This window comes from Jaculus jaculus, unplaced genomic scaffold (genome assembly GCF_020740685.1).
Source record: "Jaculus jaculus isolate mJacJac1 unplaced genomic scaffold, mJacJac1.mat.Y.cur u25, whole genome shotgun sequence".
In the NCBI taxonomy this organism is placed as follows: Eukaryota; Metazoa; Chordata; class Mammalia; order Rodentia; family Dipodidae; genus Jaculus; species Jaculus jaculus.
In genome coordinates, this window is record NW_025423515.1 from 3,116,018 (window position 1) to 3,188,106 (window position 72,089).

At 39.5% G+C, this 72,089-nt stretch overlaps 2 protein-coding genes and 2 pseudogenes across 2 annotated transcripts; 2 read left to right on the top strand and 2 right to left on the bottom strand.

The window, feature by feature from the left end:
* The first annotated feature begins 11,499 nt into the window (after positions 1 to 11,499).
* LOC123457508 lies at positions 11,500 to 11,797 on the top strand (annotated as a pseudogene).
* Positions 11,798 to 15,442: 3,645 nt separating this feature from the next.
* On the bottom strand, positions 15,443 to 16,066 carry LOC123457544 (transmembrane emp24 domain-containing protein 7-like). Its single transcript, XM_045141428.1, has one exon. The coding sequence runs from the start codon at positions 16,064 to 16,066 to the stop codon at positions 15,443 to 15,445; it is 624 nt and encodes a 207-aa protein (XP_044997363.1).
* Positions 16,067 to 16,622: 556 nt separating this feature from the next.
* Positions 16,623 to 24,305, bottom strand: LOC123457542 (vomeronasal type-2 receptor 116-like). The gene is made up of 5 exons (XM_045141427.1): positions 24,033 to 24,305; positions 22,832 to 23,644; positions 21,661 to 21,888; positions 21,156 to 21,279; positions 16,623 to 17,533 (listed from the first exon to the last, which is right to left on the bottom strand). The coding sequence occupies exons 1-5, from the start codon at positions 24,117 to 24,119 to the stop codon at positions 16,623 to 16,625; spliced, it is 2,163 nt and encodes a 720-aa protein (XP_044997362.1). The 5' UTR covers positions 24,120 to 24,305.
* A 40,003-nt stretch (positions 24,306 to 64,308) lies between these two features.
* Positions 64,309 to 72,089, top strand: part of LOC101607236 — a 7,856-nt pseudogene continuing 75 nt past the window's right edge.

The following is a 72,089-nucleotide window of genomic DNA, read 5'->3' on the forward strand; positions in this document are numbered from 1 at the left end:
TTCAGTCCATTTATATAATGTATTACATTTATTGACTTACATATGTTGAACCATCCCTACATCTCTGGGATAAAGCCTACTTGGTCAGGGTGAATGATCTTTCTGATATATTCTTGTATCCTGTTTGCCAATATTTTGTTGAGAAATTTTGCATCTATGTTCATGAGGGAGATTGGTCTGGAATTTTCTTTGTTTGTTCTATCTTTGCCTGGATTTGGTATCAGGGTGATGCTGGCTTCATAGAAGGAATTTGGTAGGATTCTTATTCTATTTTATGGAAAAGCTTAAGAAGCAATGGCATTAGTTCTTTCCTGAAGGTCTGTTAAAATTCAGCAGTGAATCCATCTGGGCCTGGGCTTTTCTTAGTTGTGAGATTTTTGATAACTGTTCCGATCTCCATGCTGGTTATAGGTCTATTAAGTAATTAATGTCATCTTGATTTAATTTAGGTTGGTCATACAAATCAAGGAAATCATCCATTTCTTTCAGATTTTCATACTTTGTGGAGTATATGCTTTTATAGTATGTCCCTATGATTTTTTTGAATTTCTCTGGCATCTGTTGTGATGTTACCTTTTTCATCTCTGATTTTATTAATTTGTGTCTCTTCTCTCTTTCTTTTGGTCAGATTTGCTAAGGGTTTTTCAATCTTGTTTATCCTTTCAAAGAACCAACTCTTTGTTTCATTAATGTTTTGGATTTTTGTTTCTATTTCATAAATTTCTGCCCTAATCTTTATTATTTCTTCCCATCTACTGATTTTTGGTTTGCCCTGTTCTTTTTCCAAGGCTTTAAGGTGAAGCATTAGGTCATTTACTTGTGACCTTTCTAACTTCTTAGTATAGGCACTTAAAGCTATAAATTTACCTCTTAAGACTACCTTCATTGTGTTCCCAGACATTTTGGCATGCTGTGTTCTCATTATCATTTGACTGCATAAATATTTTTATTTCCTTTTTGATTTTTTTCATTGACCCATTCAACATTTAGTAGTCTGTTGTTTAATTTACATGATTTTGCTTATGCTCTATAGCCTTTCTTGCTATTGATATGTAGTTTAATTCCATTGTGGTCAGGTAGAATGCAGGGAATTATTTCAATTTTCCTGTATTTGTTAGATTTGCTTTGTGTCCTAATATATGGTCTATTTTAGAGAATATACCATGTGCTGCTGAAAAGAATGTATATTCTGCAGCATTTGGATGAAAAGTACTGTAGGTATCTGTTAGGTCCATTCCTTCTGTGACCTCATTTAGTCCAGATGCCTCTCTGTTTATTTTTCCCGGGATGACCTGTCAATTGATGAAAGTGGGGTGTTGAAGTCACCCACTACCACTGTGTTTGGTGTTATCTGTGACATCAGTTCTAGTACCGTTTTCTTGATGAATTTTGGAGCCCCCATTTAGGTGTATATATGTTTAGGATTGTAATGTCCTCCTGTTGGAGGGTGCCTTTAATCAATATATAGTGACCTTCCTTATGTTTCTTAACTAATGTTGAACTGAATTCTACCTTGTCGGATATTAAGATAGCAACTCCTGCTTGTTTTCTAGGTCCATTTGCTTGAAACACCGTTTTCCAACCTTTCATCCTAAGATAGTGTCCATGCTTTGTCAAAAGGTGGGTTTCTTGGAGGCAGCAAATTGAAGGATCCTGCTTTTTAACCCAGTCTGTGAACCTATGCCTTTTGTTTGGGGCATTGAGGCCATTGATATTAAGAGATAATATTGAAAGGTGTGTATTTATTTTTGCCATTTTTTTGTAGTTCTTCCCGTTTTACCTTTGCTCTCTTGTGTTAACTAGTATTTGAGTACTGTTTCCCCCCCCCCCCCCCCGGTTCCTTAAAGGTGTGCTTTTCTTTTTCTTCAGCATGGAGGATTCTTTCAAGCATTTTCTGTAGAGCTGGTTTTGTCTTCAAATACTCCTTTAGCCTGCTTTTGTCATGAAATGTCCTTATTTCTCCGTCTATTTGAATGGATAGTTTTGCAGAATAAAGTAACCTTGGTTGACAGGTGTTATCTTTCAGGACTTGGAATACATCACTTCACGCTCTTCTGGCTTTTAAAGTTTGTGGTAAGGGCTGGAGGGATGGCTTAGCAGTTAAGGTGTTTGCCTGCAAAGCCTAAGGACTGAAGTTAGATTCCCCAGGACACACATTAGCCAAGGGGGCGCACACATCTCTAGTTTGTTTCCAGTGGCTGGAAGCCCTGGCATGCCCATTCTCTCTGTCTGTCTCTCTCTCTCCCCCTGTTTCTCTGTCAAAAAAATTAATTAATTAAAATAACATATTTAAAGTTTGTGTTGAGTAATCTCCTGCAATCCTGATAGGCTTGCCTTTGTAGGTAAGTTGATTTTTCTCTCTGACTGCTTTCAATATTTTTTCTTTGGTTTGTGTGTTTGGTAGTTGGATTGTAGTATGGCGAGGAGAGGTTCTTACCACGTTTTGTCTGACTGGGGTTCTAAAGGCTTCCTGTATCTGCATTGGCACCTCTTTCCCAATTTGGGGGAGGTTTTCTTCTATGATTTTGTTGAAGACTACTATGCCTTTGGAGTGGAAGTCTTCTCCTTCTACTATGCCCTGAATTCTTATATTTGATCTTTTCACAGTGTTCCGAATATCTTTAAATTCCCACCGATGCTTTTCTATTAGTTTGTCTTTCTCTTTCTTGGTCTTTATTAGATCTGCCACCTGGTCTTCTAGCTTACATATTCTGTCCTCTCCTTCATCCATTCTACTGGTGAGATTTTCTACAGAGTTTTTTATTTCATTAACTCTGTTCTTCATTGCTATTAATTCTGACTTGTTTTTCTTTGTTATTTCTATTTCCTTATTTATGTCTAGTATTGACCTCTTTATTTCATTAAATTGGTATCCTATGTTTTCTTTGATTCCTTTGATTTCTTCTTTAACTTCTTCTTTGACTTCTTTGAACATATTTATAATCATTCTTTTGAAATCTTTCTCAGGCATTTCCTCTAACTCATTCTCAGTGGAGGTCATTTCTGCTGTATTAATAATTTTTGGTGGATTTATATAGTCTTGATTTTTGGTGTTTCTTGTATTATATATATTTTTCATTCCTGGATTATCTAATGATTGGATTTTCTAGTTAGCTGGGTATTATTAGATTTATCAATTAATCTGATATTATATAACTTCAGTGTAGGAGCTAAAGGTGTTATTTGTGGCTCTCAAGACTCTCAGAGTATTTATCCACGAGTAGGAATTATATCAACCTGATCCTCTAACTTTCCCTTAGGGTGTGTGGTGCCCCACCCACACCCTTAAGGAGGTTAAGATTTATGATCTGTTGAGGTTCCAAGTCAGCTTGTGACCAGGTGAGACCCTTCCATGGTGTAATCCCAGTTACCTCTGCTCCTGCTTGGATCCTGCTATTGGTTCAAGTTGGAGTGGTGGGGTCCCTGGACTGCTGCTCTGTTCTCTGGAGCTGGGCACTGGTGGTATGGGAGGGGAAGCTGCCAATGATGCTCTAATTCTCTAGCTGCTCCACATGTTCTTCTACCTTGTGATCTTCTCCATTGGTCACTGCCCCTCTCCTTTCACGTTTCTTGAGTTTGCAGAGAGCTCTGGTGTGAGTGGGAACTCCCTGCACCTGGCTTTTCCTGTGGCTCAAGCCAAGCCTGGCAGCTTTCTTGTGGTCTGCCACCATTGTTGTGATCCGCGGACCAGCCAGAGCTGCTTCTGCTGGCCTATGTGGGCTCTGGATGCTCTGGATCTCTCCTACTTCTCTTCTGTGGTTTCAATTTCCTATGCACCTCACTTTTTAGTAACAGTGTGTATTTTGCTGACATTTTCTTTTTTGGCTTTTTCCTCCCTAGGTGTGGTACCTATGCTACCATCTTAACTGGAAGTCCCCAGCTGCTCTTGATTTGGCTATCTGATCCATTCAGTGGAATGTGACCCATATCTGTAGCTGGAAAGCAAGTCAGAACCATATCCAAACACGAGCCCACTCTCCATTATCAAGCTACCACCAATCGTGGGCTTCAAGAGGGCCTTCACCTATTAAATTCTCTATAAAAAAATAAGGACTATCCTATTTGTCTGGTGCTAACTTTACTCTATGTTGGAAAATCTTCTTCTCTTTTTCAGATAGATACAGATGCTAAGAAGCGAACTACCCATCATATCTCAGTACGGTCTCAGCTGAAACTAAGAACAATGTGTGAAACAAGCAAGGGTGCTGCTTTCTTGGTGAACTTGGTACCAGCACAAGGGTGAAGGAGGTTGACACAGAGAACAATCAACTGCTCTAAAATCAGATATCCAGAGACCAGAGGCCCCAACCCCTCATCATTTAAGCAGACCCAAAATGAACCCAACATGGCTCAGGGAAATTTTGTGGAAGAGAAGGCGGAAAGAATGTCAGAGCCACCATTGGGTCATGATATGCAGAGACATTTTCTTCTACCCATAACAGTGGGCTAACTCCACAATGCATGACCTATATACCTCAACAAGGAGGGGCTGGGGGTAGGGGGTAAGACATGGACAAGCATAACAATGGTACCAACTTGACTGTACTTACTGAGTACAAAACTAATTAGTAAAAAATTTTAAAAAATAAAATGACTTAAAAGCAAAAAATATGGAAAAATAACTGCAGTAATTCTTATGTTTTATAAGCTTTTACATAAAAACCATAAAGAGTTTATTTAATTTGGGTTTTTCTTATAAATACCCATTTTTTTTTTTGATCTGCAATTCACTAAACTGCAAATGTATTATGTAATACCATTGTAACAAAACTTTACTTTCAACGGTTTCCATTTCTCATTGTCAGCCACTTCTGCTTACATAGTGGACACGGACCTTCAATAGTTTGCACAATCTTATATGTAGTAATCATTCCTCAAGTTGCATCTTCCATGATTATAAAAACAAATCCCATGGTAATTCCCCCCTTCCACCCCACACCGAATTTCCCCTTTGAAATTCCATTCTCCATCATATTACCTACCCATCATAATCATGCTACTTACATATATACAATATCAACCTATTAAGTACCCTCCTCCCTTCCTTTCTCTTCCCTTTATGTCTCCTTTTTAACTTATTGGCCTCTGCTACTAAGTATTTTCATTCTCACGCAGAAGCCCAATCATCTGTCACTAGGATCCACATATGAGAGAGAACATGTGGCGCTTGGCTTTCTGGGCCTGGGTTACCTTACTTAGTATAATCCTATCCAGGACCATCCATTTTTCTGCAAATTTCATAACTTCATTTTTCCTTATGGCTGAGTAGAACTCCATTGTATAAATGTGCCACATCTTCTTTATCCACTCATCAGGGACATCTAGGCTGGTTCCATTTCCCAGCTATTATAAATTGAGCAGCAATAAACATGGTTGAGCATGTACTTCTAAGGAAATGAGATGAGTCCTTCGGATATATGCCTAGGAGTGCTATAGCTGGGTCATATGGTAGATCAATCTCTAGCTGTTTTAGGAACCTCCACACTGATTTCCACAATGGATGGACCAGATTGCATTCCCATCAATAGTGTAGAAGGGTTCCTCTTTTTCCACATCCCCGCCAATATTTATGATCATTTGTTTTCATGATGGTGACCAATCTGACAGGAGTGAGATGGAATCTCAATGTAGTTTTAATCTGCATTTCCCTGATGGCTAGTGATATAGAACATTTTTTTAGATGCTTATATGCCATTCATATTTCTACATTAGAGAATGCTTTATTTAGCTCCATACCCCATTTTTTGATTGGCTTGTTTGATTCCTTATTATTTAACTTTTTGAGTTATTTGTATATCCTAGATATTAATCCTCTATCAGTTATATAGCTGGCAAAGACATTTTCCCATTCTGTAGGTTGCCTCTTTGCTTTCTTCACTGTCCTTTGCAGTGCAAAATCTTTGTAATTTCATGAGGTCCCAGTGATTAATCTGTGGTTTTATTACGTGAGCAATTGGGGTTGTACTCAGAAAGTCTTTGCCAAGACCAATATGTTGAAGGGTTTCCCCTACTTTTTCTGCTAGCAGTTTCAGACTTTCAGGTCTGATGTTAAGTTCTTTAATCCATTTGGACTTAATTCTTGTCCATGGCAAGAGAGAAGAATCTATTTTCATCCTTCTGTAGATATATATCCAGTTTTCCCAACACCATTTGCTGAAGAGGCTGTCTTTTCTCCAATGAGTATTTTGGGCATTTTTTTTTTATCAAATAACAGTTACATCTGGGTCCTCTATTCTGTTCCACTGATCTACTAGTCTGTTTTTGTGCCAGTACCATACTGTTTTTGTTACTATGGCTCTGTAGTATAGGTTAAAATCAGGCATGGTGATACCACCAGCCTCATTTTTGTTGCTCAGTATTATTTTAGATATTCTAGGGTGTTTTTTTTGTGTGATTCCAAATGAAATTTTGGATTGTTTTTTCTATTTCCATGAAGAATGTTTTTGTAATTTTGATAGGGATTGCATTAAATGTGTAGATTGCTTTTGGTAAGATTGCCATTTTCACAATATTAATTCTTCCAATCCAAGAACAAGGGATGTTTGTCCAATTTCTAGTGTCTTCTGCAATTTCTCGCTTGAGTGTTTCAAAGTTCTCATTGTAGAGATTCTTTACTCCCTTGGTTAGGTTTATTCCACAGTACTTTATTTATTTATTTATTTTTGATGCAATTGTGAATGAGAGTGATTCTCTGATTTCATCTTCTGTGTGTTTGTTGTTAAAATATATGAAAGCAACTGATATCTGTGTATTTATTTTGTATCCTGCTACATAGCTGTAGGTTTTGATCAGCTCTAACACTTTTCTAGTAGAGTCTTTAGGGGTCCTTTATGTATAGAATCATGTCATCTGTAAACAATGATAAGTGGATCTCTTCCTTTACAATTTGTATCCCTTTTATGTGTGTCTCTTGCCTTATTGCTATGGCTAAGACTTCCAAAACTATATTAAATAAAAGTGGGGACAGTGGACACCCCTGTCTTGTTCCTGATTTTGGTGGAAAAGTTTCCAATTTTTCCCCATATAGTAATATGTTGGCTGTAGGCTTGTCATAAATAGCTTTTATTATTTTGAGATATGTTCCTTCTATTCCCAGTCTGTGTAGGACTTTTATCATAATGGGATGTTGGATTTTGTCAAACACTTTCTCTGCGTCTAAGGAGATGATCATGTGATTTTTGTCCTTCAGCCCATTTATATAATGTATTACTTTTATAGATTTGCGTATATTGAACCATCCTTGCATCTCTGGGATAAAGCCTACTTGGTCAGGGTGAATGATCTTTTTGATATACTCTTGTATTCTCTTTGCATATATTTTGTTGAGAATTTTTGCATCTATGTTCATGAGGGAGATTGGCCTGTAATTTTCTTTTTTAGTTTTATATTTCCTTGGTTTTGGTATCAAGGTGATGCTGGCCTCATAGAAGGAGTTTGGTAGAATTCCTTCTTTTTTTCTATTTCCTAGAAAAGCTCAAGAAGCAATTGTGTTAGCTCTTCCTTAGAGGTCTGGTAAAATTCAGCAGTGAATCCATCTGTGCCTGGGCTTTTTTTAGTTTGGAGATTATGGATAACAGTTCGGATCTCCATGTTTCTTAGGTCTATTTAAGTGATTAATCTCAATTTGATTAAATTTAGGTAGATCATATAAATCAAAAATGTTATCCATTTCTTTCAGATTTTCATACTTTGTGGAGTATATTCTTTTATAGTATGTCCCTATGATTTTTTGAATTTCTCTGTAATCTGTTGTGATGTTACCTTGTTCATCACTGATTCTAGTAATTTGTGTCTCTTCTATCTTTCTTTTGGACAGATTTGCTAAGGGTTTATCAATCTTGTTTATCCTTTCAAAGAACCAACTCTGTTATTAATTCTTTGGATTTTTTTTTCCATTTCATTAATTTCTGCCCTAATCTTTATTTTTCTTCCTGCCTACTGATTTTTGGTTTGCCTTTTTCTTCTTTTTCAAAGGCTTTAAGGGGAAGCATTAGGTCGTTAACTTGTGCCTTTTCAAATTTCTTAATATAGGCACTTAAGGCTATGAATTTACCTCTTAGAACTGCCTTCATTGTGTTCAAGAGATTTTGATATATTGTGTTCTCATTGTCGTTTGACTGTATAAATTGTCTGATTTCCTTCTTGGTTTTTTCATTGATCTATCCATCATTTATTAGTGTATTGTTTAGTTTCCATGATTTTGTGTATGCTCTACAGCCTTTCTTGCTCCTGATTTGTAGTTTAATTCCATTGTGGTCAGATAGAATGCACGCAATTATTTCAATTTTCCTGAATTTGTTTAATTTGCTTTGTGTCCTAATATATGATCTATTTTAGAGAATGTTCCATGTGCTGCTGAAAAGAATGTATATTCTGCAGCCTTTGGATGAAATGTCCTGTATATATCTGCTGTGTCCATTCCTTCTATGACCTCATTTAGTACAGATACCTCTCTGTTTATTTTTTCCTGGGATGACCTGTCAATTGATGAGAGTGGGGTATTAAAGTCACCCTGTACCACTGTGTTTGTTGTTATCTGTGACCTTAGTTCTAATAATGTTAGTTTGATGAATTTGGGAGCCCCCATCTTAGGTGTATATATGTTTAGGATTGTAATGTCCTCCTGTTGGACTTTGCCCTTAATCAATATAAAGTGACCTTCCTTATCTTTTTTGACTAACAGTGGACTAAAGTCTAACTTTTTAGATATTAGTATAGCAATTACTGGTTGTTTCCTAGGCCCATTTGCTTGAAACACCATCTTCCAACCTTTCACCCTAAGATAATGTCTATCCTCTGTAGAATGGTGAGTTTCTTGGAGACAACAATTTGTAGGATCCTGCTTTTTAACCCAGTATGATAACCTATGCCTTTTCGTTGGGGCATTGAGGCCATTGATATTAAGAGATATTATTGACAGGTGTGTACTTATGTTTACCTTTTTTTTTTTTTTGTAGTTCCGGTTCTACCTGTGCTCTCTTGTGTTAACTAGTATTTGAGTATTGCTTGTTTTTTCTAGGTTCCTTATATGTGTGCTTTTCCTTTTCTTCAGCATGTAGGATTCTATCAAGTATTTTCTGTAGAACTGGTTTTGTCTTCAAATGCTCCTTTAACCTGCTTTTGTCATGGAATGTCCTTATTTCTCTGTATATTTGAATGGATAACTTTGCAGGATAAAGTAACCTTGGTTGACAGTTTTTATCTTTCAGACCTTGGAATAACTCACTCCAAGCCCTTCTGGCTTTTCAAATTTTTGTTGAATAATCTGCTGTAATCCTGATGGGCTTGCTTTTGTAGGTAAGTTGATTTTTATCTCTAACTGCTTTCAATATTTTTTCTTTGGTTTGTGTGTTTGGATGTTTGATTATAATATGGCAAGGAGAGGTTCTTGCCAGGTTTTGTCTGGCTGGGGTTCTAAAGGCTTCCTGTATCTGCGTTGGCAGCACTTTCCCAATTGGGGTCAAATTTTCTTGTATGATTTTTTTGATGATGCCACTATGCCTTTGGGTGGAATTCTTCGTCTCCTATGCCCTGAATTGTTATATTTGTTCTTTTCATAGTGTCCCAAATATCTTGAAATTCCCACTCATACTTTTCTATAAGTTTGTCTTTCTCCTTGTTGGCTGGTATTAGATCTGCCACCTGGTCTTCTAGCTTAGGTATTCTGTCCTCTCCTTTATCCATTCTACTGGTTAGATTTTCTACAGTTTTTTATTTCATTAACTGTGTTCTTTATTGCTAGTAATTCTGACTGTTTTTTCTTTATTATTTCTATTTCCTAATTTATGTCTTTTATTGCCTTCTTTATATCATGAAATTGGTGTCCTGCATCTTCTTTGATTCCTTTGATTTCCTCTTTGACTCCTTTGATTTCTTCTCTGACTTCTTTGAACATATTTATAATTATTCTTTTGAACTCTTTCTCAAGCATTTCCTCTAACTTGTTCTCACTGGAGGTCATTTCTGATGCATTAATACTTTTAGGTGGATTTATATTGTCTTGCTTTTTAGTGTTTCTTGTGTTGTAATGTATATATTTTTGCATCTTGGATTAAGTTAATGCTTGGATTTTCTAGCTAGCTGGGTATTCTTAGCTGTATCAATTGATTTGATGTTGTATATTTCCAGGGTAGGAACTTCAGGTGTTAGGTGAGACTCTTAAGACTCTCAGTGTATCTGCAAAGGTGCTCTTAGGGGTTGAGTTTCCCTGCTATGGGAGTATTCACATAGGCTGAGTGGAAGAAAATACAGGTAGATTCTAAAAGTTAACTAAACACTGTACCCATTCAATCAAAAACAGCTCCAAGTATTTGTGCCAGAGTAGTTATTATAACAACCAGATCCTCTATCAACATAGAGATTAAGATTTCTGGTCTATTGAGGGATCCAAGTCAGCTTGTGACCAAGTGAGACTCTTCCCGGGTGCAATCCCAGTTACCTTGGATGATTTTGGTCTCAGTCATGTTGCTGCCTGGTTGTCAGGTTGCTGTTCTGATTTCTGGAGCTGGGCACTGGCTTTTCCTGTGGGTCAAACCAAGCCTGGCATCTGTGGCCCTGCAGATCAGCACACCTGCTGATGGAACTGCTGCTGCTAAAGCTGCCTCTGCTAGGTCCAGTGCCGCCGCCGCTGCTGAAAGTTGCTGCTGGTGGACTCACTGCTGCTGCTGCCTCTGCTGCTGCTGATGCTGTAGCTGCCACTGCTGGAACCACTGCTGCTGCTGCCTCTGAAGCTGCTGCTCTTGCTGGGTCTGCTGCTGCCGCCGCTACTGGATCTGGTGCTGCTGTGGCCGCTGTTACCATTTGTTGGAGCTGCTGATGTTGCTGAAGACTCTGCTCCTGCTTGGGTCCCACTGTTGGCTCAAGTTGGCCTAGCATAAGTGTATTTTGCTGAGTTATTTTGGTCCCCCCCCCCCCAGGCTGCTTTAGCCTAGTACCTATACCGCCATCTTAACCGGAATTACCTCAGGGATTGTTGATTAAGGTTAAGCTTGCAACTTAAGTCTCCAGCAGCCCGGTGGAGGAGGTGTCACTGGGGGACACTGTGGGGGATCTTAAGTCCAGCCTTAAGGTGGGTTTAGAGCAGTGTGTGCTCAGACCATGTTTGCCAGCTGTATGGTGGTGTCTCTCTGCTGTCCATCTAAGGAAAAGGAAATCCAACTGCCACCTTTTAGTCAGGCTCAAAGACATCTGTTCTATCCATCAATCTATAGCAAGTTTAAATAAACAATGTGAAGAAAGGATCAGATACATTGCCTGTTATCAAGACTGATAGGAGGAGGTGGCAGCGGTGGGTCTCTGAACGCCTCTGCCCCCTCCTCCCGGCTTCAGATCCACATTTGCTACCTGTGGCGGTGGCCGCAGCGGACCTCAGCGCCCAGCACCGTCGTCACCCCCCTCTCCCCCCCCCCCCCGCAGTCCCGGCAGCGCAGGGCAGCGCTGGCCCACGCCCAAGCTCACGCATCCCAGCACTCAGTCCTTACCACTTCGTAGAGAAGGAAGATGAGCCAGTCCAGCTCCAAATCCAGCCAGCCCTTGGCCTCCAAGCAGGAAAACGATGGTACTGAGAAGCGCGGCCTTGGTAGGCCCACAAGCAGCCTCCGAAGGAGCCTAGTGGAGAGCCAACACCCAAGCGACCTCGAGGCCGACCAAAGGGAGCAAAAACAAGGGCGCTATCATGACCCGGAAAACCACCACAGCTCCAAGGAGGAAACCAAGGGGCAGACCCAAAACACTGGAGGAGGAGGAAGAGGAGGGCATCTCGCAGGAGTCCTCGGAGGAGGAGCAGGAGGAGCAGTGACCGCGCAGTGCCGCCTGAGGGCCGCGAGGAGCCGCTTCCTTCTGGGACTGGACGCTGGCTCCGGCCCGCCCGCCCACCCCACCGCACACTACCGCTCACCAGCTGCAGGGCTCTGCTGCCGCGTGGGGGGCCTCCATCCCGCACCCTCCTGCCCAGCGCACACACTTGCCTCTTCTCTTCCCAGACCAGGCTAACGTCCTCGTAGCCACAGCCTGCCCGCCCTCCCTCCCTTGCAGACGCTGCTCTCAGGCCCTTGGCTTGGGAGCCGCAGCTCCTGTGGCCTCTGTGTCTGGGAGCACTCCCCTTGCCTTAAAGGGGTCCCAAGCCCCATCTCATTCTGAACTGGCAGCAGGTGTTCCCAGAATAGGGGGATGCATAGAGCCCAGGATGCCCCAACCAAAACTGTCAGGGGGGTTCTCACCCAGTTCCTCCCACTACCTGGTGTAGGACAAGCTCTTGGGGTATGGGGAGCAGCAGGGCATGTGTTGAAGCCCCTCCCACTTCCCATTCCCTGAGACCTGATACCCACTGCTGTGACCATCACCACTTACCTAAGTTTCCTCTGGCAGGCTTGGGCTGCTCCCAACCGCCCTGCTTCCAACCTAGGCTTTCCTTCCAGTGGGGCACTAATAAGAAGCTAGCCCTGCATCTCCTGCTCCACCCTGCCCCCCAAGGTTCTGGCTCCATCCTTTCCTCTGTTCACAAACTACCTCTGGACAGTTGCGTTGTTTTTGTTCAATGTTCATTCTTAGAAATCCACCATTGCTGCTACCAGCGTGACGTTCATCCTCGTCACCTGCTCTGCCTGAATCCCTCCCCAGACAGGGAAGCGGGGCTGGGGCACCGCGGACGGGATTGCTGACCACCCAGGTCCCAGGGAGGGTGGGGCCTAGCCCCCTGGATGCTGCAGCACAGTCAGGAGGGTGGCCCCAGACTGACCGCAAGGGTATAGGGGCCACCTTCTCCCCTTGTTCTGTTGGAGAAGGGGGTGGCCATTTGTCCCAGCCTAGGGCCCCCTCTGTTTTCCTACTTGCAGTTACTTGAATAAAAAAAATCCTTTTCTGGAAAAAAAAAAAAGATTGATAGGAGCAAAATTCCCAGCACATTATCCATGTTTGTTACTAAATGATTATAATTACTCACTTGACAGATAATGAGAAAATTATTATTCTTTCTACTGCAAACGAACTCCAGAGGCATATGCAACTTTGAGAAACTGGATTTAAGTGAGTGTGATGAAAATGGACCCTGACCTGAAGGTTGTTCAAGGAAGCTGATAAATATCTTTTTTTTATGGTATTCAAATATGTATTTTGAGTTGTGTGAGCAAATATAAGTATGTGGGATATTCAAATTGCAGTAAAAGCTACAAAAGGAATACAGAAAGAAAAGATGAGCTCCTAATGATGGAATAGAAAGAAAAACTTATTTAGCTTTTGTGTATGTGCATTCTTACATATTCATATCCAGTTGAGTGGTTAGCTGTCAAAACTGGAACCAGTTACACCCAGAGTAGATTAAGTATGTACTATTTCTGACAATGGATCAGTAGTGATTTCAAGTTTTACTATATCTCAATGGTTTCATTAAGATTACTTACAGTAATATTTTAGTATCATGAAGTTTTGAGAGACACAGATTACATGAGTGTGTTAGTTATACCAATTTGGCAAAATTTATGGTGTTGAGTATTGGAACACAATAGAATACACTGGCATCCAGAAAAAGACATGTTACATATGCCCATGCCTAGCAGCCACATTAATATTGGTGCTTTAAACATTCACATCCAAACTCAAGGGACACTTAGAAAGCTGCAGGAATTTAGTACAAGAACCTAAGTAGATAAACATGAAAACTCTTAATCTTCTCTCTTTTTTCTTGGTTTTTCTAAGGTAGGGTCTCACTCTAGCTCAGGCTGACCTGGAATTCGCTATGTATTCTCAGGGTGGCCTTGAACTCTCGGTGATCCTCCTACCTCTGCCTCCTGAGTGCTGGGATTAAAGGCGTGCGCCACCACGCCCGGCTTAATCTTCTCTTTGTAATCCATCTGCAAGCATTGTTTAAGGAGTAGCTACTCGGCCTTAAAGAGTCCTAAAGTGTTCAAAGTACACTCACCCCTTGCTACACCATGACATCTGAAATTAGCAAGCAAGACAAATGGAATACATTTTGCTCTTACATACTAACATACTAAATGTATATTTTAGGAGAGCTTGGGACTGAGAACTAACTTGTAGTTGGTAATATTTAAGTGACTAGGATTGTTATTTAATCAGTATCCCATGGTATCACATACTGATGGCTCTATAATGTGTTCCATTTAGTCCCAATCACTTTTGGGTGAAGAAAGAAGGCATGGCAGAAAAGCAAGGCCATGCCTCCCCTTTCCCTGTTCAAACAGCCTAAAAGCCTTAAGTCAGTATACAATTTTCCATCATCTGATATTCTTTTCTGGGATATATGGAACAAGCTCTTACCTCAATGAGCTTAATCTACACAAGGTATAAGACACAAATAGTATCAACTCTACAGTATACAAAGTATAAACAATTTAGCACTCAACAGATGAACTACAAATCAATGATTTTATCAAATAGGAAACACATACCATTCTAAGTTTTTAAGTAATTTTAGTGCTGCTAACCAGAGATTATACAAACAAGACAAAAATAATAAAAGACAAAACCAACTTCTCATTGCATCATATCCATGAGGATAAAATGTGTGGCACAGATGTGACAAGAATAACTGTCAATTTAAAATGGGAGTGACTTGTAGACATTAAAATCACATATAAGCAGGAACTAGTGAATCAAATGTTAAAATGAAACAGCATCTTTTCCCTCTGTAAAAGCACTGGAAATCCAACGAGTATAGGCGACTGACTCACTAAGTGTTTTCCCATCTCACTCAACCTATTGTAGTGCCTATGGTTATTTTTTAATTATCCTATTAGTTATAACATTCTGATTTTCAAGGTCTGTATAAACTCCACTATGCTATTTTCTGTAGTAATACTTCTACAAAAATAACATGGCTAGCTAGTTATAAATCAGAATAAACACAAAATTATACATTTTCCAAATTAGTGGCAAATAAATTATATCATGACATATCAATTAAAATTGCATCAATAATAACTAACATTTCTATGGTAGACCCCCGCCACACACAAAAAATTAATCAGTGCAGAATAGGGCTTGGGCTACAGTTAATCACATTTGGTTTTCTTAAAAACACAACTTTATTCACTATAAACAATTAAAAGGCAGTTTTCTTCCTCCATAACACACACAGACTTTAAGGTTTTAGAAGTATCAACAACCTATAAGAAAAGTACTTTTAAATGGTTAAAACGAATCATAATACCAAAATTTAGTGTATGAAGAGTAGACAGAAACAACCAAGAAAAAAGTGGATCATTGGTGTTGAATATTTCACATGAATAGCCCAAAGTAAGTTCCAAAGTTTCTCCACCTTCACAAATTAAAAAAAGGTGTCCTTTCCAGTGTGGGCATATACATTATACATCTCTCATCAACAAGTTTAAGAGCAGGGTTTTAAAAGGTGGCAATATCAAGTTCTTCAGTACCTAAAATTGGAGGACAACGAAATTACAGCGGCATCCTTTCTCAGAACGCGTTAGGATCCTACACGAGTTGTGGTGGTTCTTTTATCTGAGAAAAAACTTTTCAGAAGGAACACCTGTCCTATGCTAACCACCAGAAGAACGAGGGCTTCTTCCACTGACCAATAGGCTACTCTTGTATTTAGATCTTCTGCTCGGCTTTGGCCTTGAGCTTCCCTCAGCCGGACATGAGTCTGATAGTCAGTAACAGACTTCAGAGCTTCGTGAATGGAAACAGATTCCACCTGGGTAAGGGCACTGACTCGGTTTTCACTGGGAAACAAAGGTGGATCTTCCCCAACTTGAAAATCTAAATACATGGTTTTATGTGTGAAAGTAGAGAACTCATTGCAGAAGCAAAATCTGTATGTCCCATTTTTGGAGGCCGTGAAGGTGAAACTATCATACCTTGTCTTCATCTCTTTGTATAACACTTTACCATCAGGATCTTCCAATCGACAGTCTACATCATAGTGACCACCAGTAATCACCTGGAACTCGAGGGCGCACGCGGTGCCCGGCGCGATGTCCTCGTAGAAGCGCTGCTTGGCATTGTCGGGCAGCTCGAAGGTGATCTCCAGCAGCAGCGCCGGGAGCCTCCAGCCCCAGCGGCCCACGGCGGCCGCCCAGCGCGGCATCGCGGCATCCCGGAGACGGCGGCGGTGGCCTCCATGGAGCTGCGGGGATCGACGCGCGGCAGGCCTCGGCCCCTACCGCCCGGCGGGAGAGCGCGGAAGAGCCACCGGGCCTTGGGGTCGGATGTGCGATGCTCACGGGGAGAGAGGACGGGAGGACTGCAGCCAGTCCAGAGATAAAGCAGGGAGAGAAGCAGCGGAAAAGGCCTAGTGGGCCAGAAGTCTTAAATATTTAATTTTAAAAATACATTTAGGGGCTGGAAAGATGCCTCAGTAATTAAGGCACTTGCCTGCAAAGCCTAAACGACCCAGGTTCAATTCCCTAGTACCCATGTAAAGCAATATGTACAAAGTGGCACATGCATCTGGAGTTTGTTTTCAGTGGCTAAAGGCCCTGGTGTGCTCATTCTCTCTGCTAGAAGTCCTGATAAATATCTTTAGAGAACAAATAAGAGTTATACATATGAACTAGTATTTTATCATTTTCTAATATTTAATGGCTATAATAATGAAAAGGTTTTTATGTGATATACACTAAATGAATACATATAAATTAAACTTAAAAATAAATTGGTTGTTTCTTCTTGATCCTCTGAACAGAATTTCTACTGGGTCTTAATAAAATGATGTAACACTTGGGGAAAAAGATGCAACCTAGCAATCCCACACTGGAGAACAAGATAGAGAAGACCTCCACTACCACCATGGCCTTCCCCTTGGTGCTATGGTAGACAGGGAGGAAGGTGAGCCACACACTGCAGAACACCAGCATGCTGAAGGTCAGGAACTTGGCTTCATTGAATGTGTCAGGCAGGTTTCTGGCCAGGAAAGCCACAGTGAAGCTCCCTACAGCCAGAGATCCAAGGTATCCCAGGACACAGTAGAAGGCAGTGACTGAGCCTTTATTACACACAATGATGATGTGACCATGTTCTGAGTGTGCATCAGTGTCCACAAAGGGAGGGGATGTTCCCAGCCAGAGTCCACAGAGAACAAGTTGGATCAAGGTACAGATGGGAATGATGAAGTTAGGTGCTCCTGATACCAGCAATCCCCTCATCTTTCTTCCTGGAGCAGTGGCCTTGAAGGCCAGAACCACAGTAAGTGTTTTGGCCAAGACGGTGGACACAGCCACAGTGAACAGAACTGCAAATGTGACCTGCTGCAGGATGCAGGTGACTATGTTGGGATATCCAATGAAGAGTAATGAACAGAGAAAACAAAACTTGAGGGAGATGAGCAGGATGTAGCTGTTTGTTCGATTATTGGCCTTTACAATCGGTGTGTCCTGGTTCTTCACAAAAACCCCAAGAACAAGAGCAGTGAGTGCAGAGAAGCACAGGGCCAAGCAAGCCAGAGCCATCCCCAGGGGGTCTTCATAAGACAGAAATGTTACAATTTTTTTGAGACAGTGAGTTTGCTTTTTGTTGGCATACTGATCGATTGGGCACTTCACACATTGATCCATATCTGGCAGACAAAGCAAAGTATCATCAGGAGAGTGGCAGTCTTTCCTTCTTAGTCACAGCACAGTACAAACAAGTGTTTTAGAGGCGAAGCATATTTGTATTCCTTGTTCCTACTGACAAAAATCAAGGTAGATAGTTCAATAACCATGATTCCCAATTAAAAAGACTATCATATTATGGTATAAAAACACAGATATCTTTTAAAATATTTTTATTTGTTTGCAAGCAGAGTGAGAAAGAGAGACAATGACAGAATGGGTTCACAGAATCTGTTGCCACTTCAAATAACCATTAGATATGTGTGCCACTTTGTGCATCTCATTGTAACAAAGTATTTGGGAATTGAACAGGACTGGTTAGGTATTGCAGGCATGCATCATAACTGCTGATTGATCTACCCAGCCTAGCAATGCTGTATTTTATCCATTTAATTGGCCCTATATATTCTCTTGATCCTTTATCTTCAAATAATAAAATAATGTTGTTGTAATGTAATAGAATGCTACAACATAGCTTAGATGAAACATTTCTTATGATTTCTACTGCTGGAGAGGTGGGTTAGTGAATAAGCCCTTGTCTGCAAAGCCAAAGGACTTACATTTGACTTACTAGATCCCTCAGAAGTCAGACACACAAGGGGACATATGAGCAAGTCACATATGTGCACAAGTTGACATATGTGTCTGAAATTTGACTGCATTGGCTGGAGATCCTGGCCCACCAATTCTCTCTCTGTGTCTCTCTCCTGCCCTTAGTTTCTTTAATAAAAAAGAAACAGGTTTTCCTCAAAAAATAATAATGATAATACTCACTCAGAATTGTATAAACAGTGCAGTCCAAGATCAGAGGGGTACATGGTTATATGTCTTCTTTAAAACAGTCTTTTTTAAAAAAAATTATTTATTTATTTATTTGAGAGTGACAGACACAGGGAGAAAGACAGATAGAGGGAGAGAGAGAGAATGGGCACGCCAGGGCCTCCAGCCTCTGCAAATAAACTCCAGACACGTGGGCCCCCTTGTGCATCTGGCTAACGTGGGACCTGGGGAATTGAGCCTTGAACCTGGGTCCTTAGGCTTCACAGGCAAGTGCTTTACCGCTAAGCCATCTCTCCAGCCCCTTTAAAACAGTCTTTTAAACATCCATAAAGGGAGGGAGGGACAGCACTCATGCTGCTGTTGACTTGGGAGGGAGGAAGGGAGGGCCTTGCAGGTAGCACAGCAGAGAACCTGATCAGGGACAGTGGCTGAGACTAGGGTCTACTGGGCCACAAGGGAGTGTGGAAATCCGTTGATTGCCCCTCCATACTCTCCCACAGATGTTGCCTGATATTACCGTGAAAGCTGAGTCATGATTAGGTGGACACTGTCTTGACCAGAGGCACTTTTGCTGTCTTTTATTATTGCTGTTGTTGCTGTCCTTGTTTTTTCTTTTTGTTTTTGTTTTTTGAGGTAGGGTCTCACTGTAGCTCAGGCTGACCTTGAATTCACTATGTAGTATCAGTGTGGCATTGAATTCATGGAAATCTTCCCACCTTTGCCTCCAGAGTGCTGGAATTAAAGGCATGCATCACGCCTGGCTCTTTGATGTATTTTGAAAACCTTTTATTTATATTTTGACAAAGACCATAAATTTCGACAATAAAATGTGATTGTTCCTTTTCAGCATGGTTTCATATCTTATGAAGTCTTTGTCTGTATCAAGGTGATGCCCTATGGCTTTGTCCTTAGATGGCAGTTCATACATACAATTGTTTCAAAACTTATTTTTAAGAAATACAGCCAGGCATGGTGGCACACGCCTTTAATCCCATCACTAGGGAGGCAGAGATAGGAGGACCATAGTGAGTTCAATGCCACTCTGAGACTATATAGTGAATTCCATGTCAGCCTGAGCTACAGTGAGAACCTACCTCAAAAACAAAACAAAACAAAACAAAAAAAAAACCCAAAGATGAACAAATAAATAAATATTATAAAAATGAAATTGAAGATACCGATATATAATTCACACCAATATCACTATTGCTTAAACCCATTTCCTTGGCATAGGTATTAATGTACTAATCTGGAGAGGACATAGCATTTACCTATTTCTCCAAATTCTGCCTCCATAACCCTTGGTCTATGTTTTAACAGAATTTGGTCAGGAAATTATTGAGAAAGCATTATGAGCAAGATGTTTTTCCAACTTTGATAATATTGAATATGATGCATAATAGTGAATTGGAGAGAAATTCCTCCCACCTGTAAGTTGTATTTTCTATCATGGTGTTTCACAATTTTGATCGTGATCACATTGAATCATAAAATAGGATTAAAAAGCATTATATGCTATCCCATATTCAGTATTTTCATTAAGGAATATGGTATTTTTACATTTATAATTCAAATCTTACTTTTCTTAAGTATGTTTTTGAAATTTATGTGCATACGATTTTATTGTGTAGGCGTGTCATAGTTAGTCTAGTTTATATGGGTGTCAATTCCACTTTATTTGCTACAAGTAGCATGGACAGCATGCACAAAAATAAAACACTTTCCATATTAATATGAATCTCATCCATCACCTCTATAGTTTGTATGTAACAAAATAATTTGAATTGTATGTATGGTATTATCTGAATAAACATAGTTTTTATTTTCTTTCCAATAATAGTTTTAAATTCTTTTTTATGACTTTATCCAATCACATCTAAACAAATTAAAATCACTCATTCCTCTTTTACATTATGTATCAACACCACTCCCTACCTACTTTAATTTCTGGTACACTGGAAATGTGACCTGGGTATGAGAGTACCTTGAAGACTTTAATAGATCAATTTTCATATAATTACTTAAGTCCCTTTGATTGTATTGATTGCAGCCTTTAAGGTCTACTATAACATCTCACCTCCATGTTTGCTTCTCTTCTCAAGTGTAAACTAGAGGGCAACATTAAATAATACCTATTCATCCACTCAGTGCTCAACCTAGTACTCTTGACATCCTAGAAATACATGCTTATTTTTATTCTTATATTTGATCATCAAACATTTCCCATTACCTCCTTAAATGCTTGGATGCATATCTAAAATAACACTTTTGACATTTTAATCAGACTATTTTGGTTTTTTGAAACAAGATTTTGATGTTTGTGATATTCCATGTCTAGATTCTTTAAATTAACTTTTATTTCTGAACTACTTTGCATATTCTCACTAGATACTGGTTCCCAGTATGAGTGGAGAAACAATCGAACTGGAGAATTACTCCCTGTGGTGGTTTGATGCAGGTGTCCCCATAACTTAGGTGTCTCAATGCTAGGTTCCCAGCTGATGGAGATTTGGGAATTAACGTCTGCTGGAGCCTGTGTCTTGTTGGGGGTGGGCTTATGACTGTTATAGCCAGTATCCTCATGGCAGTGTTTGGCACACTTTCCTGTTGCTATTGTCCACCTTAGGTTTGTCAGGGTGTGATGTCCACCCTCTGCTCATGTCCTCATTTTCTCCTGCCATTGTGGAGCTTCCCCTTGAGCTGTAAGCCAAAATAAACCTCTTTTTCACACAAGCTGCTCTTGGTTGGGTGATTTCTACCAGCAATACAAGCCTGACTGCAATACTCCCTAAACTATCAACTTACCCATATTGTTAGAAATCTCATTTGCTGGGCAGGGGAAACAAACAAAACAGCAGGCTGCCTTTCCCTTCTGCCAGAACTTCCTGAAACCAGGCCTGCAAGTCTCACTGCACACAGAGGAGGGAATCTGAGGAAAACCAGAAATGTGTTTGTAACAGGTAGGAAGTTCATCTACTTCATTCATAATTATGAGTTAAAATAATGCAGCATTAATAAACTTATTTTCCAAGCCTATAATAAAATTGAAAGGTCAAACTCCATTTAATACTTTGTATGTTGTCATGCATATGGAGATTTTGATAAAACATTTTGTTTGCTATGAATAGCTTTTAAAAGATAGAAAGGAAATCAAGCAGGCTTGAAAAGAAACCCTAAACAAGTTGTTCTTGACCTAATGGGGAGGGGGTTCACATTGCCCCACATTATTTTTGTTCTTTATGTACTCAATAAATAACTATGTAAATAAAAATAACTTTAGAGGAATGCATTACAGTTAGAGAAAACCTACCTGCCTACTTCCTGTTGTCCACTTTTTTGTCTTATCAGACAAATACAATTGCTGACCAATATTCAGATATGGAGAAAACTGTCCTATTTTGACCTTTATTCCAAGACCTCGTGGAAAATTCCACATGTGGAGAATATCATAGTCTGCATCAATCTTTGTATTCTCATTAACTGTCACTAGGTCTCCAACAGGGTTAATAAATTGTATGTTCTTCAGAGTATGGTAAAACTAAAAGAGATATATCATTTTGCAATTACGTATGTACACACATATAGACATACTCTATGTAATATCTCTTTTTTGCAACCCATCATTCATAAGAAAACTTCATTGTATGTACCTAATAGTGCATAATAAATGAAAATCCACTGATTGATACAGTATTACTGTATTTTTATGTTTGTTTTTGGAGAATCTTCTAAAATATTAGGCCAGGTTAATGAGATAAGCCTTTAAATCCATTATATTTACAAAAATCAAAAGAACATTAACTAAAGCATTATTGTCTTTAGTAATTGCGGTGATACAGAATTCTTTAACAACTCATGTGACCTGTCAATCACACAAATAGGATACTTTGGCATGGGAAAAGCAAGTTCACATCTTGATATTCAAACACTTCATGATTACAAAAACCTGGGATTATGTTTCAAATACTTAGAACAGTTGGGCATGGTATCAGGATGATTGGGCACATAAAATACATCACTGAAATCTTTATAGACATGAGCAAGATGAACATGTCTCTAATAAATCTATAGGTTAGTTAACCAAACTTGGAACAATCACACTGAATGCAGGTGGCACTATCCCACGGGACAAGGGTTTCTAATCAGTGAAAATTGGCAGACCACATATACTCATCACTCTCTGCTGACAGGCTGTGTATGCCATGGGCACAGTTTTGTCATACTCTTGCTTCCATGCTGTTATCAACATGATGGACTGTACACTTGAAGTGTGAACCAGAGTGAAACTATTCTCCACTAAGTTTCTTTTGTCAGGTATTTCCAGCCCCCCCCCCCAAAAAAAAAGTAACTAAAAACACACATCTAGATTTACTTTCTAGGAAATAAAACAATACACAAATATTTTTAATTTGGAAAACTACTCCCAATACCAGTGTTTTCTAAAATATGTGTGCAACCACTAAGAAGGTAATATTGATGACACTACATACCTTTGGGCAGTCAAGTAGGTTTTGAGGTGTCCTTGGCTGAACATCTACCTGTTGAAATAATGTTTCATGAAGGGCATATGCCCAAGCATACACAGCATTGTATAGATTGTAATTCTCTTCATTCATGGCCATGTCAAATCCTTGATCTGCATACCATTCTAATGAAGTGTTAGGTAAACACATGCTCTGTGATTGGCATTTAGATTCATTGTCTGAACAATTAAAGTTCATCCATTCTGATTTCAGCAGTGAAATATCTATTGGATATGTGGAAGTGCTCATTGTTTGGATAAATTTTTTGAAATTGGGAATCTCATGATGGTGGGTTGAAAAAACAATTGTCCCAAGGAATGAGTCAAGCATGAAATCTCCTTTCATATTTGTGATGACATCTAACTGTAAGGTGGTAACCCAGATCCTCTCTATGCCTAAATAAGCCCATCTTATAAAACTCAATTCTAGTGTAGAATTCATTTCCCCATAAATGATAACAACATTTGCCAATGATGTCACAATCTGTTTATAATATATCTCAGCCCTTGTATTGTATAACTCCATGTCTAATGAGATCACATTCACAAAGGCTAAACAGAGTTCATTTCCTTGTATGTTTTCTCTCAAGTCTGAGAGAAATTGGGTACCTTGGTCATCATCAGAGATGACCAGCCCCACCCAGGTCCAGTTGAAATGAAGCAATAAGGAGACCATGGCAAAAGCCAGTCTTGTGTTCTTGGGGGCAATCTGATACAGATGAGGGTACTGATAATGGTCACTCAGAATAGGATGAAATGGACCATAGTGAATCTAAAGGACACAGAACATAGAAATAAACATGAGGAAGGGAATTGGAAGAAAACTCAGTGTACGATCTGAAATGTGTTAATCATTACTTGGGAAGAATGGTGAGAAGTATGATTGTTCACCTCATTATTGATCATATTTCACTATCCATAAGACTCTGGAAAATTAATGAACAATTTAAGGGTTGTAGGAAATCCCTTTGCATATTGCCACATCCCTCGTGTAAATTTTTAAAAATTAAGTGCTGATAACCCACCAAGTTACAGATTATTATCCCAGTAAAGTATACGTAACAATATATGCATAATCAAGTACCCTATTGAAATATCCCTAGGCACATATGAAAAGTAATAAAGGGAACAAGTTTATAGCATTTATAGCACAGTCTCACCTGTGCATGATGAAAGATCTTCAGAAATGTCCCAATTTTGCTACTTGCTGCCCATGTTGGTCCTGTAAGTAGTATACCACATCCCATCAATTTACAGCTGTAATTAGGAAGCTTGCGATATATAACTGCTCTCCAACGTAAGAAAATTATAATTTTAAATGAATCGTCACACTTGTCAGGAAAGAAATTAAATTTCAAAGAGATGTTGGGTAAAAGGTTGGGATTCTTGTTGATCTCCTCGGTGACAAAAATCAGTGTCAGAATATATTGATATTTTTTGACTGGCAAACTAAAAAGAAACAAAGTGATCATTATGGATAAGGCTTCAAGCAGGATAATCTTCAAAGCAAATAGAGTGGACATGTAATACATACAATAAATGAGGCTTTCTCCTGAACTTTTCATGTTACCGTTCACCTTTATGTGAGGATATGAAACCACATGACATAGGGAACAACTATGCATTTTTAAATTATGTAATGACAGACCATTCATACATGTATTTATTTTGTTGTAAACATGTCTAAAGAGCTGGTTTCATCCTTAGCACACAAGAATCTTTTGAGAAGGCTGTAGGTCATCTGTCAACTTGATAGTAGACCTACATCACACAGTAAATCTGTTCATATGTTAATCCTAAAATTCACAGTTTTAAGAAATGAAAAATAAACGTAGCAGTGCTGTAGTTTGTGGTGTTTTGGTGTGTATATGTGTGTAATATTCATCTTCAAGTTTGTGGTGGACCACATTGTACGTGTGTGTGTGGAAGAGGACATATGCTTGTTTCAGTGGGGACACCTTAAATTAGTGTAAGTTGTTTTTTCTATGTCACTTTACTAAATTGGTGCACACCAAGTCGTCATAATAATTACATGTAATCTTCCTCTTCCCCCCCCCCAAGCCTCTTTCCTCATTCTTAGTTTATCTGCTTTCAAACTACATGTTTCCTTTGGTACTCTCCCCTGTTCCATCCCCTTTTATTCACGTCTCTGGGCAGAAGTGATGTTTACTAAGTCTTTTTAAAAATATATTTTATTTATTTAAAAGAGAAAGGAAGAGGTATATATGGAGAGAATGGGCATGCCAGGTTCTCTAATCTCTCTAAGCAAACTCCAGAAGCATGTGCCACTTTGTGCATCTGGATTATGTGGGTCCTAACGAATTGAACCTGGCCCTTAACCTTTGCAGGCAAGCACCTTAACCATGAGTCTTTATTTGCTTAATTATTGTATTATTATTGGTCGTTGTCTGTAGATTCTAGAACATGCATTCTATTCTGTTCAATTTGAAGCATTACTTTGTGTCCTCTAAGGGTTGCCTTAGTGTCCAATGTTTCCTGGAGCCTTTATTTATCATGGAAAGATATTCCCCCTAATATAGGAAATAGTTTGGCGATATAACACTTTGTGCAGCTTGTGGTTATTCAATAATATAAAGTCATTTTGCCAAGCTCGTCTTGTTTTTAGAGTCTACTGAACAATCTCTTCTGCTAGTCTTGCTTTTATATGTCACTGAATGTTTCTGTCATGAGCTCTTGGTACCCTTTCTTACTTCTGTGTATGTACAGTTTTTACTATAACATGACCTCAGTAGTTTCCTTTTGGGTCCTGCATGGTTGTTGTTTACTAGGCCTCTTGTACCTGGATAGCATCTTTTCTCCTACATAGGAGAAATTTTCTTCTGCAACCTTTTTTCAATAAATTTTGTACCTTTACTCCGGGTTTATTTCATTCTATGCACATAATGTGCATGTTTGTCCCTTCCATCGTGTTGCAAATATCACCTGTGTCCTTCATACATTTTGATCTTATTAATTGTGATCGAATATTTAACTCTTTTACCTTGTCTTTAAGTTCTGATATTCTGTCTTCAATAGGATGCAGTTCATTGGAGAGGATTTCTACAGAGACTTTTATTTGGGTTATTATGTTTTTTACTTCCAGAATCATTTCAGCTTTCCTTTTTACTGGTATGTTATCCATTTGTAGAATTCTATTACAATATTCTGCTTTGGAATATCTATTTAAGTGTGTTGTTTGCTTCTTTTGTCTTGGAATTAATTCAACACTTATTTCTGTTCTCTTACAATTCATTCTCTTTAGGACTTCTGGTCAAGATGATTATGTGCCTATTGATGTCTCACTTCACATGGAAGGAAAGGCAACATTTTTGGGGCTCCCTGGGGTTCTTAGGGGTGTGTATATCCTGGTAGACCTCCAGTGAGAGGGCACAGAGTAGGGAATCTACTGATTTCCACGCCCTCAGGTAGCACACCAGTCTCCCAAACTCCTCAAGCACCCTTCTCAGCTGCAGCCCCAGCCGCTGTTCCACCCATGTACCAATGGATTCCCCCTGCACTAACCATGGGCTGGCTAAGTGGATTTAGGCCGGTAGGCTAGAATTCCCCCTGCCCTAGGCTTTCCTGCCACCAGGGAGCCCCAGGAATGACCACTGTCCCACTGGCCACCCCTCCATGTGCAGACCCAGACCAGTAAGCTATTGTTCATCCTTCACTCACCCTTTCCACAACCCTTCAGGGACTGCTGCCCATCCCTCCACATCACCTGACCTGCAGCAGGCCCATATCCCTGCCCTACCTTGTAAGAAGACCTGACAATCCCACCCACCCACTGATACAAGGTCCCAATGGACCCCTGTGTCCCATACCTTCGTACCTCAGCATCTCATAAGCACCACACAATACCATCCTCTCCCTTCCACAGCCCAGATGAAACACCAGTCTGCTTTGTCCCCATTCCCCGATCCCGGCCCCCTTCGGATACCTGACCACACAGTCCCATACCCTGAAGCACTGTCCAGCAAACCCCTTCATCTGGTCCTTGGGCCCCCCACCTGAGCCTCATGGTCTCCTTCCCTCTGAGAAGACAGGCCCCATATCCATTAGAATCTTAATTGAAGCAAACATTAAAGGGAATAATCATTGGAGACACTTAAAGGGTAAATTATGGCTTTCTCTTAAATTAAATATGATTCCTACACTGTGATGGGCAGACCACAGTGCAAAAGGAATAACATGAAAAATCAAATGCAAGTAACAAGATTTCCCAGACACACAATGGGCAGCTCTAATAAAAACATACAAGAGACAATTGGACCAGATAGGAGGGGTGGAAGGGCTTGGGAAGGCACAGGGGGATGGAGATCTAAACAAAACCAAATCCAAATGTGTTTGTACCATAGAAAATTTTCTTCTTGATACCAGACTAAAAGTTATATCCCTCAGTAGTAGCATGGAAGGATTGTCCGGCAAGATGGGCCCTGAGGAGAACTGGCTTAAGGCTTATCCTAATCTATTTGGCCCTGGCTGACAAATCCAAGTACCAGAAATTAGTTACAAACCATGTTAAGTTTTTGACTGAAGAGACATATGAGTTCCCCAAAATAAGACAAACTCTGTCAAAGCACAAAGCATGATTATCCATATAAGGGGAGAAATGAGAGCCTATTGCTGTAGAAACCACACACACATGGCCAATCAGAATATTGCAGAACATTGAGAGATCTGGCTTAATCTAGAAGGAAGTCAGTTCCTAGATTGTTAACTCATATAGTGCTGAAAGCACAACATTAGTTTCTGGATACAATCATCAAACATTGCTGTGAGAAAGCAGGGGACTTTCTGATAGGCAAGCAACCAACCTGACAAGATGTACACAGCTGTGCAAAAGTAGAACCCACCATAGGTAAGCAACCGGTTGTTTTCTGATGGGTTAAGTAATCTGCTCAGTGGAAAGGAAACCATAGCTACAGTTAGGAAAAATTCTGAATCCTATGGAGACCACGATTATAGACTCCAATGAGAAACATGCACTACTCTTTGGCCAAAAGTGACACTACAGGGCTGGAGAGATGGCTTAGTGGTTAAGCACTTGCCTGTGAAGCCTAAGGACCCTGGTTTGAGGTTCGGTTCCCCAGGTCCCACCTTACCAGATGTACAAGGGGGCGCACGCGTCTGGAGTTCATTTGCAGAGGCTGGAAGCCCTGGCGCGCCCATTCCCTCTCTCCCTCTATCTGTCTTTCTCTCTGTGTCTGTCGCTCTCAAATAAATAAATAAATAAATAAAAATTAAAAAAAATTGACACTACAGCCATCAAAATCTCTCTAAATGAACAATTCTTATACACTTTAACCTATTCTGATCTCACTCTAAGTTGGAGAATTTTTTTTTCTTTTTCTGAAAACAGCTAGAACAAAGGACCACCAAAATCTACCAAGAGGACAAGGATCACTGACTCCATGTCAGCTAATGAGCCATCTCAAGCACAGAGGCTAAGGCCCAAATGAAAACACAAAGAATTTGTGAGATGAGCAAGAAAGCCTGGCAACGTGAGCCAGATGATGGAGACACACCGAAAATATTCCAAATGTGCTAAAGCAGAAATCCCTGATGCTGAGACTTCCACACTAAAAGTAAAGCACACTGACCAAGTCTCAGGAAATTTTGTGGAAGGGTGGGCAGAAAGAATGTAAGAGCCACAGAGTGGGATAAAATATCTAGGAGCATTGCCTACCCCCATGATGAGACTTCTGTCCTCTCAACTCATCACCCACAACTACATGGTGAATGCCAGCGATACCACTCAAAAGGGTCCTCAGTGGAAGAGGGGCAGGGAAAAGGGGAATGATGGTACCAACACTTCATGTATCAATATGAAGTATTAACTTAATGAAAAGAAAGTATTAAAGAGAAGTGTAAAACATGTTTTCATCATGCCAATCCTGCTATTATATGGTAGTGGCTGCCATGTAACACAAGTAACACTTGTCAGTTTAGGATCTCAGCAGGGACTTAAGTAATCATTACATTGGGTGACATCTCCTATTCTACCAGGAGTACAGATATTCTACAGTCCTTTCTTAACTGCATGCTTCACTGATGTGTGAGCGCAAATACTGATCAAATATCTGACTGATTATATTTCAAATCTTTGATACTCTTATGTCCAAATACAACACAATAAAAGAGGAAAACAGTCAATAGTTGTCACCTTTCTTCTTCCTGTATCCAATTTCAAAAGGAAGGAAATATCATTGAATCTCATGTACACATTATCTTAGAGACTTGTAACTATGAGAAAAGTCTGTCTAGGGTTAGACAGACAAAGAAAATTGTTCCCTTTCCACAGACTTTAGGAATGCATGAAAGATGAGAAGAAACTTGGAGGGACACTTTGTCTCAGCCACTTAAGGTTGAACAAATACCAGTGGTATTTATTGTCAGGAAAAGGAGGATCTAATATGAAATCACTGTGTCCCCCAAATTCTGGCTCTGTACCTTGGAGTATTAAAAAAAATTCAGATACATTTGACTGTGGGAAAATGCTGCTCATTAAAAGACAAAATAAATTTTGGTTCATTTACAATTGGTATGCTTAGGAAAGAAAGAGCCAGAGATCCAAAAAGTGTTACTGTAATCATATACAGACTTCTTACACATTATTCAAAACTTCCAAATACAAGATTAAGAAACACAACTGGCACTTACTGGGGAAGCTCACTTCTTAAGTTTCTTTGACTACTAGGTTTCTGTGATGTCTGAATTTCAAAAAGACAGTCCTTCCACATGTTTCCATTATTTTCTGTGTTTTGCGTTATTCTCCAAAAGCAACTGGTTTTTGTCAAACTGCAGAAGAGGACAAAAAGCATCACAAACAGTAAGATAAAAATGAATCTGATCAGCTTCCCCATGTCTCAAGGCTCTCAGTCTGAGCTCAGATGTAGTGTGCAGCTCCCAGTCGATAAACAAAGCACATATGCATGTTTGTGTGTGCATCTACCCTTACTACTATTGCTGATAAGAGGCAATATATATATTCCTAATATTTTTCTTTCCAGTCTGTGACACCCTCCCTTGAGTACAGAGCACAACCCTGGGGCTCTGCATCTGAGGTCTATACCAAGGTCAACAACACAATTTGAAAACATGTTGTGAAGATCATCTCTGCTCTCAGGTGATATGAGTTCATGCATGTCCAGGCAAGAATGCTACTGGGATAATATCCTGAGCACACTTGGGCACAGACTAATGTCAACAAGCCATTCAGATGAACAACACCTAAAACCATGTAAGTGGATTTCATCAGACTTTCCAAAGCAGGAGGTGAGGTGAAAAGGTCAGAAAGGTTTCCTGCCCATCATAGCTAAAGAAGACATGTACAGAATCATTTTCTCCATTGTTCAAGCAGTGGAGAGAATCCTAAACATATCTCACCTCCATCAGCATTGTGGCATTTCCTGTGTGGTCCATGCACTACTGAATTGCAGTTTCTTGCCTGTATTATCCCACAACTCTGTGTTGTGCATTGTCTGAGTTAACAATAAAGAAAATAATCATGGCAAGTCTAGCAATTCCCAGTCTCTCAATATCAATGTAGACTCTAAGCTTCATGCTTTTGTTCTAAATCATGACCTTCATCCATGTTCCTCAGTTCCTACAGACCAATACCCTGTGATGACCCAGTTTCTCATCTTTAACATTGCTTTTATCCTTTGCTTATTCGTATATTATTACAGTATTCTAGCTGGAACTTAACCTTATGCTTTGTGTTTAAACTCTATATGTCCACAATATAAGTAAGGGATTACTTTTTCTTGTTGCTTTCCAGTTTCTAGTTGGACAGTTAATAAATGAATGTGGGGTGAGGAACTTGTTTTTGTTAATATTAACAAAAGTGGGCTGCAAACAAAGTGGCACAAGTTTAGGGTAATTCATTTTATGTGAGTTGACATAGAGCTTGGGACTCAGAATAAGGCTCAAATGTCCTGATTTTTTCCCCTTATTTAAAATCTGGTTGATATTGTAAAATCATTACTCACTGGTTCTTATTCTGGGAAGAATCCTCATAGAGGATTCGAAGAAGCAGATGCAGAGAAAATAGGGAGAATTAGCCATGGAAGGGGAAGGAAGTTCATCCTTGAAGATGGAAAATAAAATTCCTGTTCACAATGTTGAGCATGTTGTCATTAGTATTTAATACAATAATTTCCTTCTTTTATTTTAATTCAACATGCAACAGGATGGATTTCTATAGGAAATATTTACTTGTGTGACATTGCTATTTGAGCATATTCCTTGTCCATCAACTACGTTTCTCCCTCACTCAATTCTCACCTTATCCCTTCTTTATCCCAAATATTCCCCTTGTGTTACATGCCATAGGTATTTGTTTATATTTTTCATATTTAATTTTTTATTAGTTAGGGATATACTCAGTGTGTAAATAGCACATGTTGGTACCATCCTTACCCTCATCCCTGTACCCCCCCTCCAAAAGGACCTACCTCATTGGGGATGCCAGTTATCGCCATGGGAATTGTGGGTCATGCATTGTGGGGGTAGCCATCAGTTACAGGGGAGAGGCAACTTCTCTGCTCATAATGTCCCAATTTGTGACTCTAACAATCTTTCTGCCCCTCTTCTGTGAATTTCCCTGAGCCATGTTGCATTCGTTTTAGGTCTGCTTCAGTGATGGGCGCTTGAGAGCCTCTGTGTCCCTGATTCTCTGATTTGGTAGGAGTTGACTGTCCTCTATGTCTACTTCCTTCACCTTTTTGCTGACACCAGGTTCACTGAGAAAGCAGCACTCTTGCTCATTTCTCCAATTCCTCTATGGCTCCAGCTTGGACCCTGGTGAAGTGCAGTGGGCTGATTCTCTCCTTAGGTAATGCATCCATCTGAAAAAGAAAAACAGATTCTCTAATGTACAATGAAGTCAGCACAGGTTAGCAGTTGTTAGTACAGAGATAATTTCATAGGTGTAGGCCCTCTTGTAGCCCAAGATGGGTGGGAGTTTGATATTGGAGAGCAAGCTAGTTTTCTGGATATGATTCGGCCTTGTTTTCCAGTTCCAGCTATAGGCTCCTTTCCACTGAGTGGATCCGTTAGCCAAACCAAGAGTAGTTGGCTAACCACCATTGGCTATGTGACACTATTGCACTTGGGTGAGCATCATGTCAAGTTGTTTGAGTTAGAGTAGGTTAGAACTCTAGTTGCTCAGATAGAGGTTGGATATTCCCCCAATAGCTCATGTAGCTCCTTCTGGCACTAGACAGGCTGTCTGGGGATTGGCTCAATTCCAGATTCCAGCCAGGTCTCTAGGTTTCCATACCAATAAACAGCCTATGGCATCTTCAGCAGTAAGGTTTTACCATTGAACGCTGGTGGGTAATCAAGTGCTCTGACAAAAGTTGTCTCCTTTTGGAAAACATTTTGGGACTTTTTGATCAACAGCTCATTGTTCTTGTTAATCACATCCTAGTACTTGTAGTTACAGGCCAGCACCAAGGGGAACACAAGGAAGAAAGAGACAGGAAATGTAAAAGAGAAAGAAAGAGAAATAGAGAACAAGAGAGGGAAACAGGAGATAATTGAGGTTAGGCTTCTTCACCTCATCCTCTCCAGGGCCTTTTGATCCAAGTGTTCCCTCTAAGTCCTGATGAAAGTTCAACCTTTTAGTCTGTCCCCAGGATATAGGATTTTATGGCATCAGTTCCATTTGAGTCCAGTTTTGTATCTCCCCCCACCCTTGCTTCCCCTTCAGTACCTTCCCCCCCAACATTGACCAGTCCTTGAGATGCCTATTAGGTACATCAGCATCTCAGGCTGATCCAGGTTAGGATCCACAGCTGAGTGAGACTATGCAATGATTGTCTTCTGTGATTTGGTGAGTTTGCTGAGAATGATCTGTTCCAAGTTCTACCATTTATCTACAAATTTCACTGTGTCATTTGTTTTCTAACTGCTGAGTAGAATTCCATCATGTATATATACCACATCTTGTTTATCTATTTGCTACATGATGGACATCTGGGTTGTTTCTACTTTTTAGCTATTATGAATTGAGCAGCTATAAACATGGTTGAGCAAATATCTCTCAATTGAGGCATGGAGCTGCATCTGTTCATAACTCTATAGTCACCCTTTTTAGGAGTCTCCATATTGCTTTCCATAGTTGTTGTACCATCTTACATTCCCACAAACAGTGAATGAGATTTCCTATTTCTTAACTTCCTCAACAACATTTGTTTTAATTTGATTTTTAAATGTTTGCCATCCTTACTGGGGTAAGGTGGAGTCTCATAGTTGTTTTAATTATCATTTCCATGATGATTAGGAATATCAAACATTTTCTTAAGTGTGTTTTTGCCATTTATAGTTCTTCCTCTGAGAACTGCCTGTTCAGTTCTCTGGCCTGCTTTGTGAGTGGGTTGTTTGATTTTTTATTGTTTAGGATTTTGAGTTCTTTATGGAATGTAGAAATTTGTCCTCTGTTAGTGGTTTAGCCAGCAAAAATTTTCTCTCATTTTGTGGGTAGTCTATTGGTACTGCTTATTGCATATTCGTCTGTGAACAAACTCTTCAGCTTCATGAGATCCCAGTGGCTGAGTGACTGTTTAAGTTCCTGAGATATTGGGGTGTTGTTAGGAAATCTTTCCCCACTCCTTTATTGTTGAAAATTGCTCCCACTTTATATTTTTCTTCCAGTAGTATCAGAGTTTCTGGCCTTATATTGAAGTTTTTGATCCATTTGGACTTGATTTTTTGCATGGTGAGGTGTGTGGGACTAGTTTCCTTTACCTGCATTGGTTATCCAGTTTTTCCAGCGCCATTTGTTGAAGATGCTGTCTTTTCTCCAGTGTACATTGTTGGGGCCTTGGTCAGAGATCAAGTAGCTACAGTTACTTGAATCAAAGCCTGCATCTTCTATTCTGTTCCATTGGTCTATAGCCCTGTTTTTATGCCAATACCATGCTGTTTTTTTGTTACTATGGCTTTGTAACATAGCTTTAGTTCAGGTATGATGATGCCTACCTAGGTGTTTCGTTTACTGAGGATATGCTTGGATATCCAAGGCATGTTGCTATTCCATATGAATTTTGAGATTTTTAGTCTACCTCTGTGAAGATAAGTGCTCAGATTTTTATTGGGATTGCATTGAATCTGTATATTGCTTTTGGTAAGATTGCCATTTTCACAATGTTAATTCTGCCTGTCCAGGAGCATGGGAGGTCTTTTCATTTTCTCAAGTCCTCCTGAATTTTTCTCTGGAGTGTGTGTGTGTGTGTGTTTTTTTTTAAGTTTTTATTTTTATTACTTGTTTGAGTGCGACAGACAGAGAGAGAAAGAGGCAGATACAGAGAGAGAGAATGGGCACTACAGGGCCTCCAGCCACTGCAAACGAACTCCAGATGCATGTGCCCACTTGTGCATCTGGCTAACATGGGTCCTGGGGATTCTAGCCTCAAACCAGGGTCCTTAGGCTTCACAGGCCAGCGCTTAACTGCTAAACCATATCTCCAGCCCTCTCTGGAGTGTTTTTATGTTTTAATTATATAAATCTTTCATTTTTTTTGCTTAGTGTAATTCCAAGGTATTTTTGTTGTTGTTGATATTGAGAATGAAACTATGATCCTTCTCTGTGTCTTTGTCCCTGACATTAAGGATTGTTACAGATTTTTGTGCATTGATTTTACATCCTGATACTTTACTGAAGGAATTAATCACCTTTAAGAGTTTTGAGATGGAGGTTCTTGGGCCACTTTTATACAGAATCATGTCATCTGCAAATAGGGTTAAATTAACTTCTTCCTTTCCAATTTGTATCCTTTTTATTTCATTGTCCTGTCTTATTTCTTGTGCTAGGACATGTAGTACTATGATGAAGAGCAGAAGGGAGAGTGGGAACAACTTTCTTATTCCTGATCTCAATGGCAATTCCCTAAGTCTCTACACATTTAATATTATTTGAGCTTTAGGAGCTTTATATTCAGCCTTTATTATGTTGAGATATAAACTGACCATGCCTCTTGTCTCCAACGTTTTGATCACAAAGTGATGTTGTATTTTGTCAAAGGCCTTATCTGCATCTATTGAAATGACCATGTATTTTTTGCAATTATATGGCATATTACAACATACAGATTTCTGTATGTTGAACCAACATTGTGTTCCTGTTATAAACCCTATTTGATCAAGTTGGGTAATGCTTTTTATGTGTTGCCGAATTCAATTTGTGAGGCTTTTTTCAGGATTTTTAAAGATTTATTATTTATATTTTTATTAGAGACAGACAGAGAGGGAGAGAGTGTGTGAGAATGGGTATGACAGGGCCACTAGATATTGCAAACAAGCTCCAGATGCATGCTCCACCATGAGCAACAGGCTTGTGTGGGACCTGCAGAATCAAATCTAGGTCCTTAAGTTTCACAGGCATGTGCCTTAACCACGAAGACATCTCTCCAGTCTTGTTCAGGATCTAAGTTCATCAGGAAAATAGGCCTACAGTTTTATTTTCTTGTAGCATCTCTTCTTGGTTTTGGTATTATGGTGATACTAGCGTCATAAAATGAGTTGGGAATCTCTCCCTGTTCTCCAATTTTGTGGCATAGTTTCAGGAAAATTGTTATATATTCTTCCATGAAGATTTGATAGAATTCAGCTGAGAAGGCATCTGGCATAGACTCTTCTTTTTGTGGAGATTTTTTATTGCCTTTTCAATCTCAACTGGTGTGATAGGTTTGTTTACAAGATTAATCTGCTCTGAGTTTAGCTTTGGTAGGTGGTATGTGTTGAAGAATTTATCCATTTCCCCAAGATTATCCAATTTTGTGTAGTAGAGGTTTTGGAAACAAGTCAAGATGGTTCATCACATTTCACTTACATCTGTTGTGATCTCTCCTTTTTCATTTCTCATTTTGTTAATTTGAAGTATCTCTTTATTTCACGTGGTTAGAGTGGCCAGGGGTTTATCAATCATTCTTAATTTTTTTTTCAAAGAACCAGCTCTTTGTTACATCAATTTTTAACATTGTTTTCTTAGTTACTAATTCATTACTTTCTTCTCTGATCTTGATTATTTCTTTCTGTCTGGAGCTTTTTGGGTTGGATTATTCTTGTTTTTGCAATGCCAGTAGGTGGATGGTTAGTTATTTATTTGGTATCTCTCTGTTTTTGATAAGAAAACATTTAGTGATATGAATCTTCCCCTAAGGACTGCCTTCATTTTGTCCAAGAAATTTTGGTATATGTTCTCAATGTCATTCAATTCTAGAAATTTTATTTTTATTATATCTATTACCAATTTCTTATTTAAAATTGTGTTGTTTGGTCTCCAAGAGCTAATGCAGGTCCATGCTCATCTCTTACTGTTAATTTCTAGCACTACAGATTGTGATCTGATACAATGCTGAAAATTAGTCAATTATTCTAAATATAATGAGGCAGGCTTTATGACCCAGTATACAATCTATTTTAAAGAATGTTCCATGGGCTGCTAAGAATGTGTACTCTGTAGATTTGGGGTAGAATGTTCTGTAGACATCCATTAGGTCTAGTTGATCTATGGTGGTGTTGATATGTCTTACTTCCCTGTTCATTTTCTCTTTGGATGGTCTATCTATTAAAGATTGATATCTGTGATATGGTGTTATTGGATCATTCTGTAGATAAGTAGGAATTGGCCTTCTTTCCTGCTTACTTTTGCAATGAAGTCTATTTTATCCTATATTGGTATAGCAACACTTGCTTCTTTCTTATATTCATTTTCTTGGCATATCATTTTCCACCTTTTCCCCATGAAGAGGTGTTTGTAGTGGTGAGGTAGATTTGTTGAAGACAGCAGATTGAGGGGTCTATTTTTCTGATCCACCCTGTAAGCTTCTATCTCTTGATGACTGAATTAAGACCTTTTTTTAATAATAACTTTTTTTTTAATTAATAACTTTGAGGTTTGGTGAAATTCCTACCATATTGTGGTGGTTTATTTGGCTTGGTCCTGTCTTGGACTTTGTAGGTTTTGCACCTTACTAAGTTTGCTTATTGTGATCTGCTTCCTGTAGGCACTTGAGTTTGGTTGTTTGAGTCTTCTGTGTGGAGAATTCCCTGAATTCTCTGTAGGTTTAGCTTTGAGTTCATATTGTTGTAGCGCTGGCTTTTATAGTGGAAAGATTTATGTCACCACCTACTTTGAGGGATACTTTAGCTGGGTAGAATAGTTTGGCTTGGAAGCCATAGGTTCTTAGACCTTGCAGTGTTCCATTCTAGGCCCTTCTGGCTCTCAGGCTTTCCATTGAGAAATCTGAAGTAATTCTGATGGGGTTACCTTTATATGTAATATGTTGTTTCTCTCTTGCTGATTTTAGGACTTTCTCTTTGTTGTCTATGTTCAGAGCTTAATGATATTATGTCTTGGAGAATTTCTGGTTGGAGTTCTGTTAGATTCTTGTACTTTGATGGGAGTTTCTTTTGAGAGGGTGGAAAAGTTTCCTTTAATTATTTTGTTGAATAAGTTCTCCATGCCTTTGGTCTGAATTTCTTACCCTTCTGGTATAACCATAATCCAAACATTGGTACACATAAGGAGATCCCACAGTTACCTCATGTTCTGTTTTCAGAAACCTTGGAACTTATTCAAATTTTTAGATTTATGAACTGTTTCTTTGTTTTCTTCCAGTTATGCGGTTTTGTCCTCCATATGATTGACTCTGCCCTTGAGAGCTTCTATAGAGTTGTGGAATTGTTCAATTTGGTTTGCATTTTCTACTGCCTTTTTATGTATAGTCTCTGTCCCTCTGTCAAGTTCCCTTTTCTTCTCATTTTCTGATTTTCTTAATGCCTCTTGAAATTCATGCTTGCAATTATATATGTCTTCATTGAGCTTTTCCAGCTGGTTATTAAGGTCCTTTTTCATTCTGACTGTCCTTCATATCACTTCTTTGGAAGACTTCCTGTTTTATTCTATTAGGTCTAATCTAGCAAGGACAGCATTCATACAATTGTTGGACCTTTGTTGATTTTCTGCAAGTAATTCTAATTTCTTGGCTAGGTCACATAGCTTGTGTCTTCATTGTAGGTTCCTGATCCTATTTTCTCTTCTATATTTTGATTAGATACTTCTATTGTGGAACTGAGAAATCTTGGTAGGTTTACTTCCATTTGATTTTTCATGTTATTCCTTTTGCACTATGGTCTGCCCATCACAGTGTGGGAATCTTTTTTAATTCAGGAGGAAGCTGTAGTTTACTCATGAATTGTCTTCAGCGATTGTTTCCCTTTCATGTTTGACTATCGTAGGCCTCTGTTGTCAAGGAGGGGGTTTCTGCTCAGGTGGGAAGAGTCTGCATGGTTATGGTGTGGACCTGAAAACCTGGTGGAGGGTCTCATTGTTCGGTGGGTCAGGGTGTGAGCCTGGATAGTCATCAGTCCTAAGGGATGAGGGAGGTGTGATGCCACAATGTGGCCTGGTGGTGCAGTGGAGTGGGGGAGGGGAGTGGTATATGGGGCTGTGGGGTTCAGTGACATGGTGGGGCGGGAAAATGGGGAGGCCTTCCAGTGACAGAAAAGTTTAGATAAGCCATGGAGGGAGGAATGGGAGCCAGCTGGCTTGCATCCATAGAGCCTGCCCTTGTGGGAATGAGCCTGGCCCATAGCTCAGTGGCTGGCATGATGGCTGACACAGTGGCTGTGACTATTGCTTGATGGTTTGGGGGGCTGGTGGGCTACCTCAGAGTGGGAATAAGTAGATTCTATACTTTGCTCCTCAGTGTCCTCCCACTGGAGATCTGCTGTGACTTTCCATCCCTAAATACCCCCCTGATCTTGCCTTTCTTTCCCCATGTTGTGAAAGATTGTCAGGCGGATGCCATCTTGACCAGTAGTCCTCTCATCTTGTTTTTTTATCAACCATTTTTATGTAGCTTCCCTCTCTTAGCTCCTTTTATACTGATTTTTTTTGTCCCAAATGGGTATTCTTGTTATCATTAGTACATACATAAAATTTTAAATATAAATATGAGAGAAAATAATTTTGTTCCAAATCTGATTTATTGTCTTTAACATGACAATACCCTCTGTCATGGACTTTGCTACTGTCTTGCTAAGCTTATTTCTTAAATCTAAATAAAAATCCAATATATATGTTCATATGCATGTATATATTTAGGTAGGTTTGTAATTTTCATGTGAAAATGGGCTTGCAGACTGATTCCAAATCTTGAGTATTCTGAATAGTGAAGTGGGAAATTTGTGTCTCTGTGCTAATCTAGATAATTTAGATATTTTCCACAGGTTGGCACAGAGTACTCATCTGCTGCATCTATTTTCAGATTTGGTTAACTTCTTATTCACTCCCACAGTGGCTGCACCAGATTGTCAGTGTTGTGGCGTCTTTTTATGGTGATAGTCTCTCTGACATGTAATAGTAGGAAACAAATTTCTTTTTGATTTGCATTTTCTTTGTAGCAGAAAATTTTGAACACATTTTCATGAGTTTTGATCATGTTTTTCTTGCATTACTATACTCTGATCAATATATTTGACTCCTTGTTGATTCAATGATGCATTTGAAGGTTGGGGCTCAACTTTTAAATATTATTTGTTTGTTCACATAATGTCTTTCAAATTATTACCTTCCAAAAGAATTCATGAGAAATATTTTCTGCATTCTGAGGATGTATGGTTTCTGTACTGACTGTTTCCTTTCTTCCCACATGCCTTTTAACATCATTTGTTCCCATTAAGCCACTCTTGTTATTATTACTGTAGCCATTGGAGCTCTTTCAGGAAAGTCTTTTTCTACAAAATGTATTGAAGACTCTTTACTACATATTCCTCAATTCAAAGTTTCATGTCTTATATTAAGATGTTTCACACTTTTTCAATTTATTTTTCATGTGTTGAGAAACATGATTCTTGGTTTTTTAAAAAGTTTGTTTTATTTTTCCAAGTGTTGATATTCATTTTTCCCACCATCATTTGTTATGAAAACACTTATTTCTAATAACTGGTTTTCATTCATGTAAGTTTTTTCACTGGTGCTATCAAACACTGTTCCAAAAGAATGTATGGATGAAATAGGGCTTCAGTCCATTCATATCATAGTGGGGAAGACATGGAAGGCACGAGTGGGAAGCTGAGTCACATTGACATATAGGACTCAAAGGAAAACTAGAGTATGAAACCTTAGGGACCACATTGAGTAACAAACTTCTCTAGTGTAGGTCCATCTCTTAAAGGTCTCATTAACTTCCCAAATAGGAACACCTGCATATAACCCTATTTTTCTTCTGCCTTAATGCTCCAGATAAGAAAATTTGATATGTTGACAATGCTTTGAACAAATACCTGACATGAAACTTGTTTAAGAAGGTTCACTTCCATTTACAGTTGAGATACTGATAACTTTGATTGTTGGGAAAGCTTATGTGGCAGAAAATGTGAAATTGTTTTTATATATCTGGGGTAATATGAGACAGGTGAATTCTGGCATTCAGCTGAATTTCTCTTTTTTATTGAGTCCAAGGCTACAGACCAAAATATGATTCCATCTATTTGGGCCAATTAAGTTATAATTGTTAAATCAATAATCACCATTGAAGATTGACCCACTGTTCTGCAATGAGACCATGGAAAAAATTCCCTGACAGTAAAGTACCACCAATAAAAGGCTCAACCTAGTAAGGATGAAAATCCTTTTCAGAAGATAGAGCCTGAAGAAAGAATGCTAAAAATTATCTTGCTCCTTAAGATCAAGTTTAATCCCCTCTGGTTTTACAAATTTGATAGTGAAGTCGCTTGATACTGTATCCCACCTGTTAATATATACTTTCAACATAATAGCCAATCCAATTCAATAAGTAGTGGAATGACTTCTGATCCTCCTGTCTCCACCCCCAAAATTCTGGGATTACAAGTATGTGCCTCCCCTCCTCCGCCAGTTTGTACAGTGCTGCCAATTGAACTGAAGGCTTCCTGCAATGCCATGCTAAGACTCTACCAACTGAACTACATCTCCAACCCCCTGTTTTTTTTCATTTCAAACTATATATGAATATGGTACAACTGCTCATAACTATTGTACCCAGAGTAGACTGAAGGGCTTATCCTTACAAAGGTGCATATAGATTTTTTCCTATTATTTTATTGTGTAAAGTGGCCTATTATGTTTTTATGGTTCTAAACAGGTCAAATAAGTCTCTTAAAATGTAAGTCAACGGCCGGGTGTGGTGGTGCATGCCTTTAATCCCAGCACTTGAGAGGCAGGTGTAGGAGGACTGCGGTGAAATCAAAGCCAGCCTTGTGCCAGCCTGCAGCACGAGAGTTGAAACAGACCCCGAGGGAGGGAGTGGGAATGGATCTGAGACAAGACCACAAGGAATGGAGCCAAGACAAGTTCTGGCCAAGGCTCAGGTTTATTCAGGCAGACACAAGCTTATATACAGAATTAAAAACTTTCTTGGAAAAAAAAAAAAAGAAAGAAAAGAGCCAAGCTGGGCATGGTGGCACACACCTTTAATCCCAACACTTGGGAGGCACCGGTAGGAGGATTGCCTTGAGTTCGAGGCCACCCTGAAATTACATAGTAGGTTCCAGGGTGGCCTGAGCTAGGGTGAAACCCTACATCGAAAAATTAAAATAAATTAAATAAAAATAAAAATAAAAGAGCCATTATTAATACAGTATGAGATTGGCCTTATAAGTGCCATATGTGTTCATACATCTAACAAGTTTACAATGTAATTAACTATCACCAAGTCTTCTGCACTGTGACTAATATGGGTGAAGAGGATGCACATTCTTATTTTATTTCAAGTTTTAGAGGGGATAACTTGATTTTTCACAATTTACATTTAAATATTTCATTTATTTATTTACATATTGACAGAGAAAGAAGCAAACATATAGAGAAAGAGACAAGGGATTACAGCCACTTGACTACTTTGTACATTTGGTGTAATGTGGGTACAAGAGAATCAAACCCTTGTCATCATATTATTCAAACAAGAACGTATATGTGTAAATAAATGAACATGTATATGTATATGTAGTTATGTTTATAACACATTGCTTTAATTTCATCATTTGTCATTTCACATTTTATAGGAAGTAATGTATTTTTACTAAATTTTCCACAGTTTAAGATTATAAGCTTTAACATTGGCCCAGCATGTTGTTCTGGATTTAATGATATTATTTTAAGTTTTTACACGTCAACATTAATTTTTGTATTCTGGGATTTTCCTCTTTCATGTCATTAGTTTAAAATAATGTGGTTCTAGCACTTCTTCTCTATCTCTTATTATTATTATTATTTTAAATTATTTATTTATTTGAGAGCGACAGACACAGAGAGAAAGACAGGTAGAGGGAGAGAGAGAGAATGGGCGCGCCAGGGCTTCCAGCCTCTGCAAAGGAACTCAAGACACGTGCGCCCCCTTGTGCATCTGGCTAATGTGGGGCCTGGGGAACCGAGCCTCGAACCGGGGTCCTTAGGCTTCACAGGCAAGCGCTTAACCACTAAGCCATCTCTCCAGCCCTCTATCTCTTATTTATGTGTTATATTGTGTCTTTAATTTTGTTTAATTAATTTCTGCTTGTTTAGTGACTCTGAACATCATTCCATGCACAATGGATAGCTGTGATGGTATTCTTCCAAGATATTGAGATTCATTGTTAAGTTTCTTATATGTAATACTTGAGTTTTCCCCCACTTTAAAAAATCTATTGCTAAATTCTATTTTACATTGGTTACTGTATTAACTAACAAGGTGAATGCTGCTGCACGAGGTCTGACATGTTATGCACATCATCTTTGTAAGATTAGGTCTATTTAGTAGAAACAAACTTGTGGCCTTCACTGTGATATCTGATTTACAGGTAGATCCGACTGAGCCTGAGCCATCAGGCTACTTGGAAGCCATGCCAGAGCCCTGGAATCTCCAAAATCATGGGATCTCCACTGCAATCTAAAGTTTACTTTCAAACCCCATGAGTGACCTCGCAGGGCCTTTATGCAAGGACTATGACCCAGCTTCCTATTGCCACATTCCAGCAAGCACTGAATCTGTGGTAGCACTTCATTACCCTATTTCCTTCATGTAGCATGCTTTCAGAACCAGCATCATGTAGACTTCACTATCAAATTTGTAAAACCAGAAGGAATTAACCTTGATCCTAAGGAGCAAGAGATTTTTAACGTTCTTTTTTCAGGCTTTATCATCTGACAAGAGTTTGCATCCTTACTAGTTTGAGCCTTTGATTGATGGTGCTTTACTCTCAGGGACTTTTCCCCATGGTCCCATGGCAGAACAGTCTTCAATGGCGATTATTGATTATACCTTAATTGGCTCAAAACCAGCACCTGACTCTGAAACTTTAACATTTTAAACATTTCTTTTAGCATAAACTTTATATTTTACAATTCTCTCTGTCTATACTTCTTCTAAACTCATCAGTTTACTAAATTTAAATGCAACTTTGCTCAAAAACTCAGGATTTGTGCAGAATGCAGCCAGCTTCTAGCATATGCTCAACAAGGTATTTTCCCCCCTCTTGAACATCATAAGCCAAGCCCTCACGATTCAGTCTATCCCTCAATGATACACCACCTTCAGCTAGGCTCTACCTTCCAAAGCCCACACAAGCTGTAAACCAAGTAAAAAGCTGAATAACAAGCACTTGGAATGATGGAGGACTTTTAACTTTCAATCACCACAACCTGTGTGAGTTACTATTTTATTTTGAATCTTTTAGTATTATTTCTTTGCTTTACAGTGTGGAAATTGTCATAATAATGTGTCAAGGAAAAATTACTTTCTAATTTAAGGTCCTAAATATCTCTTATGCTGGGTTTTCTAATTTTCATCCCTATTTTATGAAATTATTTTCTATATTATCATTGCCTTCCATCTCATTTTTTTTTTTTTTTGCTTTTGTCACATATCCTAAGATACCCCTGATTAATTTGGGTGTTTTGGTCATGTCTCAGAATTTTTAGCATGTTTTGTTTCATCATTTTTCCTTTGCTTTTCAAAAGCGGTTCTCTCTCTCTCTCACACACACACAAACACACACACAAACACACACACATACACACATACATATATATTTGATAAATTAAGATCCACATATGAGAGAGGACATGGACATGTGGGTTGAATTTGTTGACTTTTTGTCACCTTCCTTATCATATTTCTTTCCAAGTTGGGCCATTTAATACAATTTCATAATTTGATATTCCATACTGCTGATTAAAATTCCACTATATATATATATACTCACATTTTCATTATCCATTATCTTCTGCAAAATAGCCTTTATGATCCTTTCTTTTCCTAGCTATTGTGGACAGAGCAGCCATAAACATGCAATATAAGTAATATATAACATATATATTTTATAATATATAATCAACCTTTATTACTTGCTCTTCAGGTACATGAAAAACAATTATAATATATGAAATATTGTACTGGAAGGCCTGAAACATTGAAAGTCCTTCTGAAAGTCATTGAAACTATGTCTTCATAAAATATTAGTTTGTATAAGCTTAAACAAAATTAAATAGCAGAAGAAATAATACCAAGATTGGACAAGTCAAGATGCATGAAATCAAAGAATTTCTGTACAATGAAGGAAACAATCAGCAGGAGGAAAATACAGCTCCAGATTAGCAATATGCCAGTGATTATTTGATAGGGAATTAATAAGATAGAAAGATAGATGATAGATAAATAGATAGAGAGAGAGAGAGAGAGAGAGATAGATAGATAGATAGGTAGGTTGGTAGATAGATAGATATAGGTAGATGATAGATAAACATTTCTCTCAAAGTATGTCTATGCATATACTTAGGAAACAATGTAACACTATATTAATTGTGACTGCATTTTAATGAATAAAGTTATGTACTATTAATGATCATTTCCATTTTACTGATTTCTATTTTAAACATTTTTCCATGGCTTCTCTGATGGACCAAAATATTTAATATATATGTTTTTAAAGTATTTAAACACATTGTATATGATACATACATTCAAACTATGCAGTCCAAAAGTAGGGAAGAGAATAGAACTGATAACTCTCTAAGAATGAAAGACAAATACACATTATACACTAATGATGTTGAATGTTTTTAATCATCAGAGAAATGCAAAACAAAACAATTCTGAGACTTCATATAACTCCTGATAGGAAGACATTCTTCAAGACATCTAATGGCAAAAAGTGCTGGTGCGGCTATGGGAAAAGAGTAACACTAACATGCTGGTAGTGGTTGCCAAAACTGGTAAAACAATTATGGAAATAAGTATAGAAAGTCTTGAAAAATATGAAAGTAGATCAAGTGTTTGACCCAGCTATATCACCCTGGGCATATACCCTAAAGACTTTGCTGCTAATTTCAGAAATACTTGCTCAGCTATGTTTATGGCTGCACTATGCACAATAGTTGAGAACTAGAATCAGCCCAGATGCCCATAAACTATTGAATGGCTAATGAAGAAGTGGTACATATATACTATGGAATTCTTACTACCCAGTTGTAAGGAAGAATGAAAGAATGAAATTTTCAGAACAATGGACAGAGTAAAAACAAAATTATTCAAAGCATGATCACACAGGATCACAAAGACAAATGCCACTCGTCCTGACTCATCATTGTTTTCCAAATGGGATCAATTGGAAATGAGTTCAAATCAGGGAACTCAACCAGGAATAAGTGTGCAAAACTAGATTGAGACCAGGAGAGAAGAACTGAGGAAACAGGAGAGGGGAATTTGCCTGATAGGTTATGGGAGCAGCAGAATGTTGGGAGTGGGGTTGCATGGTTAAGAGTTAGGGAATATGGTGAGCGAATTATATAAAGTTAAGAAAACATGAACAGGTTCCATATAAACCCTCATTCTATGAGATATAATCACCAATAAATGGGCAGTGACATCTGTACAGTGGGTGGGAAAATCTTAGCCTTAACAGTATGGACTCTGGGACGATTAAATGAAGCACAGGATAGTGTTGACCCCTGGTTAATTCAGTAATTAATATTTAACCCACTCTGTGTAACCCCTCCATTCATAGTGTCTACTGTACATACACACACAGAGAGTTTGGAGAATAAACATAAGAGTCAAAGCAAGACAGGTGTCCTTGGAGAAAATGACTGACAATCATACCCATGCTACCTTTAGGCCTTAAATTCACTTAGGTGATTTCTCAGGGTGATGATTCAAGAAGAGATCTGCAGTCTTAGAAGGCCATGGCTGAGAATCACCTCAAACAGCAATGTAGACAGCCTACACATGTGTAAAAATCTATTTATTTATTGTTTTATTTTTAAAAGTAGTTGGGCATGATAGCTCACACCCTTTTATGTTTTTAAGATTTTACTTTTATTTAATTATTAGATACAGGGGGAGAGAGAGAGAGAGAGAGAGAATTAATCAGCTTTTAGTTATAGTAACAAGTATTTTAGATAAATCATTTCCAAAATCTAAAACGATTATAAAGATTTGATTCCTATCCACTGTCAAAATGTATTCTTCACAGAATGAGAATAAGAAGACTTTCAAATTCTATGGCTGTAGCAAATACATCAAATAGGTGCAATAATCCTGATAAAAATTGCAAAACAGGACTGAAGAGATGGCTTAGCAGTTAAGAGCTTGCCTGGGAAGCCTAAGGGCCCCAGTTCAAGGCTCAATTCCCCAGGACCCACGTTAGCCATATGCGCAAGGGGGTACATGCATCTGGAGTTCCTTTGCAGTGGCTGGAGGCCCTGGCACCCCCATTCTCTCTTTCTCTCTCTCTGCCTCTTTCTCCCTCTGTCTGTCACTTTCAAATAAATAAAATAATTTATTTAAAAATTGCAAAACAATTTTATTCAGGAATGTTAATACCCTGTAGTGAGTTATTGGCAGGGAGATATGTGAGATCCCCAAATTAATGTAGGCAATTGCCAATCACCTCATTACCTGTAAGAGCTATAAGGTAAGATCCTGTTACTGAAGACACCACAAGCTGTGATCATAGCATGCCAGAAAATCATATTGGAACTAAAAGGGAAACTAGCTCCCTCCTGGCTAGTCCTCATAGTCCTGGAAGTGCTCATAGTCCTCATAGTGCTGGAAATCCCTACTGCATCCACTGGCCACCAACACCATGAATAAGCTGTAGACACTGCAGACTACAAAAATAAACCAGTGGGTCAAGAAATACACATCTGTGCAATAGTGTCATACAGTCTATGGAAGTAACAAACTGATATCTGAGTGGACATGGGGCCTTCTCGAGAGGTCAGAACTCAAATATGGTACTGAAAACCATGTCAGAATTTCATGGTCTGTGTGATAGTTAAGATGCTGTCAACTTGATCTGCTTAGTAATCCACAGAAATCCCTTTTGGGTGGGTCTTGGAGGTTGCTTCTAGGAAGGATCAACTAAAGGAAAGTCCTTCCCTCAGAGTGAGCCTTTCCCCCAGAGTTGGTGGCCCCACTCAGAGGGGACCTTTATATAAGGAAGCTCTGGGTAAAAAGGGCTCCTTCCTTCATTCCCCTTGGCTGCCAGAGCTTCTCACAACCTTCCAGCATGGATTGAAGACCAGTGAGGACTAAAGACAAGCATTAACTGAAGAACCACGTAGATCAAAACCCAGCAGCTCCTCAGGAAGCCTTCAGGCTTTCTGGCAACATCTGCAGTGCCAGGTCAGGACTGCTGACACATCTGGCCACGTGGACTGAGCAGCTACCAGGTTCAGTGATTCTCGGGCCTGCAATTGCTATTGGACTACTGTAAGCTGATCCAATGAATTCCCTTTTTAAAATAATTCATTCTAGGGATGGGGAGATGGCTTAGCGGTTAGGTGCTTGCCTGTGAAGCCTAAGGATCCCGGTTTGAGGCTTCATTCCCCAGGTCCCACGTTAGCCAGATGCACAAGGGGGCATACGTGTCTGGAGTTCATTTTCAGTGGCTGGAGGCCCTGGTGCACCCATTCTCTCTCTCTCTCTCTCTCTCTCTCTCTCTCTCTTTCTTTCAAATAAATATATAAAAATAAATGCAAAAAAATTAAAAAAAAAATCATTCTAGCAGTTCTGTTCCTCTAGAGAACCCTGATGAATACAGATTTTGGTACCAGAAGTGGTTCAAGAGAAACAGAATTGTAAGGATGGATTTCTCTAGTGGGCGCCATCTGGTGTTGGCTCTCCAATTTCAATGCTACTAAAGGCCCTACTGGTGATAAGGAGAGCTCTTTTACTGGAAATAAGGAGGGAACTAATAATCTATGGTGTGCACTATTTAAAGAACTCCATGAGATAGATGTATTTGGTGACCCTGAGTCATGTCTTGTGAAGAGCAAGGAATTTAGTGACTCTGTATTTAAAACATTTGAATATTTGTGGAAAAGTAAGACCTATTATAAGACTGGTTGGTTGCTTTTAGCATCTCTGGACAAACTAGTGAGGGAACAGCAGAAGTTCAAAAAGGAAAATTCCAAGCTTAAGGCCCACATACATGATCTCAAGGTTTCTAAAGGTGCCCTGGAGGAGAGTCTCCTCTCTAGCCAGAACAGGGCTCAGATTGCAGAAAACCAAACCCAAGCTCTCATTGTGAGATTGGCTAACTTACAATGTAAACTCAAATCCCAGCCTCACCAACTATCAGAAGTTAGAGTGAGGGCACTGATTAGAAAAGAGTGGGATCCTGTGACTTGTGATGGTGATGTGTGGGAAGACCCTGAAGAACCTGAGGACATTGAAGTGTTAGATTCTGAAGATGTTTTGGATGAAAATATGACCTGCCCTCCCTTAGCGGCAGTTGTATCCTCACCTCCACACCCTGATGTATTGCCCTCTCCACCCTTGCCTGAGGGAATTCATCCCTTTTTATCTGAGGAATCAGCAGGAAGTGCTTCTCAGTTCCCACCCATCTTTGCCTCTAGGCCTATAAGCAGATGGAAGGCTAGGTAGGCCCCTAAAGATGAGACAGAAAGTGTGACACAGGAGGAGGTGAGTTACACCCCTAAAGAACTTCATGAGTTTTCTAACTTGTACAGGCAGAAGCATGAGGGATATTTGTGGGAATGGATTTTAAGGGTGTGGGATGATGGAGGAAGGAACATAATATTAGATCAGGCTGAATTTACTGAAATAGGCCCATTGAGCAGAGATTTTAGATTTAACAATGCAGCTTGTGCAGTTGGAAGTGGTGCCAGGAGTTTATTTGATTGGGTGGCTGAAGTATGGATCCAAAGATGAACTACTGTGAGTGAGCTCGAACTGCCTGATATCCCTTCAGTTAATGTTAATGAACGGATTAGAAAGCTCAGAGAACTTGGAATTCTGGAGTGGATTTGCCATGTAAAGTCATCTTTGCCCCCACAATGGGAGCATCCAGAAGTTGTGCCCTTCACTAAGACTATAAGAAACAGATTTGTGAGGGGAGCACTGTCATACTTAAAGTCCCCTACCTATCATTGGTCTTTTATGTCAAGAAGAGCTCACAGTGGGAGCTGAAATTGCTGCATTAGGTGATTTAGATGCAATGGGTATGACTGGATGTCTGGGTAACAAGGGCCAAGTGGCAGCACTAAATCATCAAAGGTGGGGCGAACATGTTTTTTGTAATAGACAGCATAGGCAAAATTATGCACATAAAGGTTTGACTCATATGGACCTTTGGAATTGGCTGATTAATCATGGTGTTCCCAGAAGTCAAATAGATAAGAAGCCTACTGAGTTTCTTCTTGATCTGTATAAGCAGAAAAGTTCCAGAGCAAGGGAACACTAAGCTACTTTGAATTATAGCAACAGAGCATCAAGACCTCTTAATCAGTTTCCAGACTTGAGCCAGTTTACAGATCCTGAGCCCTTTGATTGAAGTGGTGCCTGGGTCCCTTTGGGGAAGGACCCTCCTGCAAACGCCAAAAGTTTCAATATTAAACTTACACCTATCTTTCCTCAGAGGGACCTGAAGCCTTTTACTAAGGTAACTGTACACTGGGGGGGAAGGAATAATCAGACCTCTTGGGGCCTACTGGACACTGGCTCTGAATTGACATTGATTCCAGGAGACCCTAAAAAGCACCATGGCCCTCCAGTTAAAGTAGGTGCTCATGGAGACCAGGTGATCAATGGAGTTTTGTCAAATGTTAGACAGACAGTGGGTCCAGTGGGTACCCAAACTCACTCTGTGGTTATTACCCCAGTCCCAGAATACATAATTGGGATAGATATACTTAGATGTTGGCAGAACCCTCACATTGGTTCCTTGACTTGTGGAGTGAGGGCTATTATGGTTGGAAAGGCCAAATGGAAGCCATTGAGGCTCGCACCACCAGGGAAAATAATGAATCAAAAACAGTATTGTGGGACTTCTGGCCAAGAGGGCGACTGCCTAGCTTCCCTGAAAAATACCTGGGAAAGAAAGGCAAGACATTAAGGGTTTTCTGGGTCTTCTTGTCAGTGGGAGGGCACAGAGGAGGGAAAAACAGGGAATCATGGATCCCTCTCAGGCAGGTGCAATCCCCCCTCCTCCAAACAGCTGCCACTGTGCTCCAATTGTGTGCCTCCAGGCCCTTAGAGCTGTGCTCCAATTGTGCGCCCACTGGGCCAGCTGCTGCTGTGCTCTGATCAAGCGCCTCTGGCCCACTGCAATGTGCTCCAATCACATGCTCACCACCGCAGGTGCCTATGCACTCTGATCGCACGTTCAGCAGGCCCAGTCCCACAGCAATGGCCACACAAGCCCAAACTGAGTCTCTCAATAGCGGGAGCTCAGGTGCCATCTCCTACCTGTCTGTCCCCAGCCATCCCCCACTCCTCTGTGGTGGGGGAACAAAGACTGCTTCCGGGTCCCAGTGTTCCCAGCCAGTTTGGGCAGCTTCAGGGCTTGGTGCCTCAGTCCCCCTCCAAGCACTAAGGCAGGCAGCTTTGGCAGCATTACTGCTTGAGGATTCAGGCAAAATTGGCACCCCTGTCAGGCAGTAGATAGGTGGCTTTGGCAAGTGAGAGCCAAAGCCCAGGCTGCTTGGGAACTGCCCCAGGCTGCCTCAGATTCCCATTGCACTAGAGCCTAGGCTGATCCACCCACTTACTTGCCCATACACTGTCATGGGTAGACCACCGCGCAAAAGAAATACCATGAAAACTCAAATGCAAGAAAATCCAGGGAGATCACCCAGTCCTACAAGGAATACATCTAACCAAAACACAGAACAGTCATTAGGATCAGAACATCAAATGGAAGCTATGAGCAATGCAACCCTGACCAAGCTACTGGTAGAACTTGCAGGAAAGCAACAAAGGACTGATAATCGTGTGGATGCTGCCATCACGAAGCTACAAAAAATTGATAAGACATTGGATGGAGTACAAAGAGAATTAAGAGATTTGAAGGAGAGTGAAAAAAAAAGAGGACCTTAAAAATCAGCTAGCCACACTAAATGAAGACATAAAGAAAAACAAGGATGAATTCCAAGAATCATCAAGAAAATCAGAAAATGAGACAAAAAGGGAGCTGGACAGAGCGATGGAAGTGATACATAGGAAAGTAGTAGAAAATGCAAACTTAATTGAACAAGTCCAAAACTCGCAAGAGGCTCTCAAGAATAGAGTCAGCGAAGTGGAATATAGAAACTCTGATCTGGAAGACAGGATGGAAGAAACAATTTGAGAGTCCAAAAATTTCAGTAAATTCAAAAGTTCCTGTGAACAGAACATGAGAGAATTGTGGGATACACTTAAACGTCCTAATATCAGAATCATTGGAATACCAGAAGGAGAAGAATTTCAGACCAAAGGCATGGAGAACTTATTTAACAAAATAATTTAAACCTTTCCCAGTCTCTAAAAAGAAAGTCCCATCAAGATAAAAGAAGCGAACAGAACTCCAAGCAGACTGGACCAAAAGAGAAACTCTCCAAGACATGCTGTCATTAAGACTCTAAACATAGACACCAAAGAGAAAATCCCAAAAGCAGCTAGGGAAAAATGGCGCACCACTTTCAAAGGAAACCCCATCAGAATTACTTCAGACTTCTCATTGGAAACTCTGAAAGCTAGAAGGGCCCGGAATGAAACCTTCCAAAGTCTAAGAACCTATGGCTTCCAACCCAAACTACTCTACCCAGCAAAAGTATCCCTCATAATAGATGGTGAAAGAAAAATTTTCCATGACAAAACTCAGCTTTACAATTATATGAAAACAAAACCAAACATACAGAGAGTATATCAGGAAATTCTCCACAGAGAAGAAACAAATAACCAAACTGAAATGCCTACAAGAAGCAGATCACAACAACCAAACCCAGAATAGGCACAAAAAACTTCTAAGCCCATGAAAACACCAACACACATGTCCCACGACAACATGACAGGGATCAAATCAAATCTCACAGTCATCACCCTAAATATTAATGGCCTTAATTCACCCATCAAGAGACACAAGCTAACAGGGTGGATCAAAAAATTAGACCACTCGATCTGTTGCCTTCAAGAAACCCAACTTACCACTAAAGACAGACACCTCCTCAGGGTGAAAGGGTGGAAAACAATATTCCAAGCAAATGGGAATAAGAAACAAGCAGGTGTAGCTATATTAATATCAGATAAAATAGACTTCAAGCCAAAATTAATCAAAAAACACAAAGAAGGGTACTTCCTACTTAATCAAGGGAACGATCCATCAAGAGGATATTACGATCACATATCTGCATGTACCAAACACAGGAGCATCACAGTTCATAAACCAAAACCTTCTCGACAATAAAACAGAAATAACCACCAACACAATCATAGCTAGGGACTTCAATACACCATTATCAGTAATAGACAGATCATCCAAACAGAAACTGAACAGGGAAGTAAGAGAGCTCAACAAAACCACAGATCACTTAGACCTAACAGACATCTACAACACTTTCCATCCCAAATCCACAGAGTACAAGTTCTTCTCAGCAGCCCATGGAACATTCTCCAAAATAGACCATATACTGGGTCACAAAGACTGCCTCCACATATTTAGAAAAATTGACATAATTCCTTGCATGATATCAGATCACAATGGTATATTACTAGAAATCAACAACAAAAGACCCACCAAGAATCCCAATGACACCTGGAAACTGAACAGCACACTTTTAAACAATAAATGGATAGTGGATGAAATAAAAAAGGAAATTGCAAAATGCCTGGAATTGAATGACAATGAGAACACAACATACCAAAACTTATGGGACACAATGAAGACAGTCTTCAGGGACTCAATAGCACTCAATGCCTTCATAAAAACACAGAAAGATCCCAAATCAATAACCTAGCCATCTACCTAAAGGCACTGGAAAAACAAGAAAAATCCAAACCCAAGAGCTCCAGAAGGAGAGAAATAATTAAAATCAGAGCAGAAATTGGTGAATTGGAAACCGAGGAAACAATTAAGACAATTGACAAAACAAAAAGCTGGTTCTTTGAATAAAATAAACAAGATTGACAAACCCCTGGCCCATTTGATCAAGCAAAAAAGGGAGAAGCTTCAAATTAACAAATTTCAAAATGAAAAAGGAGAGATCACAACAGACATAAGAGAAATTGGGAGAATCATCAGGACTTATTTCAAAAACCTCCACTCCACAAAACTGGATAATGTGGAGGACATGGATAAATTCCAAGATCCATACCATCCATCAAAGCTAAACTCAGAGCAGATTACTCACCTCAATCAACCCATCACACTCATGGAGACTGAAAAAGTAATAAAAAAACTTCCCAAAAAGAAGAGTCCAGAACCAGATGGCTTCTAAGCTGAATTCTATCAAACCTTCATGGAAGAACTCAAACCAATCTTGCTTAAACTGTGCCACACAATTGAAGAACAGGGAAAGCTTCCCAACTCCTTTTATGAAGCTAGTATTATCCTAATCCCAAAGCCAGGCATAGATGGTACAAGAAAAGAAAACTACTGGCCTATTTCCCTAATGAACTTAGATGCAAAGATCCTGAACAAAATCCTCGCAAACCGAATCCAACAACACATCAAAATCATTATCCACCTTGACCAAGTGGGATTCATTCCAGGAACACAAGGGTGGTTCAACGTAAGGGAATCAGTCAATGTAATACTCCACATAAACAAGCTTAAACATAAAAACCACATGATCATTTCAATAGATGCAGAAAAGGCCTTTGACAAGATACAACATCACTTCATTATCAAAACATTGGAGAGAATTGGCATAGTTGGTACATATCTTAACATAATAAAGGCAATATACAAAGCTCCAAAGGCCCAAATAATACTTAATGGAGAGAGACTGGAGGAATTCCCATTAAGATCAGGAAAAAGACAAGGTTGTCTTCTCTCAGCTCTGCTTTTCAATATAGTACTGGAAGTCCTAGCTCAAGCAATAAGACAGGAGAAGGAAATAAAAGGGATACAATTTGGAAAGTAATAAGTTAAGTTAGCTCTGTTCACTGATAACATGATTGTATATGTAAGAGAGACTCCATCCCAAAACTCCTGAAGGTGATTAACTCCTATAGCAAAGTAGCACGATACAAAATCAATGCACAAAAATTGGTAGCATTTCCATATGCAAAAGAGAAAGATACAGACAAAGAAATAAGAGGCATAGTTCCATTTTCAATAGCAACAACAACAACAACAACAAAAATATCTTGGAATAATGTTAGCCAAGGAAGTGAAAGATCTACACAACAAAAACATAAAAACACTCAAAAAAGAAATTGAGGAGGACTTGAGAAAATGGAAAGATTTCCCATGCTCCTGGAAAGGCAGAATTAACATTGTGAAGATGACAATCCTACCAAAGGCAATATATAGATTTAACGCAATTCCAATTAAAATCCCTACAGTGTTCTTCACAGGGATAGAAAAAATGATCTCAAATTTCATATGGAAAGGCAGAAGGCCGCGAATATCCAAACATACCCTCAGCAAAAGAAATACTTCTGGTGGCATCACCATACCTGATATAAAGCTATATTACAAAATGATAGTAATAAAAACAGCATGGTAGTGGCATACAACAGGAGTATAGACCAATGGAATAGACTTGAGGACCCGGACTTTGGGTCAAGCAACTATCACTACTTGAAATTCGCCAGAGGCCTGAACAATATAGGCTGAAAAAAACTGCATCTTCAAGAAATGAATGGTGGTGGACAAACTGGATAACCATATGCAGGAAACTGAAACTTGATCCACACATCTCAACATGCACTACACTGAAGTCCAAATGGATCAAAGACCTCAATATAAGACCAGAAACTAGAATACTACTGGAAGAAAATTTAGGAAGTACTTTCCATGATATAGGAATGGAAAAAGACTTCCTGAACAAAACTCCAGTAGCTCACAATCTTAAACAGCACTCAACCAATGGGATCACATGAAGCTAAAGAGTTTATTTACAGACAAGCACACAATAAGCAAAGCAAATAGATTACCCACAGAATGGGAGAGAATATTTGTGGGTTATTAAACTGACAGGGTACGAATCTCTAGAATCTAAAAAGAACTCAAAAGCTAAACAGTAAGAAATCAAACATCCCACTCACAAAATGGGCAAAGAGTTGAACAGGCAGTTCACAGAGGAAGAAACACAAATGGAAAACACACACTTAAGAAAATGTTCATCATCCCTAATCATCAGAGAAATGCAAATTAAAACAACTATGAGATTCCACCTTACCCCAATAAGGATAGCAAACGTCAAAAAAAAAAAATCAAATGAAATTAAATGCTGGCGAGGATGTGGAGAAGTAGGAACACTCATACACTGTTGGTGGGAATGCGGGAAGGTACAGCCACTTTTGAAAGCAATATGGAGACTCCTGAAAAATCTGACTATAGAGATACCAACAGACCCAGTTATTCCCTTACTGGGCATCTACCCTAAAACCTTCAAACCACAGGCCCGAGAGATGTGCTCAACCATATTTGTAGTGGCACACTTCGTAATACCTAAGAGCTGGAATCAATCCAGATGTCCATCACTAGAAGAATGGATAACTAAGATATGGTATATCACACAATGGAATTCTGTACAGCAGTAAGAAAAAAATGACACAAAGAAATTAGAGGAAAAATGGTTGAGCCAGGAACAGATCATTCTTAGTGAACTTACCCAATCACAGAAAGAAAATCGTTTACATACTCCCATTCATCTACAGCACCTAACCTTAATATAACCAAGATACCTTACATACTCAGCAAGCATCTCACAGACTAGACACTAGGATGGAGGTGGAGGGAGGGGAAGGCATCAAAGGGGTGGAAACACTAATGTAGATTCAAACGGCAATGGTACTATAAAATTCCACTTCCTAAAAAGCATACAGATGGCTGAACCTTCACCAGGCCCTTACAGGAATCACCTGAACCACAAGACACTGGAGAGGGTAGGATCAAGTCTAACCTAAATCTTCTACATCTTCCCTCCCTCCCTCTCATCCTCCCCCTCCTCTCTCTCTCTTCTCTCTAACTCTTGTATATTAGTTATCTTTATCTTTTTCCTCAGTTTCTTAATGGGCACTGACCTACAACTCCCAGTACCAGCATGGGGCTATCATCCACAATGAGCTTTTGATCAGAGAAACCTATAATGTTTCCTAAAAGAATGACAGATTTCTGTCAGAGTACTTGATGACCCACCAAAAGTCAGTGGTAAGACCCTATTGCTGAAGACTCCATATGCAGCTGACAAGTAAAATGGAACAGCATGGCTGGAGACCAGGATAGAGTCAGTCCCCGACAGTCAGTGTGTCTAGTGTCAGAAGGTGCTACATGGGCTACTGGGAGAAATGACCAATATCTGTCCAAGCAACTCATGGTCTAACCTACTTAGCAATAACCTGTTGTGATGCCCGCACAAGTGCAATAGTGGCACACAGCCATGCTGGGGATCCAACTGCTCTTGATTTGGCTAACTGATCCCCTCAGTGGAGCGGGCCCCATAGCTGGAGCTGGGAAACAAGTAAGAACCATATCCAAACATAAGCCCACTCTCCAAATCAAGCTACCATCAATCATGGGGTACAAGAGGGCCTACACCTATTAAACTCTCTACTAAAAAGGTAAGGTTTATCTCACTTGTCCTCGTGCTGACTCACTATCCTTTGGAGATTCTGATTCTCTTTTTCAGATAGATGTAGATCCTAAGGAGAGCCACCCCATCATACCTCAAAAAGGCCCCAACTGAAACTAAGGAAAATTGGCAAAACAAGCATGGGTGCTGTTTTGCTGATGAACCAGATACCAGCACAAGGGGGAAGGAGACCAACATAGAAAAAAATCAACTCCTACCAAATCAGAGAGCCAGAGCCTCAGAGGCCCCCAACACCTCATCACTGAAGCAGACCAAAAATGAACCCAACATATCTCAGGGGAATTTTGCGGAAGAGGGGGAGGAAAGAATGTCAGAGCCACATTTTGGGTCATGACATGCAGAGACGTTTATCATACCAATAACTGTGGGCTAATTCCACAATGCACGACCCATATACATCAATAAGGAGGGGCCATTGGGGAGGGGGTAGGTCACAGTTGAGCCTAATAATGGTACCAAACTGCCTGTATTTGCTAAATAGAAAACTAATTAAAAAAATAATAAAGAAAAAAATTATCAAGTAAAAAAATGAAAGACAGTATTGCATCCCTGGTGCGATTTCAGAAATTAGTGCCACTATAAAGGACTTGATGGTGGTTCCCACAACATCTCCCTTTCACTCTCCTATTTGGCCTTTTGAGAAGACAGATGGATCCTGGAGAATGACAGTGGATTATCAGAAACTTAATCAAGTGGTGACTCCAATTGCAGCTGCTGTACCAGACAGATATGGCTTCTTTACTTGAACAGATTAACACATCTCCTGGTACCTGGTATGCAGCTACTGATCTTGCAAATGCTTTCTTCTCTATACCTGTCCATAAGGACCACCAGAAGCAATTTGCCTTCAGCTGGCAAGGTCAGCAGTACACATTTACTGTTTTACCTCAAGGTTATATTAACTCTCCAGCCCTGTGTCATAGCTTACTTCACAGGGACCTTGATCGTCTGTCCCTTCCACAGGGTGTCACGTTGGTCCATTATATCAATGACATAATGCTAATTGGATCAAATGAGCAGGTGGTGGCAACCACTCTAGAGTTGCTGGTACAGCATATGTGCATCAGGGGATGGGAAATGAATCCATCTAAAATTCAAGGACCTTCCACCTCATTGAAATTTCTAGGTCAGTGGTGTGGGGCATGCAGGGATATTCCTTCTAAGGTGAAGGACAAGTTGTTGCATTTGGCCCCTCCTGCCACTAAGAAAGAAGAATGTCTAGTGGGCCTATTTGGACTTTTGGAGACAGCACATTCCTCACTTGGGTGCCTTACTCCATCACAGATAGTGACTCAGAAAGCTACTAGTTTTCATTGGGGCCCAGAACAAGAGAAGGCTCTTCAACAGGTCCACGCTGCTGTGCAGGCTGCTATGCCCCTTGGGCCGTATGATCCAGCAGATACGATGGTAATTGAGGTTTCAGTGGCAGACAGGGATGCTATTTGGAACCTTTGGAAAACCCCCATAGGTGAATCACAGTGGAGGCCCTTGGCATTTTGGAGTAAGGCCCTGCCATCATCTGCAGACAATTATTTTCCATTTTCAAGACAGCTCTTGGCCTGCTAATTGGGCCTTAGTGGAAACTGAACATTTGACAATGGGCCATCAAGTTACTATGCGACCTGAGCTGCCCATTATGAGCTGCGTGTTATGTGACTCACCAGGCCATAAAGTTGGACGTGCACAGAAGCAGTCCATAATTAAGTGGAAGTGCTTTATACGTGATCAGACTCAAGGAGGCCCTGAAAGTATGACTGAGTTACATGAGGAAGTTGCCCAAATGCCTATGGTTGCTACTCCTGTTGCAATGCCTCTGTCCGTAAGCATGCACCTATGTCATCATGGGGTGTGCCCTCACCTATATCATCATGGGGTGTGCCCTATGATCAATTGACTGAGGAGGAGTGGATTAAGGCATTGTTTACAGATGGTTCAGCACGTTATGCAGGCACCACCCAGAAGTGGAAAGCTGAAGGATTACAGCCCCTTTCTGGGACAACTCTGAAGGACTGTGGTGAAGGGAAGTCTTCACAGTGGGCAGAACTTGGGCAGTGCATATGGTTGTGCATTTGCTTGGAAGGAAAAATGGCCAGATGTGCAGTTAATCACTGATTCATGGGCTGTGGCCAATGGTTTGGATGGATAGTCTGGAACATGGAAGGAGCACAATTGGAAAATTGGTGAGAAGGACATTTGGGGAAGGTGTATGTGGATAGAACTCTCTGAATGGGTAAAGGATATAAAGATACATGTATCCCATGTTAATGCTCATCAGAAGGTGACCTTGGGCTGGAGAGATGGTTTAGTGGTTAAGCGCTTGCCTGTGAAGTCTAAGGACCCTGGTTCGAGGCTTGATTCCCTAGGACCCACGTTAGCCAGATGCACAAGGGGGCTCACGTGTCTGGAATTCATTTACACTGGCTGGAAGCCCTAGCTTGTCCATTGTGTCTTTCTCTCTGCCTCTTTCTCTGTCTGTAGCTCTCAAATAAATAATTTTTTTTAAAAAAGGTGACCTCATTGGAGGATGACTTTAATAATCAAGTAGATCAGCTGACCCATTTTGTAGGTAGTGGTCAATGTTTTTCCTCATCCACCCCTGTCATTTCCCAATGGGCCCATGAACAAAGTGGTCATGGTGGCAGAGATGCAGGCTATGCATGGGCCCAACAACATGGACTTCCACTAACTAAGGCTGACCTGGCCAGGGCTACTCCTGAGTGCCAAATTTGTCAGCAGAAGAGACCAACTCTGAGCCCCTGATATGGAAGTATTCCTTGGGGTGACCAGCCAGCAACCTGGTGGCAGGTTGACTACATTGGACCTCTTCCATCATGGAAAGGGCAGTGTTTTGTCCTTGCTGGAATAGACACTTATTATGGGTATGCATTTGCCTTTCTTGCACGTGGTGCTTCTGCCAAAACTACCATCTGTGGGCTTACAGAGTGCCTTACTCACCGTCATGGCATTCCACACAGCATTGCTTCTAACCAAAAAACTCACTTCACCACCAAGAAAGTACAGCAGTGGGTTCATGATCATGGAATTCCCTGGTATTACCATGTGCCCTGCCATCCTGAAGCAACTGGCTTGATAGAACGGTGGAATGGCCCTTTGAAGAAACAGCTACTGCACCAACTAAGTGGCAATAGCTTTGAGGGCTGGGGGAGGGTCCTCCAGCAGGCTGTATATGCTCTGAATCACTGTCCTATATACGGTACTGTTTTTCCTGTAGCCTGGATTCACGGGTCCAGGAATCAAGAGGTGGAAATGGGAACAATCCCACTTACCATCACCCTAAGTGACCCATTAGCTAGCTTTTTGCTTCCTGTTCCCGCAACCTTATGCTTTGTTGGGCTACAAGTCTTGGTCCCAGAGGGGGGAGTGCTTTTGCCAGGAGACACAAAGAACATTCCATTGAACTGGAAGCTAAGACTCCCCCCTGGTTACTTTGGGCTCCTAATGCCCTTGAGTGAATGGGCTGAGAGAGGAGTTACAGTGATAGCAAGGGTGATTGATTCAGATTACCGGGGGAAATTGGACTGCTCCTCCACAATGGAGGTAAGGAAGAGTATGCCCGGAGTGCAGGAGATCCGTTAGGGCGTCTGTTAGTGTTACCATGTCCTGTCATCAAAGTCAATGGACGACTGCAACAACCCAATAGAAGTAGTGTGATAAATGGCCCAGATCATTCAGGAATGAAGGTATGGGTTACCCCTCCAGGTAAAGAACCAAGACCTGCTGAGGTGCTTGCTGAAGGTGGAGGAAATACAGAATGGATAGTAGAAGGCATTTACAAATACCACCTAAGGCCAACTGACCAGTTACAGAAATGAGGACTGATTGCAATGTTTCAGTCCTGCCTTGATAACAGAGTGTTTGTATATATCTACTTCAATATTAAGATTGTATCACTATCTAACTGTTGAATTTATATTAGACCCATTATATTAAAGACTAAGCTTTGTGTTTGGGGGAAGATTTTGCAGTTCCAGTTGTACATGGGATAGTTATGTCATGTTAGGCAGAATTATGAGCTTGTTACTGTTTTCATTTGGAAATTAAGTATGATATAAGGAGAAATGGTTTGGTGCCAAGTTGACAAGGGGTGGACTTGTGATAGTTAAGGTGTTGTCAACTTGATCAGTTTAGTAACCCACAGAAATCCCTTTCAGGTGGGTCTCGGAGGCTGCTTCCAGGAAGGATCAACTAAAGGAGGAAGTCCTTCGCACAGAGTTAGCCCTTCCTCCAGAGTGGGTGGCCCCACTCATAGGGGAACTTTATATAAAGAAGCTCTGGGTAAAAAGAGCATCTTCCTTTCTTTCTTTCTTCCTTCCTTCCACGTGACTGCCAGAGCTGCTCACTACATTCCAGCGTGTATTGAAGACCAGTTCAGACTAAAGACCCACGTGGATTGAAACCTAGCAGCTCCTCAGGAAGCCTTCAGGCTTTCTGGCAACATCTGCAGTGCTGGGTTGGGACTGCTGAGGCATCTGGCCACGTGGACTGTGATTCTCAGGCCTGAAACTGCTATTGGACTACTGTAAGCTGTTCCAATAAATTCCCTTTTTAAAATAACTCATTCTAGCAGTTCTGTTCCTCTAGATAACCCTGACTAATACAGTCTGGAAATTCAGTGTTCAGAAAGAATCCCTCATTGCTCTGTGGATAAGAATAGTGGTTTTACATAGCAATGAAAACTATCAAATAAATATCCATACCCCATTTAACCCAGGCTCCTATCACTCTTGTTTGGAGAATATAATTTATTTTACAGATGCCAGAGAAAAAGGAGAACCAAGGTCCTAAAAAAAAAAAAAAAATCAGTGAAATACTGGACTTATCACAATACCTAATTTTAACTTATAATTCAAAAGTATTTGCATTAATTTTCATGACCTGAATGGATAAAGCTGTTTCTAGAAGCCATGGGGTATTAATTTAAATTTTCTTGGGTATAGAGTTTGCTCAGTGGTTAAGGTGCTTGCCTGAAAACTTTAATGTCTTTAGTTTGATTCCCAGTACGCCAGATATACAAAGTGGTGCATTCATCTGGAATTCATTTGCAGTGGTTATGGGCCCCAAAGTGGCAATTCTCTCCTCACTATCTCTCTCTTTTCAGTTTCTTTCTGTGCTTACTAATGACCAAATAAAAACATTTAGAAAAATTTTATTCCAGGGATAAGAGAGCACCCAACAAGTGGTTGGTCAGGGATGTGATATATGCCCCCAAAACAATATATGCTATTGTCATTTCTCTTGGTTGCATGTCAAAACTAAACAGTAAGCCTTCACTTTTTTAATAAAATACTTTTATTTATTTATTTCACAATGAGAAAGAGGAAGGAAGAGAAGGACACAGAGAGAATGGGCACACCAGGGCTCCAGTCACTGCAAATGAATTTCAGACACGTATGCCTCCTTGTGCATCTGGCTAACATGGGTGGGTCCTGGGGAATTAAACCTGTGTCCTTTGGCTTTGTAGACAAATGCCTTAAATGCTAAGCCAATCCCCAGCCCAGCCTTCACTTTTATTTCTTAACTGTAATTCTCCAAGGCTTTAAAAATCTATACACACTATGGATCCTAACAGTTTCTCGACATTACACTCTTGGATAAGTTTCCTTTCTTCATTTTCTCATTTAGTCCAATAATAAACTCAGTCCATATGGAGCCTACATTCTCTCCATTTCCAATCTTAGTAACAAACATCCTAGTCTACCCCATACTATATCTGCTTCTTAGTTCTTGTGTCTTATTATTGAAGTTAAATAAACTACTATTTTTAACTTATTAGTATGGTATTTACATAATAGGCTGAATATATCTGTGTGGTTAATTCTGAAATTATTATTATGCTCTTAGAGTAATACAGGGGGCTGAACTACATCAAAAGAACATTTAAAGGGTGAAGTGCACAGTACAACCTAAGATACTCTATCCTAGGGTGAAAGGATGGAAAAGGGCATTAACATGAAAATGAGCCGAGAAACAAGCCTGTGTTGCTGTTCTAATACCTGAGAGACTAGACTTCAAACCAACATTAGAAGAAGTTTACTTTATACTGATCAAGTTAACAATCCTACAAGAAGACAATATAATTCCAAATATGTATGCTCCAATCTTTGGAACACCAAATTTCATTAAGCAAACATTACTACATATAAAGTTTCATAAACCTCAAGTACAATCAAAATGGAGAACTCAATACCACACACTTACTAATTGAGATGTCATTTAGCAAAATAGAATGCAGAAGCATCTGGATGAAATGTTGTAGAACCAATGAAATTGAAAAACATCTACAGAACATCCCACCCAAATGTGGCACAATACACATGCTTTCAGGAGTGTGTGGAACGTTAATCATAGAGAAAGCAGTGAGTTTGTTTGTCTCGCAGTTTCAGCAAATTCATTCTATGCTCACTTGTTGCCAGTGCTTCTAAGCTGTGATAACACATCAGCACATCCTTAGTAAATCATAAGGGACAATGTGTTCTCACATAGTGTTGAGGAAGAGGAGCAGTTTCTAGGCCAGTATGCCACACAAGAACACAGGAAAATATAGTTTGCTACTAAAAGTAGACAAACCCACTTAAATGTACCATCTCTTAATAGCATCACATCCTGGAGACAACACTTTTAGTCTCTAACAATTACTAAATAATTATTCACAAAACACTATATTAAGAAAAAATGAGATTGATTTATGTAAACCTTTAAATAGATGGGGTAATAATGCAATGGAAAAAAAAAATTTATTGGAGGATTCTTTAATTTTCCACAAATATTTTATACATTCTGAAGTTAATTAATTCCAGAACTAAAAATTGTAGACCATGGTCTTCACATAACTTCTGGTTTCTATATTTTTATTAAGTGTTTTAAAATATTTTATTATTTATTCATTTATTTATTAGAGACAGAAAGAGGGAGAGAGAGGAAGTGAGAATGGGCACACCATGACCTCTAGTCACAGCAAACAAACTCCAGATGCATGAGCCACCATGTGCATCTGGTTACATGGGACCTAGAGAATCGAACCTGGGTCCTTAGGCTTCACAGGCATGTGACTTAGCCATTAAGTCATCTCTCCAGCCCTTAAGTGTGTTTTTATTTTACTTATTCATGCAAAATAGTGTGATTGGTTTATTCATTTCTATATGAAAACACATGTTCGGGGCATCGTAGAGCCCCCTGCGTGAGGCGCAGACTGTACGGTAGAGCTGGAAGACACACCGAGAGTGCCCCGCCATGAGCCGCTCAGGCCACGGGACTGGTCCCAGCGCCACCATGCTGCTCCTGCCGAGCGCCGGAGGGCCAGGGCACCGCGGTCAGCTGAGCTCTGACCTCCGGAACTGGAGGATAAGAAAGAGTTATCAGAGGAGTCAGAAGATGAAGAATTACAGGTAGAAGAGTTCCCCATGCTGAAAACACTTGACCCCAAAGCCTGGAAGAGCCAAGATCATTATGCAGTTCTTGGACTTGGCCATGTAAGATACATAGCAACACAGAGGCAGATCAAAGCAGCTCACAAAATAATGGTTTTAAAGCATCACCCAGACAAGCGGAAAGTAGCTGGCGAGCCAATCAAAGAAGGAGATAATGACTATTTCACCTGTATAACTAAAGCCTATGAAATGTTATCTGATCCATTGAAAAGACGAGCATTTAACAGTGTAGATCCTACTTTCAATAACTCCGTTCCTTCTAAAAGTGAAGCAAAGGAAAACTTCTTTGAAGTGTTTTTGAAAGACCCTCAGAGGGAGACCTTCACTCAAGTCTAGAGATAGCATGCACCCCAAGACACAGGGCAGACCAAACTTGCTGCAAAAGCATGAGGCTTTATTTGGGAAACCAGAGCTCTGGGGTCCACACGTATCTCACGCGGGAGACAGAGGAGTTGACCCTGAGCCCTATTGGGTGTTTCTTTTTATAGGGTTTTTAGCAAGGAAGGGAAAAGGGAGGGGGTTTCAACAAGGGTATTTGCCAAGCTTGTACAGTTATGTCTACATATCTTATTTGTGCAAAACCAGAGTTTAACACCTTGGTCAGGCTGTCTTGGGAAACTATTTTTTTTTCCCTCTTCCTGAGACATAAAGTTTAGGTTGACCCGACCAACCCATATCTTGGGCCATCCGCAGCCTATCTTTTAGCCTATTTTTTATTTATTCCTTCCTGGATATACAGTTCAGGCTGTCCCCTAGCTATTTCTTCAGTAAGCTTACTTTAAAAATTTCCATCCTGCCTTTCATTTTCACCAGTGTTTGAGAGGAATTACAGGTGGTCAAATAAAAAAAATGTTCCTAAACTTGGTGATATGAATTCATCATTTGAAGATGTAGATGCATTTTATTCTTTTTGGTATAATTTTGATTCCATAACAGACCAGAAATCTAAACCTCTTTGTTGATAGAGGATCTGGTCATTATAATAACTACTCTTGCATACATACTCGGGGCTGTTTTTGATGGAATGGGTACAGTGTTTAGTTAAATTTTAGAATCTACCAGTATATTATTCCACTCAGCCTGCTTGAATACTCCTATAGCAGGGAAACTCAACCCCTAAGAACATCTTTGTAGATACTCTGAGAATCTTAAGAGCCACACCTAATACCTTAAGGTCCTACCCTGAAAATATATTACATCAAATCAATTGATACAGCTAAGAATACACAGCTAGCTAGAAAATCCAAGCATTAACTTAATCCAAGATGCAAAAATATATACATTATAACACAAGAAACACTAAAAAGCAAGACGATATAAATCCACCTAAAAGTATTAATGCATCAGATATGTCCTCCAGTGAGAAAGAGTTAGAGGAAATGCCTGAGAAAGAGTTCAAAAGAATAATTATAAATATGTTCAAAGAGGTCAAAGAACACATGAAAACAATCAAAGAAGAAATCAAAGAGGAAATCAAAGAGGAAATCAAAGGAATCAAAGAAGAGGCAGGACACCAATTTAATGAAATAAAGAACGCAATACAAGACATAAATAGGGAAATAGAAATAATAAAGAAAAACCAGTCAGAATTACTAGCAATGAAGAACACAGTTAATGAAATAAAAAACTCTGTAGAAAATCTCACCAGTAGGATGGATGAGGGAGAGGACAGAATATCTAAGCTAGAAGATCAGGTGGCAGACCTAATGCAGTCCAACAAAGAGAAAGACAAACTTATAGAAAAGTATGAGTGGGAATTTCAAGATATTCGGGACACTATGAAAAGATCCAATATAAGAATTCAGGGCATAGTAGAAGGAGAAGAACTCCACTCCAGAGGCATAGTAGGCATCTTCAACAAAATCATAGAGGAAAATTTAATTGGGAAAGAGGTGCCAATACAGATACAGGAAGCCTTTAGAACCCCAGCCAGACAAAACCCAGAAAGAAACTCTCCTTGCCACATTATACTCAAACTTCCAAACACACAAACCAAAGAAAAAATATTGAAAGCAGTTAGAGAGAAAAATCAAGTTACCTACAAAAGCAAGCCCATCAGGATTACAGCAGATTATTCAACACAAACTTTTAAAGCCAGAAGGGCCTGGAGTGATATATTCCAAGTTCTGAAAGATAACAACTGTCAACCAAGGTTACTTTATCCTGCAAAGTTATCCATGCAAATAGATGGAGAAATAAAGACATTCCATGACAAAAACAGGTTAAAGGAATATCTGAAGACAAAACCAGCTCTACAGAAAATACTTGATAGAATCCTCCATGCTGAACAAAAGGAAAAGCACACATATAAGGAACCTAGAAAAAACCAGCCATACTCAAATACCAGTTAACAGAAGAGAGCACAGGTAGAACAAGTAACACACACACACACACACACACACAAATGGCAAACATAAATACACACCTTTCAATAATATCTCTTAATATCAACGGTCTCAATGCCCCAACGAAAAGACATAGATTTGCAGACTGGGTTAAAAAGCAGGATCCTACAATTTGTTGTCTCCAAGAAACTCACCTTTCTACAAAGGATAGATATTATCTTAGGGTGAAAGGTTGGAAGACGGTGTTTCAAGCAAATGGGCCTAGAAAACAAGCAGGGGTTGCTATCCTAATATCAGACAGGGTGGACTTTAGTCCAAAGTTAGTCAAAAAAAGATAAGGAAGGTCACTTTATATTGATTAAGGGCACACTACAACAGGAGGACATTACAATCCTAAACATATATGCACCTAACATGGGGGCTCCCAAATTCGTCAAACAAACACTATTAGAACTAAGGTCACAGATAACACCAAACACGGTGGTGGTGGGTGACTTTAACACCCCACTCTCATCAATTGACAGGTCATCCAGGGAAAGAATAAACAGAGAGGCATCTGGACTAAATGAGGTCATAGAAGGAATGGACCTAACAGATATATACAGGACATTTCATCCAAAGGCTGCAGAATATACATTCTTTTCAGCAGCACATGGAACATTCTCTAAAATAGACCATATATTAGGACACAAAGCAAATCTTAACAAATTCAGGAAAATTGAAATAATTCCTTGCATTCTATCTGACCACAATGGAATTAAACTACAAATCAGTAGCAAGAAAGGCTATAGAGCATACACAAAATCATGGAAACTAAACAATACACTACTAAATGATGAGTGGGTCAATGAAGAAATCAAAAGGAAATCAAAAAATTTATAGAGTCAAATGATAATGAGAACACAACATACCAAAATCTCTGGGACACAATGAAGGCAGTTCTAACAGGTAAATTTATAGCCTTAAGTGCCTATATTAAGAAATTAGAAAGGTCGCAAGTAAACGACCTAATGCTTCGCCTTAAAGCCTTGGAAAAAGAAGAACAAGGCAAACCAAAAAGTAGTAGATGGGAAGAAATAATAAAGATTAGGGCAGAAATTAATGAAATAGAAACAAAAAGAACAATCCAAAGAATTAATGAAACAAAGAGTTGGTTCTTTGAAAGGATAAACAAGATTGATAAACCCTTAGCAAATCTGACCAAAAGAAAGAGAGAAGAGACACAAATTAATAAAATCAGAGATGAACAAGGCAACATCACAACAGATTCCAGAGAAATTCAAAAAATTATAGGGACATACTATAAAAGCATATACTCCACAAAGTATGAAAATCTGAAAGAAATGGATGATTTCCTTGATCTATATGACCTACCTAAATTAAATCAAAATGAGATTAATCACTTAAATAGACCTATAACAAACATGGAGATCCGAGCAGTTATCAATAATCTCCCAACTAAAAAAAGCCCAGGCCCGGATGGATTCACTGCTGAATTTTACCAGACTTTTAAGGAAGAGCTACCACCATTGCTTCTTAAGCTTTTCCAGGAAATAGAAAAAGAAGGAATCCTACCAAACTCCTTCTATGAGGCCAGCATCACCCTGATACCAAAACCAGGCAAAGATAGAACAAAAAAAGAAAATTACAGACCAATCTCCCTAATGAACATAGATGCAAAAATTCTCAACAAAATATTGGCAAACAGAATACAAGAGTATATCAAAAAGATCATTCACCCTGACCAAGTAGGCTTTATCCCAGAGATGCAGGGATGGTTCAACATACGCAAATCTATAAATGTAATACATTACATAAATGGGTTGAAGGACAAAAATCACATGATCATCTCATTAGATGCAGAGAAAGCATTTGACAAAATCCAACATCCCTTCATGATAAAAGTCCTACAGAGACTGGGAATAGAAGGAACATATCTCAATATAATAAAGGCTGTTTATGACAAGCCTACAGCCAACATATTACTAAATGGGGAAAAACTGGAAGCTTTTCCACTAAAATCAGGAACAAGACAAGGGTGTCCACTGTCTCCACTTCTATTTAATATAGTTTTGGAAGTCTTAGCCATAGCAATAAAGCAAGAGACACACATAAAAGGGATACAAATTGGAAAGGAAGAAATCAAGTTATCATTATTTGCAGATGACATGATTCTATACATAAAGGACCCTAAAGACTCTACTAGCAAGCTGTTAGAGCTGATCAAAACCTACAGCAATGTAGCAGGATACAAAATAAATACACAGAAATCAGTAGCCTTCATATATGCTAACAACAATCACACAGAGGATGAAATCAGAGAATCACTCCCATTCACAATTGCATCAAAAAAAATAAAATACCTTGGAATAAACCTAACTAAGGAAGTAAAGAATCTATACAATGAGAACTTTAAGACACTCAAGCGAGAAATTGCAGAAGACACTAGAAAGTGGAGAAACATCCCTTGTTCCTGGCTTGGAAGAATCAATATCGTGAAAATGGCAATCTTACCTAAAGCAATCTACACATTTAATGCAATCCCTATCAAAATTCCAAAGGCTTTCTTCATGGAAATAGAAAAAACAATCCAAAAATTCATTTGGAATCATAAAAAACCTCGAATATCTAAAATAATACTGAACAACAAAAAAGAGGCTGTTGGTATCACCATACCTGATTTTAACCTATACTACAGAGCCATAGTAACAAAAACAGCATGGTACTGGCACAAAAACAGACATGTAGATCAGTGGAACAGAATAGAGGACCCAGATGTAAGCCCAAGTAGCTATAGCCACCTGATATTCGATAAAAATGCCAAAAATACTCATTGGAGAAGAGACAGCCTCTTCAGCAAATGGTGTTTTGAAAACTGGATAAATATCTGCAGAAGGATGAAAATAGATTCTTCTCTCTCGCCATGCACAAGAATTAAGTCCAAATGGATTAAAGACCTTAACATCAGACCGGAAACTTTGAAACTGCTAGAGGAAAAAGTAGGGGAAACCCTTCAACATATTGGTCTTGGCAAAGACTTTCTGAATACAACCCCAATTGCTCAGGCAATAAAACCACAGATTAACCACTGGGACCTAATGAAATTACAAAGATTTTGCACCGCAAAGGACACAGTGAAAAAAGCAAAGAGGCAAACTACAGAATGGGAAAAAATCTTCGCCAGCTATATATCTGATAGAGGATTAATATCTAGGATATACAAAGAACTCAAAAAGTTAACTAATAAGGAATCAAACAAGCCAATCAAAAAATGGGCTAAGGAGCTAAATAGAGAGTTCTCAAAGGAAGAAATACGAATGGCATATAAGCACCTAAAAAAATGTTCTACGTCACTAGTCATCAGGGAAATGCAGATTAAAACTACATTGAGATTCCAACTCACTCCTGTCAGATTGGCCACCATCATGAAAACAAATGATCATAAATGTTGGCGGGGATGTGGAAAAAAAGGAACCCTTCTGCACTGCTGGTGGGAATGCAATCTGGTCCAGCCATTGTGGAAAACAGTGTGGAGGTTCCTAAAGCAGCTAGAGATTGATCTACCATATGACCCAGCTATAGCACTCCTAGGCATATATCCAAAGGACTCATCTCATTTCCTTAGAAGTACATGCTCAACCATGTTTATTGCTGCTCAATTTATAATAATGGAACCAGCCTAGATGTCCCTCAACAGATGAGTGGATAATGAAGATGTGGTACATTTATACAATGGAGTTCTACTCAGCGGTAAAGAAAAATGAAGTTATGAAATTTGCAGAAAAATGGATGGACCTGGAAAGTATTATACTAAGTCAGGTAACCCAGGCCCAGAAAGCCAAGCACCACATGTTCTCCCTCATATGGGGATCCTAGCTACAGATGACTGGGCTTCTGTGTGAGAATGAAAATACTTAGTAGCAGAGGCCAGTAAGTTGAAAAGGAGACATAAAGGGTGGAGAAAGGAAGGGAGGAGGATACTTAATAGGTTGATATTGTATATATGTAATTACAATGATTGTAATGGGGAGGTAATATGATTGAGAATGGAATTTCAAACGGGAAAGTGTGGGGGTGGGGAGGGAGGGAATTACCATGGGATATATTTTATAATCATGGAAAATGTTAATAAAAATTAAAAAAAAATGTTCCTAAACTTGGTGATATGAATTCATCATTTGAAGATGTAGATGCATTTTATTCTTTTTGGTATAATTTTGATTCCTGGAGAAAATTTTCATATTTAGATGAAGAAGAAAAAGAAAAGGCAGAATGTCGTGATGAGAGGAGATGGATTGAAAAGCAGAACAGAGCAATAAGAGCACAGAGAAAAAAAGAAGAAATGAACAGAATAAGAGCATTAGTTGACAATACTTATAGCTGTGATCCAAGGATAAAAAAATTTAAGGAAGAAGAAAAAGCCAAGAAAGAAGCAGAAAAGAAAGCAAAAGCAGAAGCAAAACGGAAGGAGCAGGAAGCTAAAGAAAAGCAAAGACAAGCTGAATTAGAAGCTGCTCGGTTGGCTAAAGAGAAAGAAGAAGAAGAAGGTAGACAGCAAGCATTATTGGCAAAGAAAGAAAAACATATCCAGAAAAAAGCCATTAAGGAAGAAAGACAAAAACTTTGAAATGCATGCAAGATGTGGAATCACTTTCAGACACTGAGGCAGAACTAGTTAAGATGATGGAAGAAGTGGAAAAACTTTGTGGTTGGTTTGATCTAACAAGTTCACAGAGCTGGAATGAAGTGCTCACATCATCTACAAAGAAGGAGGAAAGACTGCTCTGTAAAAGCAGATAGAAGAAGTAAGTGAGCCAATCAGGGAAGAGAAGGAAGAGGAAGCAGAGGCTCGAATGCGACAAGTGTCTAAGAATGCAGAGCAGTCAGCTGGTGGGAGTGGGAGTGGCAGCAACACTTGGTCAGAAGATGATCTGCAGTTATTGATTAAAGCTGCGAATCTCTTCTCTGCCGGAACGAACTCAAGATGGGAAGTTATTGCTAATTACATGAACATACATTCTTCATCTGGCATCAAGAGAACTGCCAAAGTTGTTATTGGTAAAGCTAGGAGTCTCCAAAACCTGGACCCTCATAAAAAAGATGACATTAGCTAAAAGGCCTTTGATAAATTTAAAAAGGAACATGGAGTAGTACCTCACGCTGACAATGTAACACCTTCAGAACGATTTGAAGGTCTATGCAGATTGCACGCCTTGGACAACAGTAGAACAGAATTTGGAACAAGCTTTGAAAACATACCCAGTAAATACACCTGAAAGGTGGGAAAAAATAGCTGAAGCAGTTCCTGGCCAGACAAAAAAGGACTGTAGGAAATGATACAAGGAG

Coding starts and splice junctions, on each gene's coding strand:
- LOC123457544 (XM_045141428.1), bottom strand. CDS start 16,066: ATGCCGCGCTGGGCGGCCGCCGTGGGCCGCTGGGGCTGGAGGCTCCCG.
- LOC123457542 (XM_045141427.1), bottom strand. CDS start 24,119: ATGGGATGTGGTATACTACTTACAGGACCAACATGGGCAGCAAGTAGC. Junction 23,645..24,032: donor AGATCTTTCATCATGCACAG/GTGAGACTGTGC, acceptor TGTGTCCTTTAG/ATTCACTATGGTCCATTTCA. Junction 21,280..21,660: donor GGACAACAGGAAGTAGGCAG/GTAGGTTTTCTC, acceptor GGTTTTCCTCAG/ATTCCCTCCTCTGTGTGCAG.